Consider the following 72,089-nt stretch of genomic DNA (forward strand, 5'->3'; position numbering starts at 1 on the left):
TGTCACGAGGCAGTTTGTAACTGACTATCAACACCACCTGAATATTTCCCTTCCACATTGTAGCCAGAGTCAAATTAGTCCTGTAAGAGAAAATTTTCAAATCGTATTTCATTCAGGACATTTTTTACGTATTTGTGCTCTTCAGCCATGTCGATACAGAATCCAGCTAACATCCAAAATCTCATCTATTGAACATTTCTTTATAAAAGTTTTTGAAAAAATGTAATACCAAGGTTAATGCTGACTTGTCTTTGTCTTGGCCAGTCCTGGGCAATGCCATTAGGCAGTTTGTAACTGACTATCAACACCACCTGAATCTGTCCCTTCCACATTGTTGCCAGAATCGAATTAGTCCCGTAAAAGGAGATTTTCAATTTGTATTTCATTTAGGTCATTTCTCCATACTCGTGCTTTTCAGCCATGTCGATACACAATCCAGGTAAAAGTCAAACTCTCATCTATTGAACATTTCTTAAAAAACAAAAAACAAAAATGTAATACCAAGGTTAATACTGAATTGTCTTGGCTAGTCACAGCTTCCACACTGTAGCCAGAGTCAAATTAGTCCTGTAAGAGAACAATTTCAAATCGTATTTCATTCAGGACATTTGTTACGTATTTGTGCTCTTCAGCCATGTCGATACAGAATCCAGCTAACATCCAAAATCTCATCTATTGAACATTTCCTTTAAAAAGTTTTTTTTTTTAAATGTAATACCAAGGTTAATGCTGACTTGTCCTTGTCTTGGCCAGTCCTGGGCAATGTCACGAGGCAGTTTCTAACTGACTATCAACACCACCTGAATCTGTCCCTTCCACATTGTAGCCAGAGTCGAATTAGTCCTGTAAAAGGAGATTTTCAATTTGTATTTAATTCAGGACATTTTTTCATACTCGTGCTTTTCAGCCATGTCGAAACACAATCCATGTAAAAGTCAAAATCTCAACTATTGAACATTTCTTTAAAAAAGTTTTTTTTTAAAAATGTAATACCCTGGTTAATGCTGACTTGTCCTTGTGTTGGCCAGTCCTGGGCAATGTCACGAGGCAGTTTGTAACTGACTATCAACACCACCTGAATCTGTCCCTTCCACATTGTTGCCAGAGTCGAATTAGTCCTGTAAAAGGTGATTTTCAATTTGTATTTCATTCAGGACATTTCTCCATACTCGTGCTTTTCAGCCATGTCGATACACAATCCAGGTAAAAGGCAAAATCTCATCTATTGAACATTTCTTTAAAAAAGTTTTTTTTTCAAAAATGTAATACCCTGGTTAATGCTGACTTGTCCGAGTCTTGGCTACTCTCATGCAATCTCATGAGGGAGTGTGTAGCTAACTTTTGACACTGCCTGAATCTGTCCCTTTTACACTGTGGCCAGCGCAAAACTAGTCCTGCCAAAGGAGATTTTCAAATCGTATTTCATTCAGGACATTTCTCCACATTCGTGCTCTTCAGCCATGTCGATACACAATCCAGATAACAGCCAAAATCTCATCTAGTAAATGTATCTTTGAAAAATACTTTTTTTTTAAATGTAATACCAAGGTTAATGCTGACTTGTCTTTGTCTTGGCCAGTCCTGGGCAATGTCATTAGGCAGTTTGTAACTGACTACCAACACCACCTGAATCTGTTCCTTCCACATTGTAGCCAGAGTCGAATTAGTCCTGTAAAAGGTGATTTTCAATTTGTATTTCATTCAGGACATTTCTCCATACTCGTGCTTATCAGCCATGTCGATACACAATCCAGGTAAAAGTCAAAATCTCATCTATGGAACATTTCTTTAAAAAAGTTTTTTTTCAAAAATGTAATACCCTGGTTAATGCTGACTTGTCCTTGTGTTGGCCAGTCCTGGGCAATGTCACGAGGCAGTTTGTAACTGACTATCAACACCACCTGAATATTTCCCTTCCACATTGTAGCCAGAGTCAAATTAGTCCTGTAAGAGAAAATTTTCAAATCGTATTTCATTCAGGACATTTTTTACGTATTTGTGCTCTTCAGCCATGTCGATACAGAATCCAGCTAACATCCAAAATCTCATCTATTGAACATTTCTTTATAAAAGTTTTTGAAAAAATGTAATACCAAGGTTAATGCTGACTTGTCTTTGTCTTGGCCAGTCCTGGGCAATGCCATTAGGCAGTTTGTAACTGACTATCAACACCACCTGAATCTGTCCCTTCCACATTGTTGCCAGAATCGAATTAGTCCCGTAAAAGGAGATTTTCAATTTGTATTTCATTTAGGTCATTTCTCCATACTCGTGCTTTTCAGCCATGTCGATACACAATCCAGGTAAAAGTCAAACTCTCATCTATTGAACATTTCTTAAAAAACAAAAAACAAAAATGTAATACCAAGGTTAATACTGAATTGTCTTGGCTAGTCACAGCTTCCACACTGTAGCCAGAGTCAAATTAGTCCTGTAAGAGAACAATTTCAAATCGTATTTCATTCAGGACATTTGTTACGTATTTGTGCTCTTCAGCCATGTCGATACAGAATCCAGCTAACATCCAAAATCTCATCTATTGAACATTTCCTTTAAAAAGTTTTTTTTTTTTAAATGTAATACCAAGGTTAATGCTGACTTGTCCTTGTCTTGGCCAGTCCTGGGCAATGTCACGAGGCAGTTTCTAACTGACTATCAACACCACCTGAATCTGTCCCTGCCACATTGTAGCCAGAGTCGAATTAGTCCTGTAAAAGGAGATTTTCAATTTGTATTTAATTCAGGACATTTTTTCATACTCGTGCTTTTCAGCCATGTCGAAACACAATCCATGTAAAAGTCAAAATCTCAACTATTGAACATTTCTTTAAAAAAGTTTTTTTAAAAAAATGTAATACCCTGGTTAATGCTGACTTGTCCTTGTGTTGGCCAGTCCTGGGCAATGTCACGAGGCAGTTTGTAACTGACTATCAACACCACCTGAATCTGTCCCTTCCACATTGTTGCCAGAGTCGAATTAGTCCTGTAAAAGGTGATTTTCAATTTGTATTTCATTCAGGACATTTCTCCATACTCGTGCTTTTCAGCCATGTCGATACACAATCCAGGTAAAAGGCAAAATCTCATCTATTGAACATTTCTTTAAAAAAGTTTTTTTTTCAAAAATGTAATACCCTGGTTAATGCTGACTTGTCCGAGTCTTGGCTACTCTCATGCAATCTCATGAGGGAGTGTGTAGCTAACTTTTGACACTGCCTGAATCTGTCCCTTTTACACTGTGGCCAGCGCAAAACTAGTCCTGCCAAAGGAGATTTTCAAATCGTATTTCATTCAGGACATTTCTCCATATTCGTGCTCTTCAGCCATGTCGATACACAATCCAGATAACAGCCAAAATCTCATCTAGTAAATGTATCTTTGAAAAATACTTTTTTTTTAAATGTAATACCAAGGTTAATGCTGACTTGTCTTTGTCTTGGCCAGTCCTGGGCAATGTCATTAGGCAGTTTGTAACTGACTACCAACACCACCTGAATCTGTTCCTTCCACATTGTAGCCAGAGTCGAATTAGTCCTGTAAAAGGTGATTTTCAATTTGTATTTCATTCAGGACATTTCTCCATACTCGTGCTTTTCAGCCATGTCGATAAACAATCCAGGTAAAAGTCAAAATCTTATCTATTGAACATTTCTTTAAAAAAAATTCAAAAATGTAATACCAAGGTTAATGCTGACTTGTCCTTGTCTTGGCTAGTCCCGGGCAATGTCACAGGGCAGTGTGTAGCTGACTATTGACACCACCTGAATATTTCCCTTCCACACTGTAGCCAGAGTCAAATTAGTCCTGTGAAATGAGATTTTCAGTTTGTATTTAATTCTGGACATTTCTTCATACTCGTGCTTTTCAGCCATGTCGATACACAGTTCAGCTAACATCCAAAATCTCATCTAGTAAATGTTTCTTTAAAAAAGTTTTTTTTTTAAATGTAATACCAAGGTTAATGCTAACTTGTCCTTGTGTTGGCTAGTCCCGGGCAATGTCACAGGGCAGTGTGTAGCTGACTATTGACACCACCTGAATATTTCCCTTCCACACTGTAGCCAGAGTCAAATTAGTCCTGTAAGAGAAAATTTTCAAATCGTATTTCATTCAGGACATTTTTTACGTATTTGTGCTCTTCAGCCATGTCGATACAGAATCCAGCTAACATCCAAAATGTCATCAATTGAACATTTCTTTATAAAAGTTTTTGAAAAAATTTAATACCAAGGTTAATGCTGACCTGTCCTTGTTTTGTCTATTCCCGGGCAATGTCACAGGAACGTGTGTAGCTGACTATTGACACCACCTGAATCTGTCCCTTCCCACTGTAGCCAGAGTCAAATTAGTCCTGTAACAGGAAATGTTCAAATCATATTTCATTCAGGACATTTCTACATATTCGTGCTCTTCAGCCATGTCGATGCAGAACCCAGCTAACATCCAAAATCTCATCTATTGAACATTTCCTTTAAAAAAGTTTTTTTCAAAAATGTAATACCAAGGTTAATGCTGACTTGTCTTTGTCTTGGCCAATCCTGGGCAATGTCATTAGGCAGTTTGTAACTGACTATCAACACCACCTGAATCTGTCCCTTCCACATTGTAGCCAGAGTCGAATTAGTCCTGTAAAAGGAGATTTTCAGTTTGTATTTAATTCAGGACATTTTTTCATACTCGTGCTTTTCAGCCATGTCGAAACACAATCCATGTAAAAGTCAAAATCTCATCTATTGAACATTTCTTTAAAAAAGTTTTTTTTTTTAAATGTAATACCCTGGTTAATGCTGACTTGTCCTTGTGTTGGCCAGTCCTGGGCAATGTCACGAGGCAGTTTGTAACTGACTATCAACACCACCTGAATCTGTCCCTTCCACATTGTAGCCAGAGTCGAATTAGTCCTGTAAAAGGTGATTTTCAATTTGTATTTCATTCAGGACATTTCTCCATACTCGTGCTTTTCAGCCATGTCGATACACAATCCAGGTAAAAGGCAAAATCTCATCTATTGAACATTTCTTTAAAAAAGTTTTTTTTTCCAAAAATGTAATACCCTGGTTAATGCTGACTTGTCCGAGTCTTGGCTACTCTCATGCAATCTCATGAGGGAGTGTGTAGCTAACTTTTGACACTGCCTGAATCTGTCCCTTTTACACTGTGGCCAGCGCAAAACTAGTCCTGCCAAAGGAGATTTTCAAATCGTATTTCATTCAGGACATTTCTCCATATTCGTGCTCTTCAGCCATGTCGATACACAATCCAGATAACAGCCAAAATCTCATCTAGTAAATGTATCTTTGAAAAATACTTTTTTTTTTAAAATGTAATACCAAGGTTAATGCTGACTTGTCTTTGTCTTGGCCAGTCCTGGGCAATGTCATTAGGCAGTTTGTAACTGACTACCAACACCACCTGAATCTGTTCCTTCCACATTGTAGCCAGAGTCGAATTAGTCCTGTAAAAGGTGATTTTCAATTTGTATTTCATTCAGGACATTTCTCCATACTCGTGCTTTTCAGCCATGTCGATACACAATCCAGGTAAAAGTCAAAATCTTATCTATTGAACATTTCTTTAAAAAAGTTTTTTTCAAAAATGTAATACCCTGGTTAATGCTGACTTGTCCTTGTGTTGGCCAGTCCTGGGCAATGTCACGGGGCAGTTTGTAACTGACTATCAACACCACCTGAATATTTCCCTTCCACATTGTAGCCAGAGTCAAATTAGTCCTGTAAGAGAAAATTTTCAAATCGTATTTCATTCAGGACATTTTTTACGTATTTGTGCTCTTCAGCCATGTCGATACAGAATCCAGCTAACATCCAAAATCTCATCTATTGAACATTTCTTTATAAAAGTTTTTGAAAAAATGTAATACCAAGGTTAATGCTGACTTGTCTTTGTCTTGGCCAGTCCTGGGCAATGCCATTAGGCAGTTTGTAACTGACTATCAACACCACCTGAATCTGTCCCTTCCACATTGTTGCCAGAATCAAATTAGTCCCGTAAAAGGAGATTTTCAATTTGTATTTCATTTAGGTCATTTCTCCATACTCGTGCTTTTCAGCCATGTCGATACACAATCCAGGTAAAAGTCAAACTCTCATCTATTGAACATTTCTTAAAAAACAAAAAACAAAAATGTAATACCAAGGTTAATACTGAATTGTCTTGGCTAGTCACAGCTTCCACACTGTAGCCAGAGTCAAATTAGTCCTGTAAGAGAACAATTTCAAATCGTATTTCATTCAGGACATTTGTTACGTATTTGTGCTCTTCAGCCATGTCGATACAGAATCCAGCTAACATCCAAAATCTCATCTATTGAACATTTCCTTTAAAAAGTTTTTTTTTTTTAAATGTAATACCAAGGTTAATGCTGACTTGTCCTTGTCTTGGCCAGTCCTGGGCAATGTCACGAGGCAGTTTCTAACTGACTATCAACACCACCTGAATCTGTCCCTTCCACATTGTAGCCAGAGTCGAATTAGTCCTGTAAAAGGAGATTTTCAATTTGTATTTAATTCAGGACATTTTTTCATACTCGTGCTTTTCAGCCATGTCGAAACACAATCCATGTAAAAGTCAAAATCTCAACTATTGAACATTTCTTTAAAAAAGTTTTTTTTTAAAAATGTAATACCCTGGTTAATGCTGACTTGTCCTTGTGTTGGCCAGTCCTGGGCAATGTCACGAGGCAGTTTGTAACTGACTATCAACACCACCTGAATCTGTCCCTTCCACATTGTTGCCAGAGTCGAATTAGTCCTGTAAAAGGTGATTTTCAATTTGTATTTCATTCAGGACATTTCTCCATACTCGTGCTTTTCAGCCATGTCGATACACAATCCAGGTAAAAGGCAAAATCTCATCTATTGAACATTTCTTTAAAAAAGTTTTTTTTTCAAAAATGTAATACCCTGGTTAATGCTGACTTGTCCGAGTCTTGGCTACTCTCATGCAATCTCATGAGGGAGTGTGTAGCTAACTTTTGACACTGCCTGAATCTGTCCCTTTTACACTGTGGCCAGCGCAAAACTAGTCCTGCCAAAGGAGATTTTCAAATCGTATTTCATTCAGGACATTTCTCCATATTCGTGCTCTTCAGCCATGTCGATACACAATCCAGATAACAGCCAAAATCTCATCTAGTAAATGTATCTTTGAAAAATACTTTTTTTTTAAATGTAATACCAAGGTTAATGCTGACTTGTCTTTGTCTTGGCCAGTCCTGGGCAATGTCATTAGGCAGTTTGTAACTGACTACCAACACCACCTGAATCTGTTCCTTCCACATTGTAGCCAGAGTCGAATTAGTCCTGTAAAAGGTGATTTTCAATTTGTATTTCATTCAGGACATTTCTCCATACTCGTGCTTTTCAGCCATGTCGATAAACAATCCAGGTAAAAGTCAAAATCTTATCTATTGAACATTTCTTTAAAAAAAATTCAAAAATGTAATACCAAGGTTAATGCTGACTTGTCCTTGTCTTGGCTAGTCCCGGGCAATGTCACAGGGCAGTGTGTAGCTGACTATTGACACCACCTGAATATTTCCCTTCCACACTGTAGCCAGAGTCAAATTAGTCCTGTGAAATGAGATTTTCAGTTTGTATTTAATTCTGGACATTTCTTCATACTCGTGCTTTTCAGCCATGTCGATACACAGTTCAGCTAACATCCAAAATCTCATCTAGTAAATGTTTCTTTAAAAAAGTTTTTTTTTTAAATGTAATACCAAGGTTAATGCTAACTTGTCCTTGTGTTGGCTAGTCCCGGGCAATGTCACAGGGCAGTGTGTAGCTGACTATTGACACCACCTGAATATTTCCCTTCCACACTGTAGCCAGAGTCAAATTAGTCCTGTAAGAGAAAATTTTCAAATCGTATTTCATTCAGGACATTTTTTACGTATTTGTGCTCTTCAGCCATGTCGATACAGAATCCAGCTAACATCCAAAATGTCATCAATTGAACATTTCTTTATAAAAGTTTTTGAAAAAATTTAATACCAAGGTTAATGCTGACCTGTCCTTGTTTTGTCTATTCCCGGGCAATGTCACAGGAACGTGTGTAGCTGACTATTGACACCACCTGAATCTGTCCCTTCCCACTGTAGCCAGAGTCAAATTAGTCCTGTAACAGGAAATGTTCAAATCATATTTCATTCAGGACATTTCTACATATTCGTGCTCTTCAGCCATGTCGATGCAGAACCCAGCTAACATCCAAAATCTCATCTATTGAACATTTCCTTTAAAAAAGTTTTTTTCAAAAATGTAATACCAAGGTTAATGCTGACTTGTCTTTGTCTTGGCCAATCCTGGGCAATGTCATTAGGCAGTTTGTAACTGACTATCAACACCACCTGAATCTGTCCCTTCCACATTGTAGCCAGAGTCGAATTAGTCCTGTAAAAGGAGATTTTCAGTTTGTATTTAATTCAGGACATTTTTTCATACTCGTGCTTTTCAGCCATGTCGAAACACAATCCATGTAAAAGTCAAAATCTCATCTATTGAACATTTCTTTAAAAAAGTTTTTTTTTTTAAATGTAATACCCTGGTTAATGCTGACTTGTCCTTGTGTTGGCCAGTCCTGGGCAATGTCACGAGGCAGTTTGTAACTGACTATCAACACCACCTGAATCTGTCCCTTCCACATTGTAGCCAGAGTCGAATTAGTCCTGTAAAAGGTGATTTTCAATTTGTATTTCATTCAGGACATTTCTCCATACTCGTGCTTTTCAGCCATGTCGATACACAATCCAGGTAAAAGGCAAAATCTCATCTATTGAACATTTCTTTAAAAAAGTTTTTTTTTCCAAAAATGTAATACCCTGGTTAATGCTGACTTGTCCGAGTCTTGGCTACTCTCATGCAATCTCATGAGGGAGTGTGTAGCTAACTTTTGACACTGCCTGAATCTGTCCCTTTTACACTGTGGCCAGCGCAAAACTAGTCCTGCCAAAGGAGATTTTCAAATCGTATTTCATTCAGGACATTTCTCCATATTCGTGCTCTTCAGCCATGTCGATACACAATCCAGATAACAGCCAAAATCTCATCTAGTAAATGTATCTTTGAAAAATACTTTTTTTTTTAAAATGTAATACCAAGGTTAATGCTGACTTGTCTTTGTCTTGGCCAGTCCTGGGCAATGTCATTAGGCAGTTTGTAACTGACTACCAACACCACCTGAATCTGTTCCTTCCACATTGTAGCCAGAGTCGAATTAGTCCTGTAAAAGGTGATTTTCAATTTGTATTTCATTCAGGACATTTCTCCATACTCGTGCTTTTCAGCCATGTCGATACACAATCCAGGTAAAAGTCAAAATCTTATCTATTGAACATTTCTTTAAAAAAGTTTTTTTCAAAAATGTAATACCCTGGTTAATGCTGACTTGTCCTTGTGTTGGCCAGTCCTGGGCAATGTCACGGGGCAGTTTGTAACTGACTATCAACACCACCTGAATATTTCCCTTCCACATTGTAGCCAGAGTCAAATTAGTCCTGTAAGAGAAAATTTTCAAATCGTATTTCATTCAGGACATTTTTTACGTATTTGTGCTCTTCAGCCATGTCGATACAGAATCCAGCTAACATCCAAAATCTCATCTATTGAACATTTCTTTATAAAAGTTTTTGAAAAAATGTAATACCAAGGTTAATGCTGACTTGTCTTTGTCTTGGCCAGTCCTGGGCAATGCCATTAGGCAGTTTGTAACTGACTATCAACACCACCTGAATCTGTCCCTTCCACATTGTTGCCAGAATCAAATTAGTCCCGTAAAAGGAGATTTTCAATTTGTATTTCATTTAGGTCATTTCTCCATACTCGTGCTTTTCAGCCATGTCGATACACAATCCAGGTAAAAGTCAAACTCTCATCTATTGAACATTTCTTAAAAAACAAAAAACAAAAATGTAATACCAAGGTTAATACTGAATTGTCTTGGCTAGTCACAGCTTCCACACTGTAGCCAGAGTCAAATTAGTCCTGTAAGAGAACAATTTCAAATCGTATTTCATTCAGGACATTTGTTACGTATTTGTGCTCTTCAGCCATGTCGATACAGAATCCAGCTAACATCCAAAATCTCATCTATTGAACATTTCCTTTAAAAAGTTTTTTTTTTTTAAATGTAATACCAAGGTTAATGCTGACTTGTCCTTGTCTTGGCCAGTCCTGGGCAATGTCACGAGGCAGTTTCTAACTGACTATCAACACCACCTGAATCTGTCCCTTCCACATTGTAGCCAGAGTCGAATTAGTCCTGTAAAAGGAGATTTTCAATTTGTATTTAATTCAGGACATTTTTTCATACTCGTGCTTTTCAGCCATGTCGAAACACAATCCATGTAAAAGTCAAAATCTCAACTATTGAACATTTCTTTAAAAAAGTTTTTTTTTAAAAATGTAATACCCTGGTTAATGCTGACTTGTCCTTGTGTTGGCCAGTCCTGGGCAATGTCACGAGGCAGTTTGTAACTGACTATCAACACCACCTGAATCTGTCCCTTCCACATTGTTGCCAGAGTCGAATTAGTCCTGTAAAAGGTGATTTTCAATTTGTATTTCATTCAGGACATTTCTCCATACTCGTGCTTTTCAGCCATGTCGATACACAATCCAGGTAAAAGGCAAAATCTCATCTATTGAACATTTCTTTAAAAAAGTTTTTTTTTCAAAAATGTAATACCCTGGTTAATGCTGACTTGTCCGAGTCTTGGCTACTCTCATGCAATCTCATGAGGGAGTGTGTAGCTAACTTTTGACACTGCCTGAATCTGTCCCTTTTACACTGTGGCCAGCGCAAAACTAGTCCTGCCAAAGGAGATTTTCAAATCGTATTTCATTCAGGACATTTCTCCATATTCGTGCTCTTCAGCCATGTCGATACACAATCCAGATAACAGCCAAAATCTCATCTAGTAAATGTATCTTTGAAAAATACTTTTTTTTTAAATGTAATACCAAGGTTAATGCTGACTTGTCTTTGTCTTGGCCAGTCCTGGGCAATGTCATTAGGCAGTTTGTAACTGACTACCAACACCACCTGAATCTGTTCCTTCCACATTGTAGCCAGAGTCGAATTAGTCCTGTAAAAGGTGATTTTCAATTTGTATTTCATTCAGGACATTTCTCCATACTCGTGCTTTTCAGCCATGTCGATAAACAATCCAGGTAAAAGTCAAAATCTTATCTATTGAACATTTCTTTAAAAAAAATTCAAAAATGTAATACCAAGGTTAATGCTGACTTGTCCTTGTCTTGGCTAGTCCCGGGCAATGTCACAGGGCAGTGTGTAGCTGACTATTGACACCACCTGAATATTTCCCTTCCACACTGTAGCCAGAGTCAAATTAGTCCTGTGAAATGAGATTTTCAGTTTGTATTTAATTCTGGACATTTCTTCATACTCGTGCTTTTCAGCCATGTCGATACACAGTTCAGCTAACATCCAAAATCTCATCTAGTAAATGTTTCTTTAAAAAAGTTTTTTTTTTAAATGTAATACCAAGGTTAATGCTAACTTGTCCTTGTGTTGGCTAGTCCCGGGCAATGTCACAGGGCAGTGTGTAGCTGACTATTGACACCACCTGAATATTTCCCTTCCACACTGTAGCCAGAGTCAAATTAGTCCTGTAAGAGAAAATTTTCAAATCGTATTTCATTCAGGACATTTTTTACGTATTTGTGCTCTTCAGCCATGTCGATACAGAATCCAGCTAACATCCAAAATGTCATCAATTGAACATTTCTTTATAAAAGTTTTTGAAAAAATTTAATACCAAGGTTAATGCTGACCTGTCCTTGTTTTGTCTATTCCCGGGCAATGTCACAGGAACGTGTGTAGCTGACTATTGACACCACCTGAATCTGTCCCTTCCCACTGTAGCCAGAGTCAAATTAGTCCTGTAACAGGAAATGTTCAAATCATATTTCATTCAGGACATTTCTACATATTCGTGCTCTTCAGCCATGTCGATGCAGAACCCAGCTAACATCCAAAATCTCATCTATTGAACATTTCCTTTAAAAAAGTTTTTTTCAAAAATGTAATACCAAGGTTAATGCTGACTTGTCTTTGTCTTGGCCAATCCTGGGCAATGTCATTAGGCAGTTTGTAACTGACTATCAACACCACCTGAATCTGTCCCTTCCACATTGTAGCCAGAGTCGAATTAGTCCTGTAAAAGGAGATTTTCAGTTTGTATTTAATTCAGGACATTTTTTCATACTCGTGCTTTTCAGCCATGTCGAAACACAATCCATGTAAAAGTCAAAATCTCATCTATTGAACATTTCTTTAAAAAAGTTTTTTTTTTTAAATGTAATACCCTGGTTAATGCTGACTTGTCCTTGTGTTGGCCAGTCCTGGGCAATGTCACGAGGCAGTTTGTAACTGACTATCAACACCACCTGAATCTGTCCCTTCCACATTGTAGCCAGAGTCGAATTAGTCCTGTAAAAGGTGATTTTCAATTTGTATTTCATTCAGGACATTTCTCCATACTCGTGCTTTTCAGCCATGTCGATACACAATCCAGGTAAAAGGCAAAATCTCATCTATTGAACATTTCTTTAAAAAAGTTTTTTTTTCCAAAAATGTAATACCCTGGTTAATGCTGACTTGTCCGAGTCTTGGCTACTCTCATGCAATCTCATGAGGGAGTGTGTAGCTAACTTTTGACACTGCCTGAATCTGTCCCTTTTACACTGTGGCCAGCGCAAAACTAGTCCTGCCAAAGGAGATTTTCAAATCGTATTTCATTCAGGACATTTCTCCATATTCGTGCTCTTCAGCCATGTCGATACACAATCCAGATAACAGCCAAAATCTCATCTAGTAAATGTATCTTTGAAAAATATTTTTTTTTTTAAAATGTAATACCAAGGTTAATGCTGACTTGTCTTTGTCTTGGCCAGTCCTGGGCAATGTCATTAGGCAGTTTGTAACTGACTACCAACACCACCTGAATCTGTTCCTTCCACATTGTAGCCAGAGTCGAATTAGTCCTGTAAAAGGTGATTTTCAATTTGTATTTCATTCAGGACATTTCTCCATACTCGTGCTTTTCAGCCATGTCGATACACAATCCAGGTAAAAGTCAAAATCTTATCTATTGAACATTTCTTTAAAAAAGTTTTTTTCAAAAATGTAATACCCTGGTTAATGCTGACTTGTCCTTGTGTTGGCCAGTCCTGGGCAATGTCACGGGGCAGTTTGTAACTGACTATCAACACCACCTGAATATTTCCCTTCCACATTGTAGCCAGAGTCAAATTAGTCCTGTAAGAGAAAATTTTCAAATCGTATTTCATTCAGGACATTTTTTACATATTTGTGCTCTTCAGCCATGTCGATACAGAATCCAGCTAACATCCAAAATCTCATCTATTGAACATTTCTTTATAAAAGTTTTTGAAAAAATGTAATACCAAGGTTAATGCTGACTTGTCTTTGTCTTGGCCAGTCCTGGGCAATGCCATTAGGCAGTTTGTAACTGACTATCAACACCACCTGAATCTGTCCCTTCCACATTGTTGCCAGAATCGAATTAGTCCCGTAAAAGGAGATTTTCAATTTGTATTTCATTTAGGTCATTTCTCCATACTCGTGCTTTTCAGCCATGTCGATACACAATCCAGGTAAAAGTCAAACTCTCATCTATTGAACATTTCTTAAAAAACAAAAAACAAAAATGTAATACCAAGGTTAATACTGAATTGTCTTGGCTAGTCACAGCTTCCACACTGTAGCCAGAGTCAAATTAGTCCTGTAAGAGAACAATTTCAAATCGTATTTCATTCAGGACATTTGTTACGTATTTGTGCTCTTCAGCCATGTCGATACAGAATCCAGCTAACATCCAAAATCTCATCTATTGAACATTTCCTTTAAAAAGTTTTTTTTTTAAATGTAATACCAAGGTTAATGCTGACTTGTCCTTGTCTTGGCCAGTCCTGGGCAATGTCACGAGGCAGTTTCTAACTGACTATCAACACCACCTGAATCTGTCCCTTCCACATTGTAGCCAGAGTCGAATTAGTCCTGTAAAAGGAGATTTTCAATTTGTATTTAATTCAGGACATTTTTTCATACTCGTGCTTTTCAGCCATGTCGAAACACAATCCATGTAAAAGTCAAAATCTCAACTATTGAACATTTCTTTAAAAAAGTTTTTTTTTAAAAATGTAATACCCTGGTTAATGCTGACTTGTCCTTGTGTTGGCCAGTCCTGGGCAATGTCACGAGGCAGTTTGTAACTGACTATCAACACCACCTGAATCTGTCCCTTCCACATTGTTGCCAGAGTCGAATTAGTCCTGTAAAAGGTGATTTTCAATTTGTATTTCATTCAGGACATTTCTCCATACTCGTGCTTTTCAGCCATGTCGATACACAATCCAGGTAAAAGGCAAAATCTCATCTATTGAACATTTCTTTAAAAAAGTTTTTTTTTCAAAAATGTAATACCCTGGTTAATGCTGACTTGTCCGAGTCTTGGCTACTCTCATGCAATCTCATGAGGGAGTGTGTAGCTAACTTTTGACACTGCCTGAATCTGTCCCTTTTACACTGTGGCCAGCGCAAAACTAGTCCTGCCAAAGGAGATTTTCAAATCGTATTTCATTCAGGACATTTCTCCATATTCGTGCTCTTCAGCCATGTCGATACACAATCCAGATAACAGCCAAAATCTCATCTAGTAAATGTATCTTTGAAAAATACTTTTTTTTTTAAATGTAATACCAAGGTTAATGCTGACTTGTCTTTGTCTTGGCCAGTCCTGGGCAATGTCATTAGGCAGTTTGTAACTGACTACCAACACCACCTGAATCTGTTCCTTCCACATTGTAGCCAGAGTCGAATTAGTCCTGTAAAAGGTGATTTTCAATTTGTATTTCATTCAGGACATGTCTCCATACTCGTGCTTTTCAGCCATGTCGATACACAATCCAGGTAAAAGTCAAAATCTTATCTATTGAACATTTCTTTAAAAAAGTTTTTTTCAAAAATGTAATACCCTGGTTAATGCTGACTTGTCCTTGTGTTGGCCAGTCCTGGGCAATGTCACGGGGCAGTTTGTAACTGACTATCAACACCACCTGAATCTGTCCCTTCCACATTGTAGCCAGAGTCGAATTAGTCCTGTAAGAGAAAATTTTCAAATCGTATTTCATTCAGGACATTTTTTACGTATTTGTGCTCTTCAGCCATGTCGATACAGAATCCAGCTAACATCCAAAATCTCATCTATTGAACATTTCTTTATAAAAGTTTTTGAAAAAATTTAATACCAAGGTTTATGCTGACCTGTCCTTGTTTTGTCTATTCCCGGGCAATGTCACAGGAACGTGTGTAGCTGACTATTGACACAACCTGAATCTGTCCCTTCCCACTGTATCCAGAGTCAAATTAGTCCTGTAACAGGAAATGTTCAAATCATATTTCATTCAGGACATTTCTACATATTCGTGCTCTTCAGCCATGTCGATGCAGAACCCAGCTAACATCCAAAATCTCATCTATTGAACATTTCTTTTAAAAAGTTTTTTTCAAAAATGTAATACCAAGGTTAATGCTGACTTGTCTTTGTCTTGGCCAGTCCTGGGCAATGTCATTAGGCAGTTTGTAACTGACTATCAACACCACCTGAATCTGTCCCTTCCACATTGTTGCCAGAATCGAATTAGTCCCGTAAAAGGAGATTTTCAATTTGTATTTCATTTAGGACATTTCTCCATACTCGTGCTTTTCAGCCATGTCGATACACAATCCAGGTAAAAGTCAAACTCTCATCTATTGAACATTTCTTAAAAAAACAAAAAACAAAAATGTAATACCAAGGTTAATACTGAATTGTCCTTGTCTTGGCTAGTCACAGCTTCCACACTGTAGCCAGAGTCAAATTAGTCCTGTAAGAGAACAATTTCAAATCGTATTTCATTCAGGACATTTTTTACGTATTTGTGCTCTTCAGCCATGTCGATACAGAATCCAGCTAACATCCAAAATCTCATCTATTGAACATTTCCTTTAAAAAGTTTTTTTTTTAAATGTAATACCAAGGTTAATGCTGACTTTTCCTTGTCTTGGCCAGTCCTGGGCAATGTCACGAGGCAGTTTCTAACTGACTACCAACACCACCTGAATCTGTTCCTTCCACTTTGTAGCCAGAGTCGAATTAGTCCTGTAAAAGGTGATTTTCAATTTGTATTTCATTCAGGATATTTCTCCATACTCGTGCTTTTCAGCCATGTCGATACACAATCCAGCTAAAAGTCAAAATCTTATCTATTGAACATTTCTTTTAAAAAAAATTCAAAAATGTAATACCAAGGTTAATGCTGACTTGTCCTTGTCTTGGCTAGTCCCAGGCAATGTCACAGGGCAGTGTGTAGCTGACTATTGACACCACCTGAATATTTCCCTTCCACACTGTAGCCAGAGTCAAATTAGTCCTGTGAAATGAGCTTTTCAGTTTGTATTTAATTCAGGACATTTCTTCATACTCGTCCTTTTCAGCCATGTCGATACACAATCCAGCTAACATCCAAAATCTCATCTAGTAAATGTTTCTTTAAAAAAGTTTTTTTTTAAATGTAATACCAAGGTTAATGCTAACTTGTCCTTGTCTTGGCCAGTCCTGGGCAATGTCACGAGGCAGTTTGTAACTGACTATCAACACCACCTGAATCTGTCCCTTCCACATTGTAGCCAGAGTCGAATTAGTCCTGTAAAAGGAGATTTTCAATTTGTATTTCATTCAGGACATTTCTTCATACTCGTGCTTATCAGCCATGTCGATACACAATCCAGGTAAAAGTCAAAATCTCATCTATGGAACATTTCTTTAAAAAAGTTTTTTTCAAAAATGTAATACCCTGGTTAATGCTGACTTGTCCGAGTCTTGGCTGCTCTCATGCAATCTCATGCAATCTTTCAGCCATGTCGATACACAATCCAGCTAACATCCAAAATCTCATCTAGTAAATGTTTCTTTAAAAAAGTTTTTTATTAAATGTAATACCAAGGTTAATGCTAACTTGTCCTTGTCTTGGCTAGTCCCGGGCAATGTCACAGGGCAGTGTGTAGCTGACTATTGACACCACCTGAATATTTCCCTTCCACACTGTAGCCAGAGTCAAATTAGTCCTGTAAGAGAAAATTTTCAAATCGTATTTCATTCAGGACATTTTTTACGTATTTGTGCTCTTCAGCCATGTCGATACAGAATCCAGCTAACATCCAAAATCTCTTCAATTGAACATTTCTTTATAAAAGTTTTTGAAAAAATTTAATACCAAGGTTAATGCTGACCTGTCCTTGTTTTGTCTATTCCCGGGCAATGTCACAGGAACGTGTGTAGCTGACTATTGACACCACCTGAATCTGTCCCTTCCCACTGTAGCCAGAGTCAAATTAGTCCTGTAACAGGAAATGTTCAAATCATATTTCATTCAGGACATTTCTACATATTCGTGCTCTTCAGCCATGTCGATGCAGAACCCAGCTAACATCCAAAATCTCATCTATTGAACATTTCTTTTAAAAAGTTTTTTTTTAAAATGTAATACCAAGGTTAATGCTGACTTGTCCTTGTCTTGGCCAGTCCTGGGCAATGTCACGAGGCAGTTTGTAACTGACTATCAACACCACCTGAATCTGTCCCTTCCACATTGTAGCCAGAGTCGAATTATTCCTGTAAAAGGAGATTTTCAATTTGTATTTCATTCAGGACATTTCTTCATACTCGTGCTTATCAGCCATGTCGATACACAATCCAGGTAAAAGTCAAAATCTCATCTATGGAACATTTCTTTAAAAAAGTTTTTTTCAAAAATGTAATACCCTGGTTAATGCTGACTTGTCCTTGTGTTGGCCAGTCCTGGGCAATGTCACGAGGCAGTTTGTAACTGACTATCAACACCACCTGAATATTTCCCTTCCACATTGTAGCCAGAGTCAAATTAGTCCTGTAAGAGAAAATTTTCAAATCGTATTTCATTCAGGACATTTTTTACGTATTTGTGCTCTTCAGCCATGTCGATACAGAATCCAGCTAACATCCAAAATCTCATCTATTGAACATTTCTTTATAAAAGTTTTTGAAAAAATGTAATACCAAGGTTAATGCTGACTTGTCTTTGTCTTGGCCAGTCCTGGGCAATGCCATTAGGCAGTTTGTAACTGACTATCAACACCACCTGAATCTGTCCCTTCCACATTGTTGCCAGAATCGAATTAGTCCCGTAAAAGGAGATTTTCAATTTGTATTTCATTTAGGTCATTTCTCCATACTCGTGCTTTTCAGCCATGTCGATACACAATCCAGGTAAAAGTCAAACTCTCATCTATTGAACATTTCTTAAAAAACAAAAAACAAAAATGTAATACCAAGGTTAATACTGAATTGTCTTGGCTAGTCACAGCTTCCACACTGTAGCCAGAGTCAAATTAGTCCTGTAAGAGAACAATTTCAAATCGTATTTCATTCAGGACATTTGTTACGTATTTGTGCTCTTCAGCCATGTCGATACAGAATCCAGCTAACATCCAAAATCTCATCTATTGAACATTTCCTTTAAAAAGTTTTTTTTTTTAAATGTAATACCAAGGTTAATGCTGACTTGTCCTTGTCTTGGCCAGTCCTGGGCAATGTCACGAGGCAGTTTCTAACTGACTATCAACACCACCTGAATCTGTCCCTTCCACATTGTAGCCAGAGTCGAATTAGTCCTGTAAAAGGAGATTTTCAATTTGTATTTAATTCAGGACATTTTTTCATACTCGTGCTTTTCAGCCATGTCGAAACACAATCCATGTAAAAGTCAAAATCTCAACTATTGAACATTTCTTTAAAAAAGTTTTTTTTTAAAAATGTAATACCCTGGTTAATGCTGACTTGTCCTTGTGTTGGCCAGTCCTGGGCAATGTCACGAGGCAGTTTGTAACTGACTATCAACACCACCTGAATCTGTCCCTTCCACATTGTTGCCAGAGTCGAATTAGTCCTGTAAAAGGTGATTTTCAATTTGTATTTCATTCAGGACATTTCTCCATACTCGTGCTTTTCAGCCATGTCGATACACAATCCAGGTAAAAGGCAAAATCTCATCTATTGAACATTTCTTTAAAAAAGTTTTTTTTTCAAAAATGTAATACCCTGGTTAATGCTGACTTGTCCGAGTCTTGGCTACTCTCATGCAATCTCATGAGGGAGTGTGTAGCTAACTTTTGACACTGCCTGAATCTGTCCCTTTTACACTGTGGCCAGCGCAAAACTAGTCCTGCCAAAGGAGATTTTCAAATCGTATTTCATTCAGGACATTTCTCCATATTCGTGCTCTTCAGCCATGTCGATACACAATCCAGATAACAGCCAAAATCTCATCTAGTAAATGTATCTTTGAAAAATACTTTTTTTTTTAAATGTAATACCAAGGTTAATGCTGACTTGTCTTTGTCTTGGCCAGTCCTGGGCAATGTCATTAGGCAGTTTGTAACTGACTACCAACACCACCTGAATCTGTTCCTTCCACATTGTAGCCAGAGTCGAATTAGTCCTGTAAAAGGTGATTTTCAATTTGTATTTCATTCAGGACATTTCTCCATACTCGTGCTTTTCAGCCATGTCGATAAACAATCCAGGTAAAAGTCAAAATCTTATCTATTGAACATTTCTTTAAAAAAAATTCAAAAATGTAATACCAAGGTTAATGCTGACTTGTCCTTGTCTTGGCTAGTCCCGGGCAATGTCACAGGGCAGTGTGTAGCTGACTATTGACACCACCTGAATATTTCCCTTCCACACTGTAGCCAGAGTCAAATTAGTCCTGTGAAATGAGATTTTCAGTTTGTATTTAATTCTGGACATTTCTTCATACTCGTGCTTTTCAGCCATGTCGATACACAGTTCAGCTAACATCCAAAATCTCATCTAGTAAATGTTTCTTTAAAAAAGTTTTTTTTTAAATGTAATACCAAGGTTAATGCTAACTTGTCCTTGTGTTGGCTAGTCCCGGGCAATGTCACAGGGCAGTGTGTAGCTGACTATTGACACCACCTGAATATTTCCCTTCCACACTGTAGCCAGAGTCAAATTAGTCCTGTAAGAGAAAATTTTCAAATCGTATTTCATTCAGGACATTTTTTACGTATTTGTGCTCTTCAGCCATGTCGATACAGAATCCAGCTAACATCCAAAATGTTATCAATTGAACATTTCTTTATAAAAGTTTTTGAAAAAATTTAATACCAAGGTTAATGCTGACCTGTCCTTGTTTTGTCTATTCCCGGGCAATGTCACAGGAACGTGTGTAGCTGACTATTGACACCACCTGAATCTGTCCCTTCCCACTGTAGCCAGAGTCAAATTAGTCCTGTAACAGGAAATGTTCAAATCATATTTCATTCAGGACATTTCTACATATTCGTGCTCTTCAGCCATGTCGATGCAGAACCCAGCTAACATCCAAAATCTCATCTATTGAACATTTCTTTAAAAAAGTTTTTTCAAAAATGTAATACCAAGGTTAATGCTGACTTGTCTTTGTCTTGGCCAATCCTGGGCAATGTCATTAGGCAGTTTGTAACTGACTATCAACACCACCTGAATCTGTCCCTTCCACATTGTAGCCAGAGTCGAATTAGTCCTGTAAAAGGAGATTTTCAGTTTGTATTTAATTCAGGACATTTTTTCATACTCGTGCTTTTCAGCCATGTCGAAACACAATCCATGTAAAAGTCAAAATCTCATCTATTGAACATTTCTTTAAAAAAGTTTTTTTTTTTAAATGTAATACCCTGGTTAATGCTGACTTGTCCTTGTGTTGGCCAGTCCTGGGCAATGTCACGAGGCAGTTTGTAACTGACTATCAACACCACCTGAATCTGTCCCTTCCACATTGTTGCCAGAATCGAATTAGTCCCGTAAAAGGAGATTTTCAATTTGTATTTCATTTAGGACATTTCTCCATACTCGTGCTTTTCAGCCATGTCGATACACAATCCAGGTAAAAGTCAAACTCTCATCTATTGAACATTTCTTAAAAAAACAAAAAACAAAAATGTAATACCAAGGTTAATACTGAATTGTCCTTGTCTTGGCTAGTCACAGCTTCCACACTGTAGCCAGAGTCAAATTAGTCCTGTAAGAGAACAATTTCAAATCGTATTTCATTCAGGACATTTTTTACGTATTTGTGCTCTTCAGCCATGTCGATACAGAATCCAGCTAACATCCAAAATCTCATCTATTGAACATTTCCTTTAAAAAGTTTTTTTTTTAAATGTAATACCAAGGTTAATGCTGACTTTTCCTTGTCTTGGCCAGTCCTGGGCAATGTCACGAGGCAGTTTCTAACTGACTATCAACACCACCTGAATCTGTCCCTTCCACATTGTAGCCAGAGTCGAATTAGTCCTGTAAAAGATTTTCAATTTGTATTTAATTCAGGACATTTTTTCATACTCGTGCTTTTCAGCCATGTCGAAACACAATCCAGGTAAAAGTCAAAATCTCATCTATTGAACATTTCTTTAAAAAAGTTTTTTTTTAAATGTAATACCCTGGTTAATGCTGACTTGTCCTTGTGTTGGCCAGTCCTGGGCAATGTCACGAGGCAGTTTGTAACTGACTATCAACACCACCTGAATCTGTCCCTTCCACATTGTAGCCAGAGTCGAATTAGTCCTGTAAAAGGTGATTTTCAATTTGTATTTCATTCAGGACATTTCTCCATACTCGTGCTTTTCAGCCATGTCGATACACAATCCAGGTAAAAGGCAAAATCTCATCTATTGAACATTTCTTTAAAAAAGTTTTTTTTTCAAAAATGTAATACCCTGGTTAATGCTGACTTGTCCGAGTCTTGGCTACTCTCATGCAATCTCATGAGGGAGTGTGTAGCTAACTTTTGACACTGCCTGAATCTGTCCCTTTTACACTGTGGCCAGCGCAAAACTAGTCCTGCCAAAGGAGATTTTCAAATCGTATTTCATTCAGGACATTTCTACATATTCGTGCTCTTCAGCCATGTTGATACACAATCCAGATAACAGCCAAAATCTCATCTAGTAAATGTTTCTTTAAAAAAGTTTTTTTTTTTTTTTTAAATGTAATACCAAGGTTAATGCTGACTTGTCTTTGTCTTGGCCAGTCCTGGGCAATGTCATTAGGCAGTTTGTAACTGACTACCAACACCACCTGAATCTGTTCCTTCCACATTGTAGCCAGAGTCGAATTAGTCCTGTAAAAGGTGATTTTCAATTTGTATATCATTCAGGACATTTCTCCATACTCGTGCTTTTCAGCCATGTCGATACACAATCCAGGTAAAAGTCAAAATCTTAACTATTGAACATTTCTTTAAAAAAAAAATTCAAAAATGTAATACCAAGGTTAATGCTGACTTGTCCTTGTCTTGGCTAGTCCCGGGCAATGTCACAGGGCAGTGTGTAGCTGACTATTGACACCACCTGAATATTTCCCTTCCACACTGTAGCCAGAGTCAAATTAGTCCTGTAAGAGAAAATTTTCAAATCGTATTTCATTCAGGACATTTTTTACGTATTTGTGCTCTTCAGCCATGTCGATACAGAATCCAGCTAACATCCAAAATCTCTTCAATTGAACATTTCTTTATAAAAGTTTTTGAAAAAATTTAATACCAAGGTTAATGCTGACCTGTCCTTGTTTTGTCTATTCCCGGGCAATGTCACAGGAACGTGTGTAGCTGACTATTGACACCACCTGAATCTGTCCCTTCCCACTATAGCCAGAGTCAAATTAGTCCTGTAACAGGAAATGTTCAAATCATATTTCATTCAGGACATTTCTACATATTTGTGCTCTTCAGCCATGTCGATGCAGAACCCAGCTAACATCCAAAATCTCATCTATTGAACATTTCTTTCAAAAAGTTTTTTTCAAAAATGTAATACCAAGGTTAATGCTGACTTGTCTTTGTCTTGGCCAGTCCTGGGCAATGTCATTAAGCAGTTTATAACTGACTATCAACACCACCTGAATCTGTCCCTTCCACATTGTTGCCAGAGTCGAATTAGTACTGTAAAAGGAGATTTTCAATTTGTAATTTCATTTAGGACATTTCTCCATACTCATGCTTTTCAGCCATGTCGATACACAATCCAGGTAAAAGTCAAAATCTCATCTATTGAACATTTGTTTAAAAAAGTTTTTTTCAAAAATGTAATACCCTGGTTAATGCTGACTTGTCCGAGTCTTGGCTGCTCTCATGCAATCTCATGAGGGAGTGTGTAGCTAACTTTTGACACTGCCTGAATCTGTCCCTTTCACACTGTGGCCAGCGCAAAACTAGTCCTGCCAAAGGAGATTTTCAAATCGTATTTCATTCAGGACATTTCTCCATATTCGTGCACTTCAGCCATGTCGATACACAATCCAGCTAACAGCCAAAATCTCATCTAGTAAATGTTTCTTTAAAAAAGCTTTTTTTTAAATGTAATACCAAGGTTAATGCTGACTTGTCCTTGTCTTGGCTAGTTCTGGGCAATGTCACAGGGCAGTGTGTAGCTGACTATTGACACCACCTGAATATTTCCCTTCCACACTGTAGCCAGAGTCAAATTAGTCCTGTAAGAGAAAATTTTCAAATCGTATTTCATTCAGGACATTTTTTACGTATTTGTGCTCTTCAGCCATGTCGATACAGAATCCAGCTAACATCCAAAATCTCTTCAATTGAACATTTCTTTATAAAAGTTTTTGAAAAAATTTAATACCAAGGTTAATGCTGACCTGTCCTTGTTTTGTCTATTCCCGGGCAATGTCACAGGAACGTGTATAGTTGACTATTGACACCACATGAATCTGTCCCTTCCCACTGTAGCCAGAGTCAAATTAGTCCTGTAACAGGAAATGTTCAAATCATATTTCATTCAGGACATTTCTACATATTCGTGCTCTTCAGCCATGTCGATGCAGAACCCAGCTAACATCCAAAATCTCATCTATTGAACATTTCTTTTAAAAAGTTTTTTTCAAAAATGTAATACCAAGGTTAATGCTGACTTGTCTTTGTCTTGGCCAGTCCTGGGCAATGTCATTAAGCAGTTTATAACTGACTATCAACACCACCTGAATCTGTCCCTTCCACATTGTTGCCAGAGTCGAATTAGTACTGTAAAAGGAGATTTTCAATTTGTAATTTCATTTAGGACATTTCTCCATACTCATGCTTTTCAGCCATGTCGATACACAATCCAGGTAAAAGTCAAAATCTCATCTATTGAACATTTCTTTAAAAAAAAAATTCAAAAATGTAATACCAAGGTTAATGCTGAATTGTCCTTGTCTTGGCTAGTCACAGCTTCCACACTGTAGCCAGAGTCAAATTAGTCCTGTAAGAGAAAATTTTCAAATCGTATTTCATTCAGGACATTTTTTACGTATTTGTGCTCTTCAGCCATGTCGATACAGAATCCAGCTAACATCCAAAATCTCTTCAATTGAACATTTCTTTATAAAAGTTTTTGAAAAAATTTAATACCAAGGTTAATGCTGACCTGTCCTTGTTTTGTCTATTCCCGGGCAATGTCACAGGAACGTGTATAGTTGACTATTGACACCACATGAATCTGTCCCTTCCCACTGTAGCCAGAGTCAAATTAGTCCTGTAACAGGAAATGTTCAAATCATATTTCATTCAGGACATTTCTACATATTCGTGCTCTTCAGCCATGTCGATGCAGAACCCAGCTAACATCCAAAATCTCATCTATTGAACATTTCTTTTAAAAAGTTTTTTTCAAAAATGTAATACCAAGGTTAATGCTGACTTGTCTTTGTCTTGGCCAGTCCTGGGCAATGTCATTAAGCAGTTTATAACTGACTATCAAAACCACCTGAATCTGTCCCTTCCACATTGTAGCCAGAGTCGAATTAGTCCTGTAAAAGGAGATTTTCAATTTGTATTTCATTCAGGACATTTTTCATACTCGTGCTTTTCAGCCATGTCGATACACAATCAAGGTAAAAGTCAAAATCTCATCTATTGAACATTTCTTTAAAAAAGTTTTTTTCAAAAATGTAATACCCTGGTTAATGCTGACTTGTCCGAGTCTTGGCTGCTCTCATGCAATCTCATGAGGGAGTGTGTAGCTAACTTTTGACACTGCCTGAATCTGTCCCTTTCACACTGTGGCCAGCACAAATCTAGTCCTGCCAAAGGAGATTTTCATATCGTATTTCATTCAGGACATTTCTACATATTCGTGCTCTTCAGCCATGTCGATACACAATCCAGCTAACAGCCAAAATCTCATCTAGTAAATGTTTCTTTAAAAAAAATTTTTTAAATGTAATACCAAGGTTAATGCTGACTTGTCCTTGTCTTGGCTAGTTCTGTGCAATGTCACAGGGCAGTGTGTAGCTGACTATTGACACCACCTGAATATTTCCCTTCCACACTGTAGTCAGAGTCAAATTAGTCCTGTAAGAGAAAATTTTCAAATCGTATTTCATTCAGGACATTTTTTACGTATTTGTGCTCTTCAGCCATGTCGATACAGAATCCAGCTAACATCCAAAATCTCATCAATTGAACATTTCTTTATAAAAGTTTTTACAAAAATGTAATACCAAGGTTAATGCTGACCTGTCCTTGTTTTGTCTATTCCCGGGCAATGTCACAGGAACGTGTGTAGCTGACTATTGACACCACCTGAATCTGTCCCTTCCCACTGTAGCCAGAGTCAAATTAGTCCTGTAACAGGAAATGTTCAAATCATATTTCATTCAGGACATTTCTACATATTCGTGCTCTTCAGCCATGTCGATGCAGAACCCAGCTAACATCCAAAATCTCATCTATTGAACATTTCTTTTAAAAAGTTTTTTTCAAAAATGTAATACCAAGGTTAATGCTGACTTGTCTTTGTGTTGGCCAGTCCTGGGCAATTTCACGAGGCAGTTTGTAACTGACTATCAAAACCACCTGAATCTGTCCCTTCCACATTGCAGCCAGAGTCGAATTAGTCCTGTAAAAGGAGATTTCAGTTTGTATTTCATTCAGGACATTTCTTCATACTCGTGCTTTTCAGCCATGTTGATACACAATCCAGGTAAAAGTCAAAATCTCATCTATTGAACATTTCTTTAAAAAAGTTTTTTTTTTCAAAAATGTAATACCCTGGTTAATGCTGACTTGTCCTTGTGTTGGCCAGTCCTGGGCAATGTCACGAGGCAGTTTGTAACTGACTATCAACACCATCTGAATCTGTCCCTTCCACATTGTAGCCAGAGTCGAATTAGTCCTGTAAAAGGGGATTTTCAATTTGTATTTCATTCAGGACAGTTTTTTCATACTCGTGCTTTTCAGCCATGTCGATACACAATCCAGGTAAAAGTCAAAATCTCATCTATTGAACATTTCTTTAAAAAAGTTTTTTTCAAAAATGTAATACCCTGGTTAATGCTGACTTGTCCGAGTCTTGGCTGCTCTCATGCAATCTCATGAGGGAGTGTGTAGCTAACTTTTGACACTGCCTGAATCTGTCCCTTTCACACTGTGGCCAGCGCAAAACTAGTCCTGCCAAAGGAGATTTTCAAATCGTATTTCATTCAGGACATTTCTACATATTCGTGCTCTTCAGCCATGACGATGCAGAACCCAGCTAACATCCAAAATCTCATCTATTGAACATTTCTTTTAAAAAGTTTTTTTTCAAAAATGTAATACCAAGGTTAATGCTGACTTGTCTTTGTGTTGGCCAGTCCTGGGCAATTTCACGAGGCAGTTTGTAACTGACTATCAAAACCACCTGAATCTGTCCCTTCCACATTGTAGCCAGAGTCGAATTAGTCCTGTAAAAGGAGATTTTCAGTTTGTATTTCATTCAGGACATTTCTTCATACTAGTGCTTTTCAGCCATGTCGATACACAATCCAGGTAAAAGTCAAAATCTCATCTATTGAACATTTATTTAAAAAAGTTTTTTTCAAAAATGTAATACCCTGGTTAATGCTGACTTGTCCGAGTCTTGGCTGCTCTCATGCAATCTCATGAGGGAGTGTGTAGCTAACTTTTGACACTGTCTGAATCTGTCCCTTTCACACTGTGGCCAGCGCAAAACTAGTCCTGCCAAAGGAGATTTTCAAATCGTATTTCATTCAGGACATTTCTCCATATTCGTGCTCTTCAGCCATGTCGATACACAATCCAGCTAACAGCCAAAATCTCATCTAGTAAATGATTCTTTAAAAAAGTTTTTTTTAAAATGTAATACCAAGGTAAATGCTAACTTGTCCTTGTCTTGGCTAGTTCTGGGCAATGTCACAGGGCAGTGTGTAGCTGACTATTGACACCACCTGAATATTTCCCTTCCACACTGTAGCCAGAGTCAAATTAGTCCTGTAAGAGAAAATTTTCAAATCGTATTTCATTCAGGACATTTTTTACGTATTTGTGCTCTTCAGCCATGTCGATACAGAATCCAGCTAACATCCAAAATCTCATCAATTGAACATTTCTTTATAAAAGTTTTTGAAAAAATTTAATACCAAGGTTAATGCTGACCTGTCCTTGTTTTGTCTATTCCCGGGCAATGTCATAGGAACGTGTGTAGCTGACTATTGACACCACCTGAATCTGTCCCTTCCCACTGTAGCCAGAGTCAAATTAGTCCTGTAACAGGAAATGTTCAAATCATATTTCATTCAGGACATTTCTACATATTCGTGCTCTTCAGCCATGTCGATGCAGAACCCAGCTAACATCCAAAATCTCATCTATTGAACATTTCTTTTAAAAAGTTTTTTTCAAAAATGTAATACAAAGGTTAATGTTGACTTGTCTTTGTCTTGGCCAGTCCTGGGCAATGTCATTAGGCAGTTTATAACTGACTATCAACACCACCTGAATTTGTCCCTTCCACATTGTTGCCAGAGTCGAATTAGTACTGTAAAAGGAGATTTTCAATTTGTAATTTCATTTAGGACATTTCTCCATACTCGTGCTTTTCAGCCATGTCGATACACAATCCAGGTAAAAGTCAAAATCTCATCTATTGAACATTTCTTTAAAAAAAAAATTCAAAAATGTAATACCAAGGTTAATGCTGAATTGTCCTTGTCTTGGCTAGTCACAGCTTCCACACTGTAGCCAGAGTCAAATTATTCCTGTGAGAGAAAATTTTCAAATAGTATTTCATTCAGGACATTTGTTACGTATTTGTGCTCTTCAGCCATGTCGATACAGAATCCAGCTAACATCCAAAATCTCATCTATTGAACATTTCCTTTAAAAGGTTTTTTTTTTAAATGTAATACCAAGGTTAATGCTGACTTGTCCTTGTCTTGGCAAGTCCTGGGCAATGTCACGAGGCAGTTTCTAACTGACTATCAACACCACCTGAATCTGTCCCTTCCACATTGTAGCCAGAGTCGAATTAGTCCTGTAAAAGGGGATTTTCAATTTGTATTTCATTCAGGACAGTTTTTTCATATTCGTGCTTTTCAGCCATGTCGATACACAATCCAGGTAAAAGTCAAAATCTCATCTATTGAACATTTCTTTAAAAAAGTTTTTTTCAAAAATGTAATACCCTGGTTAATGCTGACTTGTCCGAGTCTTGGCTGCTCTCATGCAATCTCATGAGGGAGTGTGTAGCTAACTTTTGACACTGCCTGAATCTGTCCCTTTCACACTGTGGCCAGCGCAAAACTAGTCCTGCCAAAGGAGATTTTCAAATCGTATTTCATTCAGGACATTTCTACATATTCGTGCTCTTCAGCCATGACGATGCAGAACCCAGCTAACATCCAAAATCTCATCTATTGAACATTTCTTTTAAAAAGTTTTTTTCAAAAATGTAATACCAAGGTTAATGCTGACTTGTCTTTGTGTTGGCCAGTCCTGGGCAATTTCACGAGGCAGTTTGTAACTGACTATCAAAACCACCTGAATCTGTCCCTTCCACATTGTAGCCAGAGTCGAATTAGTCCTGTAAAAGGAGATTTTCAGTTTGTATTTCATTCAGGACATTTCTTCATACTCGTGCTTTTCAGCCATGTCGATACACAATCCAGGTAAAAGTCAAAATCTCATCTATTGAACATTTCTTTAAAAAAGTTTTTTTCAAAAATGTAATACCCTGGTTAATGCTGACTTGTCCGAGTCTTGGCTGCTCTCATGCAATCTCATGAGGGAGTGTGTAGCTAACTTTTGACACTGTCTGAATCTGTCCCTTTCACACTGTGGCCAGCGCAAAACTAGTCCTGCCAAAGGAGATTTTCAAATCGTATTTCATTCAGGACATTTCTCCATATTCGTGCTCTTCAGCCATGTCGACACACAATCCAGCTAACAGCCAAAATCTCATCTAGTAAATGATTCTTTAAAAAAGTTTTTTTTTAAATGTAATACCAAGGTAAATGCTGACTTGTCCTTGTCTTGGCTAGTTCTGGGCAATGTCACAGGGCAGTGTGTAGCTGACTATTGACACCACCTGAATATTTCCCTTCCACACTGTAGCCAGAGTCAAATTAGTCCTGTAAGAGAAAATTTTCAAATCTTATTTCATTCAGGACATTTTTTACGTATTTGTGCTCTTCAGCCATGTCGATACAGAATCCAGCTAACATCCAAAATCTCATCAATTGAACATTTCTTTATAAAAGTTTTTGAAAAAATTTAATACCAAGGTTAATGCTGACCTGTCCTTGTTTTGTCTATTCCCGGGCAATGTCACAGGAACGTGTGTAGCTGACTATTGACACCACCTGAATCTGTCCCTTCCCACTGTAGCCAGAGTCAAATTAGTCCTGTAACAGGAAATGTTCAAATCATATTTCTTTCAGGACATTTCTACATATTTGTGCTCTTCAGCCATGTCGATGCAGAACCCAGCTAACATCCAAAATCTCATCTATTGAACATTTCTTTTAAAAAGTTTTTTTCAAAAATGTAATACCAAGGTTAATGCTGACTTGTCTTTGTCTTGGCCAGTCCTGGGCAATGTCATTAGGCAGTTTATAACTGACTATCAACACCACCTGAATCTGTCCCTTCCACATTGTTGCCAGAGTCGAATTAGTACTGTAAAAGGAGATTTTCAATTTGTAATTTCATTCAGGACATTTCTCCATACTCATGCTTTTCAGCCATGTCGATACACAATCCAGGTAAAAGTCAAAATCTCATCTATTGAACATTTCTTTAAAAAAAAAATCAAAAATGTAATACCAAGGTTAATGCTGAATTGTCCTTGTCTTGGCTAGTCACAGCTTCCACACTGTAGCCAGAGTCAAATTATTCCTGTGAGAGAAAATTTTCAAATAGTATTTCATTCATGACATTTGTTACGTATTTGTGCTCTTCAGCCATGTTGATACAGAATCCAGCTAACATCCAAAATCTCATCTATTGAACATTTCCTTTAAAAGGTTTTTTTTTTAAATGTAATACCAAGGTTAATGCTGACTTGTCCTTGTCTTGGCAAGTCCTGGGCAATGTCACGAGGCAGTTTCTAACTGACTATCAACACCACCTGAATCTGTCCCTTCCCACTGTAGCCAGAGTCAAATTAGTCCTGTAACAGGAAATGTTCAAATCATATTTCATTCAGGACATTTCTACATATTCGTGCTCTTCAGCCATGTCGATGCAGAACCCAGCTAACATCCAAAATCTCATCTATTGAACATTTCTTTTAAAAAGTTTTTTTCAAAAATGTAATACCAAGGTTAATGCTGACTTGTCTTTGTGTTGGCCAGTCCAGGGCAATTTCACGAGGCAGTTTGTAACTGACTATCAAAACCACCTGAATCTGTCCCTTCCACATTGTAGCCAGAGTCGAATTAGTCCTGTAAAAGGAGATTTTCAGTTTGTATTTCATTCAGGACATTTCTTCATACTCGTGCTTTTCAGCCATGTCGATACACAATCAAGGTAAAAGTCAAAATCTCATCTATTGAACATTTCTTTAAAAAAGTTTTTTTCAAAAATGTAATACCCTGGTTAATGCTGACTTGTCCGAGTCTTGGCTGCTCTCATGCAATCTCATGAGGGAGTGTGTAGCTAACTTTTGACACTGCCTGAATCTGTCCCTTTCACACTGTGGCCAGCGCAAAACTAGTCCTGCCAAAGGAGATTTTCAAATCGTATTTCATTCAGGACATTTCTACATATTCGTGCTCTTCAGCCATGACGATGCAGAACCCAGCTAACATCCAAAATCTCATCTATTGAACATTTCTTTTAAAAAGTTTTTTTCAAAAATGTAATACCAAGGTTAATGCTGACTTTTCTTTGTGTTGGCCAGTCCTGGGCAATTTCACGAGGCAGTTTGTAACTGACTATCAAAACCACCTGAATCTGTCCCTTCCACATTGTAGCCAGAGTCGAATTAGTCCTGTAAAAGGAGATTTTCAGTTTGTATTTCATTCAGGACATTTCTTCATACTCGTGCTTTTCAGCCATGTCGATACACAATCCAGGTAAAAGTCAAAATCTCATCTATTGAACATTTGTTTAAAAAAGTTTTTTTCAAAAATGTAATACCCTGGTTAATGCTGACTTGTCCGAGTCTTGGCTGCTCTCATGCAATCTCATGAGGGAGTGTGTAGCTAACTTTTGACACTGTCTGAATCTGTCCCTTTCACACTGTGGCCAGCGCAAAACTAGTCCTGCCAAAGGAGATTTTCAAATCGTATTTCATTCAGGACATTTCTCCATATTCGTGCTCTTCAGCCATGTCGATACACAATCCAGCTAACAGCCAAAATCTCATCTAGTAAATGATTCTTTAAAAAAGTTTTTTTTAAATGTAATACCAAGGTAAATGCTGACTTGTCCTTGTCTTGGCTAGTTCTGGGCAATGTCACAGGGCAGTGTGTAGCTGACTATTGACACCACCTGAATATTTCCCTTCCACACTGTAGCCAGAGTCAAATTAGTCCTGTAAGAGAAAATTTTCAAATCGTATTTCATTCAGGACATTTTTTACGTATTTGTGCTCTTCAGCCATGTCGATACAGAATCCAGCTAACATCCAAAATCTCATCAATTGAACATTTCTTTATAAAAGTTTTTGAAAAAATTTAATACCAAGGTTAATGCTGACCTGTCCTTGTTTTGTCTATTCCCGGGCAATGTCACAGGAACGTGTGTAGCTGACTATTGACACCACCTGAATCTGTCCCTTCCCACTGTAGCCAGAGTCAAATTAGTCCTGTAACAGGAAATGTTCAAATCATATTTCATTCCGGACATTTCTACATATTTGTGCTCTTCAGCCATGTCGATGCAGAACCCAGCTAACATCCAAAATCTCATCTATTGAACATTTCTTTTAAAAAGTTTTTTTCAAAAATGTAATACCAAGGTTAATGCTGACTTGTCTTTGTCTTGGCCAGTCCTGGGCAATGTCATTAGGCAGTTTATAACTGACTATCAACACCACCTGAATCTGTCCCTTCCACATTGTTGCCAGAGTCGAATTAGTACTGTAAAAGGAGATTTTCAATTTGTAATTTCATTCAGGACATTTCTCCATACTCATGCTTTTCAGCCATGTCGATACACAATCCAGGTAAAAGTCAAAATCTCATCTATTGAACATTTCTTTTAAAAAAAAATCAAAAATGTAATACCAAGGTTAATGCTGAATTGTCCTTGTCTTGGCTAGTCACAGCTTCCACACTGTAGCCAGAGTCAAATTATTCCTGTGAGAGAAAATTTTCAAATAGTATTTCATTCATGACATTTGTTACGTATTTGTGCTCTTCAGCCATGTCGATACAGAATCCAGCTAACATCCAAAATCTCATCTATTGAACATTTCCTTTAAAAGGTTTTTTTTTTAAATGTAATACCAAGGTTAATGCTGACTTGTCCTTGTCTTGGCAAGTCCTGGGCAATGTCACGAGGCAGTTTCTAACTGACTATCAACACCTCCTGAATCTGTCCCTTCCCACTGTAGCCAGAGTCAAATTAGTCCTGTAACAGGAAATGTTCAAATCATATTTCATTCAGGACATTTCTACATATTCGTGCTCTTCAGCCATGTCGATGCAGAACCCAGCTAACATCCAAAATCTCATCTATTGAACATTTCTTTTAAAAAGTTTTTTTCAAAAATGTAATACCAAGGTTAATGCTGACTTGTCTTTGTGTTGGCCAGTCCAGGGCAATTTCACGAGGCAGTTTGTAACTGACTATCAAAACCACCTGAATCTGTCCCTTCCACATTGTAGCCAGAGTCGAATTAGTCCTGTAAAAGGAGATTTTCAGTTTGTATTTCATTCAGGACATTTCTTCATACTCGTGCTTTTCAGCCATGTCGATACACAATCAAGGTAAAAGTCAAAATCTCATCTATTGAACATTTCTTTAAAAAAGTTTTTTTCAAAAATGTAATACCCTGGTTAATGCTGACTTGTCCGAGTCTTGGCTGCTCTCATGCAATCTCATGAGGGAGTGTGTAGCTAACTTTTGACACTGCCTGAATCTGTCCCTTTCACACTGTGGCCAGCACAAATCTAGTCCTGCCAAAGGAGATTTTCATATCGTATTTCATTCAGGACATTTCTACATATTCGTGCTCTTCAGCCATGTCGATACACAATCCAGCTAACAGCCAAAATCTCATCTAGTAAATGTTTCTTTAAAAAAAGCTTTTTTTTAAATGTAATACCAAGGTTAATGCTGACTTGTCCTTGTCTTCGCTAGTTCTGTGCAATGTCACAGGGCAGTGTGTAGCTGACTATTGACACCACCTGAATATTTCCCTTCCACACTGTAGTCAGAGTCAAATTAGTCCTGTAAGAGAAAATTTTCAAATCGTATTTCATTCAGGACATTTTTTACGTATTTGTGCTCTTCAGCCATGTCGATACAGAATCCAGCTAACATCCAAAATGTCATCAATTGAACATTTCTTTATAAAAGTTTTTGAAAAAATGTAATACCAAGGTTAATGCTGACCTGTCCTTGTTTTGTCTATTCCCGGGCAATGTCACAGGAACGTGTGTAGCTGACTACTGACACCACCTGAATCTGTCCCTTCCCACTGTAGCCAGAGTCAAATTAGTCCTGTAACAGGAAATGTTCAAATCATATTTCATTCAGGACATTTCTACATATTCGTGCTCTTCAGCCATGTCGATGCAGAACCCAGCTAACATCCAAAATCTCATCTATTGAACATTTCTTTTAAAAAGTTTTTTTCAAAAATGTAATACCAAGGTTAATGCTGACTTGTCTTTGTGTTGGCCAGTCCTGGGCAATTTCACGAGGCAGTTTGTAACTGACTATCAAAACCACCTGAATCTGTCCCTTCCACATTGCAGCCAGAGTCGAATTAGTCCTGTAAAAGGAGATTTTCAGTTTGTATTTCATTCAGGACATTTCTTCATACTCGTGCTTTTCAGCCATGTTGATACACAATCCAGGTAAAAGTCAAAATCTCATCTATTGAACATTTCTTTAAAAAAGTTTTTTTTCAAAAATGTAATACCCTGGTTAATGCTGACTTGTCCTTGTGTTGGCCAGTCCTGGGCAATGTCACGAGGCAGTTTGTAACTGACTATCAACACCATCTGAATCTGTCCCTTCCACATTGTAGCCAGAGTCGAATTAGTCCTGTAAAAGGGGATTTTCAATTTGTATTTCATTCAGGACAGTTTTTTCATACTCGTGCTTTTCAGCCATGTCGATACACAATCCAGGTAAAAGTCAAAATCTCATCTATTGAACATTTCTTTAAAAAAGTTTTTTTCAAAAATGTAATACCCTGGTTAATGCTGACTTGTCCGAGTCTTGGCTGCTCTCATGCAATCTCATGAGGGAGTGTGTAGCTAACTTTTGACACTGCCTGAATCTGTCCCTTTCACACTGTGGCCAGCGCAAAACTAGTCCTGCCAAAGGAGATTTTCAAATCGTATTTCATTCAGGACATTTCTACATATTCGTGCTCTTCAGCCATGACGATGCAGAACCTAGCTAACATCCAAAATCTCATCTATTGAACATTTCTTTTAAAAAGTTTTTTTCAAAAATGTAATACCAAGGTTAATGCTGACTTGTCTTTGTGTTGGCCAGTCCTGGGCAATTTCACGAGGCAGTTTGTAACTGACTATCAAAACCACCTGAATCTGTCCCTTCCACATTGTAGCCAGAGTCGAATTAGTCCTGTAAAAGGAGATTTTCAGTTTGTATTTCATTCAGGACATTTCTTCATACTAGTGCTTTTCAGCCATGTCGATACACAATCCAGGTAAAAGTCAAAATCTCATCTATTGAACATTTGTTTAAAAAAGTTTTTTTCAAAAATGTAATACCCTGGTTAATGCTGACTTGTCCGAGTCTTGGCTGCTCTCATGCAATCTCATGAGGGAGTGTGTAGCTAACTTTTGACACTGTCTGAATCTGTCCCTTTCACACTGTGGCCAGCGCAAAACTAGTCCTGCCAAAGGAGATTTTCAAATCGTATTTCATTCAGGACATTTCTCCATATTCGTGCTCTTCAGCCATGTCGATACACAATCCAGCTAACAGCCAAAATCTCATCTAGTAAATAATTCTTTAAAAAAGTTTTTTTTTAAATGTAATACCAAGGTAAATGCTAACTTGTCCTTGTCTTGGCTAGTTCTGGGCAATGTCACAGGGCAGTGTGTAGCTGACTATTGACACCACCTGAATATTTCCCTTCCACACTGTAGCCAGAGTCAAATTAGTCCTGTAAGAGAAAATTTTCAAATCGTATTTCATTCAGGACATTTTTTACGTATTTGTGCTCTTCAGCCATGTCGATACAGAATCCAGCTAACATCCAAAATCTCATCAATTGAACATTTCTTTATAAAAGTTTTTGAAAAAATTTAATACCAAGGTTAATGCTGACCTGTCCTTGTTTTGTCTATTCCCGGGCAATGTCACAGGAACGTGTGTAGCTGACTATTGACACCACCTGAATCTGTCCCTTCCCACTGTAGCCAGAGTCAAATTAGTCCTGTAACAGGAAATGTTCAAATCATATTTCATTCAGGACATTTCTACATATTCGTGCTCTTCAGCCATGTCGATGCAGAACCCAGCTAACATCCAAAATCTCATCTATTGAACATTTCTTTTAAAAAGTTTTTTTCAAAAATGTAATACAAAGGTTAATGCTGACTTGTCTTTGTCTTGGCCAGTCCTGGGCAATGTCATTAGGCAGTTTATAACTGACTATCAACACCACCTGAATCTGTCCCTTCCACATTGTTGCCAGAGTCGAATTAGTACTGTAAAAGGAGATTTTCAATTTGTAATTTCATTTAGGACATTTCTCCATACTCGTGCTTTTCAGCCATGTCGATACACAATCCAGGTAAAAGTCAAAATCTCATCTATTGAACATTTCTTTTAAAAAAAAATCAAAAATGTAATACCAAGGTTAATGCTGAATTGTCCTTGTCTTGGCTAGTCACAGCTTCCACACTGTAGCCAGAGTCAAATTATTCCTGTGAGAGAAAATTTTCAAATAGTATTTCATTCAGGACATTTGTTACGTATTTGTGCTCTTCAGCCATGTCGATACAGAATCCAGCTAACATCCAAAATCTCATCTATTGAACATTTCCTTTAAAAGGTTTTTTTTTTAAATGTAATACCAAGGTTAATGCTGACTTGTCCTTGTCTTGGCAAGTCCTGGGCAATGTCACGAGGCAGTTTCTAACTGACTATCAACACCACCTGAATCTGTCCCTTCCACATTGTAGCCAGAGTCGAATTAGTCCTGTAAAAGGGGATTTTCAATTTGTATTTCATTCAGGACAGTTTTTTCATATTCGTGCTTTTCAGCCATGTCGATACACAATCCAGGTAAAATTCAAAATCTCATCTATTGAACATTTCTTTAAAAAAGTTTTTTTCAAAAATGTAATACCCTGGTTAATGCTGACTTGTCCGAGTCTTGGCTGCTCTCTTGCAATCTCATGAGGGAGTGTGTTGCTAACTTTTGACACCACCTGAATCTGTCCCTTTCACACTGTGGCCAGCGCAAAACTAGTCCTGCCAAAGCAGATTTTCAAATCGTATTTCATTCAGGACATTTCTACATATTCGTGCTCTTCAGCCATGACGATGCAGAACCCAGCTAACATCCAAAATCTCATCTATTGAACATTTCTTTATAAAAGTTTTTGAAAAAATTTAATACCAAGGTTAATGCTGACCTGTCCTTGTTTTGTCTATTCCCGGGCAATGTCACAGGAACGTGTGTACCTGACTATTGACACCACCTGAATCTGTCCCTTCCCACTATAGCCAGAGTCAAATTAGTCCTGTAACAGGAAATGTTCAAATCATATTTCATTCAGGACATTTCTACATATTCGTGCTCTTCAGCCATGTCAATGCAGAACCCAGCTAACATCCAAAATCTCATCTATTGAACATTTCTTTTAAAAAGTTTTTTTCAAAAATGTAATACCAAGGTTAATGCTGACTTGTCCTTGTCTTGGCCAGTCCTGGGCAATGTCACGAGGCAGTTTGTAACTGACTATCAACACCACCTGAATCTGTCCCTTCCACATTGTAGCCAGAGTCGAATTAGTCCTGTAAAAGGAGATTTTCAATGTGTATTTCATTCAGGACATTTCTTCATACTCGTGCTTATCAGCCATGTTGATACACAATCCAGGTAAAAGTCAAAATCTCATCTATTGAACATTTGTTTAAAAAAGTTTTTTTCAAAAATGTAATGCCCTGGTTAATGCTGACTTGTCCGAGTCTTGGCTGCTCTCATGCAATCTCATGAGGGAGTGTGTAGCTAACTTTTGACACTGCCTGAATCTGTCCCTTTCACACTGTGGCCAGCGCAAAACTAGTCCTGCCAAAGGAGATTTTCAAATCGTATTTCATTCAGGACATTTCTCCATATTCGTGCTCTTCAGCCATGTCGATACACAATCCAGATAACAGCCAAAATCTCATCTAGTAAATGTTTCTTTAAAAAAGCTTTTTTTTTTTTGTAATACCAAGGTTGATGCTGACTTGTCCTTGTCTTGGCTAGTTCTGGGCAATGTCACAGGGCAGTGTGTAGCTGACTATTGACACCACCTGAATATTTCCCTTCCACACTGTAGCCAAAGTCAAATTAGTCCTGTAAGAGAAAATTTTCAAATCGTATTTCATTCAGGACATTTTTTACGTATTTGTGCTCTTCAGCCATGTCGATACAGAATCCAGCTAACATCCAAAATCTCTTCAATTGAACATTTCTTTATAAAAGTTTTTGAAAAAATTTAATACCAAGGTTAATGCTGACCTGTCCTTGTTTTGTCTATTCCCGGGCAATGTCACAGGAACGTGTGTAGCTGACTATTGACACCACCTGAATCTGTCCCTTCCCACTGTAGCCAGAGTCAAATTAGTCCTGTAACAGGAAATGTTCAAATCATATTTCATTCAGGACATTTCAACATATTCGTGCCCTTCAGCCATGTCGATGCAGAACACAGCTAACATCCAAAATCTCATCTATTGAACATTTCTTTAAAAAAAAAAATCAAAAATGTAATACCAAGGTTAATGCTGACTTGTCTTTGTCTTGGCCAGTCCTGGGCAATGTCATTAGGCAGTTTGTAACTGACTATCAACACCACCTGAATCTGTCCCTTCCACATTGTAGCCAGAGTCTAATTAGTCCTGTAAAAGGAGATTTTCAATTTGTATTTCATTTAGGACATTTCTCCATACTCGTGCTTTTCAGCCATGTCGATACACAATCCAGGTAAAAGTCAAACTCTCATCTATTGAACATTTCTTTAAAAAAAATCAAAAATGTAATACTAAGGTTAATGCTGAATTGTCCTTGTCTTGGCTAGTCACAGCTTCCACACTGTAGCCAGAGTCAAATTAGTCCTGTAAGAGAGCATTTTCAAATTGTATTTCATTCAGGACATTTTTTACGTATTTGTGCTCTTCAGTTATGTCGATACAGAATCCAGCTAACATCCAAAATCTCATCTATTGAACATTTCCTTTAAAAAGTTTTTTTTTTAAATGTAATACCAAGGTTAATGCTGACTTGTCCTTGTCCTGGCCAGTCCTGGGCAATGTCACGAGGCAGTTTGTAACTGACTATCAACACCACCTGAATCTGTCCCTTCCACATTGTAGCCAGAGTCGAATTAGTCCTCTAAAAGGTGATTTTCAATTTGTATTTCATTAAGAACATTTCTCCATACTCGTGCTTTTCAGCCATGTCGATACACAATCCAGGTAAAAGTCAAAATCTTATCTATTGAACATTTCTTTAAAAAAAAATTCAATAATGTAATACCAAGGTTAATGCTGACTTATCCTTGTCTTGGCTAGTCCCGGGCAATGTCACAGGGCAGTGTGTAGCTGACTATTGACACCACCTGAATATTTCCCTTCCACACTGTAGCCAGAGACAAATTAGTCCTGTAAGAGAAAATTTTCAAATCGTATTTCATTCAGGACATTTTTTACGTATTTGTGCTCTTCAGCCATGTCGATACAGAATCCAGCTAACATCCAAAATGTCATCAATTGAACATTTCTTTATAAAAGTTTTTGAAAAAATTTAATACCAAGGTTAATTCTGACCTGTCCTTGTTTTGTCTATTCCCGGGCAATGTCACAGGAACGTGTGTAGCTGACTATTGACACCACCTGAATCTGTCCCTTCCCACTGTAGCCAGAGTCAAATTAGTCCTGTAACAGGAAATGTTCAAATCATATTTCATTCAGGACATTTCTACATATTCGTGCTCTTCAGCCATGTCGATGCAGAACCCAGCTAACATCCAAAATCTCATCTATTGAACATTTCTTTTAAAAAGTTTTTTTCAAAAATGTAATACCAAGGTTAATGCTGACTTGTCTTTGTGTTGGCCAGTCCTGGGCAATTTCACGAGGCAGTTTGTAACTGACTATCAAAACCACCTGAATCTGTCCCTTCCACATTGTAGCCAAAGTCGAATTAGTCCTGTAAAAGGAGATTTTCAATTTGTATTTAATTCAGGACATTTTTCATACTCGTGCTTTTCAGCCATGTCGATACACAATCCAGGTAAAAGTCAAAATCTCATCTATTGAACATTTCTTTAAAAAAGTTTTCTTCAAAAATGTAATACCCTGGTTAATGCTGACTTGTCCGAGTCTTGGCTGCTCTCATGCAATCTCATGAGGGAGTGTGTAGCTAACTTTTGACACTGCCTGAATCTCTCCCTTTCACACTGTGGCCAGCGCAAAACTAGTCCTGCCAAAGGAGATTTTCAAATCGTATTTCATTCAGGACATTTCTACATATTCGTGCTCTTCAGCCATGACGATGCAGAACCCAGCTAACATCCAAAATCTCATCTATTGAACATTTCTTTTAAAAAGTTTTTTTCAAAAATGTAATACCAAGGTTAATGCTGACTTGTCTTTGTGTTGGCCAGTCCTGGGCAATTTCACGAGGCAGTTTGAAACTGACTATCAAAACCACCTGAATCTGTCCCTTCCACATTGTTGCCAGAGTCGAATTAGTACTGTAAAAGGAGATTTTCAATTTGTATTTCATTTAGGACATTTCTCCATACTCGTGCTTTTCAGCCATGTCGATACACAATCCAGGTAAAAGGCAAAATCTCATCTATTGAACATTTCTTTAAAAAAAAAATCAAAAATGTAATACCAAGGTTAATGCTGAATTGTCCTTGTCTTGGCTAGTCACAGCTTCCACACTGTAGCCAGAGTCAAATTAGTCCTGTAAGAGAAAATTTTCAAATAGTATTTCATTCAGGACATTTTTTACGTATTTGTGCTCTTCAGCCATGTCGATACAGAATCCAGCTAACATCCAAAATCTCATCAATTGAACATTTCTTTTAAAAAGTTTTTTCAAAAATGTAATACCAAGGTTAATGCTGACTTGTCTTTGTCTTGGCCAGTCCTGGGCAATTTCACGAGGCAGTTTGTAACTGACTATCAACACCACCTGAATCTGTCCCTTCCACATTGTAGCCAGAGTCAAATTAGTCCTGTAAAAGGAGATTTTCAGTTTGTATTTCATTCAGGACATTTCTTCATACTCGTGCTTTTCAGCCATGTCGATACACAATCCAGGTAAAAGTCAAAATCTCATCTATTGAACATTTCTTTAAAAAAAGTTTTTTTTTTTAAATGTAATGCCCTGGTTAATGCTGACTTGTCCGAGTCTTGGCTACTCTCATGCAATCTCATGAGGGAATGTGTAGCTAACTTTTGACACAGCCTGAATCTGTCCCTTTTACACTGTGGCCAGCGCAAAACTAGTCCTGCCAAAGGAGATTTTCAAATCGTATTTCATTCAGGACATTTCTCCATATTCGTGCTCTTCAGCCATGTCGATACACAATCCAGATAACAGCCAAAATCTCATCTAGTAAATGTTTCTTTAAAAAAGTTTTTTTTTATAAATGTAATACCAAGGTTAATGCTGACTTGTCCTTGTCTTGGCTAGTTCTGGGCAATGTCACAGGGCAGTGTGTAGCTGACTATTGACACCACCTGAATATTTCCCTTCCACACTGTAGCCAGAGTCAAATTAGTCCTGTAAGAGAAAATTTTCAAATCGTATTTCATTCAGGACATTTTTTACGTATTTGTGCTCTTCAGCCATGTCGATACAGAATCCAGCTAACATCCAAAATCTCATCAATTGAACATTTCTTTATAAAAGTTTTTGAAAAAATGTAATACCAAGGTTAATGCTGACCAGTCCTTGTTTTGTCTATTCCCGGGCAATGTCACAGGAACGTGTGTAGCTGACTATTGACACCACCTGAATCTGTCCCTTCCCACTGTAGCCAGAGTCAAATTAGTCCTGTAACAGGAAATGTTCAAATCATATTTCATTCAGGACATTTCTACATATTCGTGCTCTTCAGCCATGTCGATGCAGAACCCAGCTAACATCCAAAATCTCATCTATTGAACATTTCTTTTAAAAAGTTTTTTTCAAAAATGTAATACCAAGGTTAATGCTGACTTGTCTTTGTGTTGGCCAGTCCTGGGCAATTTCACGATGCAGTTTGTAACTGACTATCAACACCACCTGAATCTGTCCCTTCCACATTGTAGCCAGAGTCGAATTAGTCCTGTAAAAGGAGATTTTCAGTTTGTATTTCATTCAGGACATTTCTTCATACTCGTACTTTTCAGCCATGTTGATACACAATCCAGGTAAAAGTCAAAATCTCATCTATGAACATTTCTTTAAAAAAGTTTTTTTCAAAAATGTAATACCCTGGTTAATGCTGACTTGTCCTTGTGTTGGCCAGTCCTGGGCAATGTCACGAGGCAGTTTGTAACTGACTACCAACACCACCTGAATCTGTCCCTTCCACATTGTAGCCAGAGTCGAATTAGTCCTGTAAAAGGAGATTTTCAGTTTGTATTTCATTCAGGACATTTCTTCATACTCGTGCTTTTCAGCCATGTCGATACACAATCCAGGTAAAAGTCAAAATCTCATCTATTGAACATTTCTTTAAAAAAGTTATTTTCAAAAATGTAATACCCTGGTTAATGCTGACTTGTCCTTGTGTTGGCCAGTCCTGGGCAATGTCACGAGGCAGTTTGTAACTGACTACCAACACCACCTGAATCTGTCCCTTCCACATTGTAGCTAGAGTCGAATTAGTCCTGTAAAAGGAGATTTTTAATTTGTATTTAATTCAGGACATTTTTTCATACTCGTGCTTTTCAGCCATGTCGAAACACAATCCAGGTAAAAGTCAAAATCTCATCTATTGAACATTTCTTTAAAAACGTTTTTTTCAAAAATGTAATACCCTGGTTAATGCTGACTTGTCCTTGTGTTGGCCAGTCCTGGGCAATGTCACGAGGCAGTTTGTAACTGACTATCAACACCACCTGAATCTGTCCCTTCCACACTGTAGCCAGAGTCGAATTAGTCCTGTAAAAGGAGATTTTCAGTTTGTATTTCATTCAGGACATTTCTTCATACTCGTGCTTTTCAGCCATGTCGATACACAATCCAGGTAAAAGTCAAAATCTCATCTATTGAACATTTCTTTAAAAACGTTTTTTTCAAAAATGTAATACCCTGGTTAATGCTGACTTGTCCTTGTGTTGGCCAGTCCTGGGCAATGTCACGAGGCAGTTTGTAACTGACTACCAACACCACCTGAATCTGTCCCTTCCACATTGTAGCTAGAGTCGAATTAGTCCTGTGAAAGGAGATTTTCAATTTGTATTTAATTCAGGACATTTTTCATACTCGTGCTTTTCAGCCATGTCGATACACAATCCAGGTAAAAGTCAAAATCTCATCTATTGAACATTTCTTTAAAAAAGTTTTTTTCAAAAATGTAATACCCTGGTTAATGCTGACTTGTCCTTGTGTTGGCCAGTCCTGGGCAATGTCACAAGGCAGTTTATAACTGACTATCAACAGCACCTGAATCTGTCCCTTCCACATTGTAGCCAGAGTCGAATTAGTCCTGTAAAAGGAGATTTTCTGTTTGTATTTCATTCAGGACATTTCTTCATACTCGTGCTTTTCAGCCATGTCGATACACAATCCAGGTAAAAGTCAAAATCTCATCTATTGAACATTTCTTTAAAAAAGTTTTTTTCAAAAATGTAATACCCTGGTTAATGCTGACTTGTCCTTGTGTTGGCCAGTCCTGGGCAATGTCACGAGGCAGTTTGTAACTGACTATCAACACCACCTGAATTTGTCCCTTCCACATTGTAGCCAGAGTCGAATTAGTCCTGTAAAAGGAGATTTTCAGTTGGTATTTCATTCAGGACATTTCTTCATACTCGTGCTTTTCAGCCATGTCGATACACAATCCAGGTAAAAGTCAAAATCTCATCTATTGAACATTTCTTTAAAAAAGTTATTTTCAAAAATGTAATACCCTGGTTAATGCTGACTTGTCCTTGTGTTGGCCAGTCCTGGGCAATGTCACAAGGCAGTTTATAACTGACTATCAACACCACCTGAATCTGTACCTTCCACATTGTAGCCAGAGTCGAATTAGTCCTGTAAAAGGAGATTTTCAGTTGGTATTTCATTCAGGACATTTCTTCATACTCGTGCTTTTCAGCCATGTCGATACACAATCCAGGTAAAAGTCAAAATCTCATCTATTGAACATTTCTTTAAAAAAGTTTTTTTCAAAAATGTAATACCCTGGTTAATGCTGACTTGTCCTTGTGTTGGCCAGTCCTGGGCAATGTCACAAGGCAGTTTATAACTGACTATCAACACCACCTGAATCTGTCCCTTCCACATTGTAGCCAGAGTCGAATTAGTCCTGTAAAAGGAGATTTTCAGTTGGTATTTCATTCAGGACATTTCTTCATACTCGTGCTTTTCAGCCATGTCGATACACAATCCAGGTAAAAGTCAAAATCTCATCTATTGAACATTTCTTTAAAAAAGTTTTTTTCAAAAATGTAATACCCTGGTTAATGCTGACTTGTCCTTGTGTTGGCCAGTCCTGGGCAATGTCACAAGGCAGTTTATAACTGACTATCAACACCACCTGAATCTGTCCCTTCCACATTGTAGCCAGAGTCGAATTAGTCCTGTAAAAGGAGATTTTCAGTTTGTATTTCATTCAGGACATTTCTTCATACTCGTGCTTTTCAGCCATGTCGATACACAATCCAGGTAAAAGTCAAAATCTCATCTATTGAACATTTCTTTAAAAAAGTTTTTTTCAAAAATGTAATACCCTGGTTAATGCTGACTTGTCCTTGTGTTGGCCAGTCCTGGGCAATGTCACAAGGCAGTTTATAACTGACTATCAACACCACCTGAATCTGTCCCTTCCACATTGTAGCCAGAGTCGAATTAGTCCTGTAAAAGGAGATTTTCAGTTTGTATTTCATTTAGGACATTTCTCCATACTCGTGCTTTTCAGCCATGTCGATACACAATCCAGGTAAAAGGCAAAATCTCATCTATTGAACATTTCTTTAAAAAAAAAATCAAAAATGTAATACCAAGGTTAATGCTGAATTGTCCTTGTCTTGGCTAGTCACAGCTTCCACACTGTAGCCAGAGTCAAATTAGTCCTGTAAGAGAAAATTTTCAAATAGTATTTCATTCAGGACATTTTTTACGTATTTGTGCTCTTCAGCCATGTCGATACAGAATCCAGCTAACATCCAAAATCTCATCAATTGAACATTTCTTTTAAAAAGTTTTTTCAAAAATGTAATACCAAGGTTAATGCTGACTTGTCTTTGTCTTGGCCAGTCCTGGGCAATTTCACGAGGCAGTTTGTAACTGACTATCAACACCACCTGAATCTGTCCCTTCCACATTGTAGCCAGAGTCAAATTAGTCCTGTAAAAGGAGATTTTCAGTTTGTATTTCATTCAGGACATTTCTTCATACTCGTGCTTTTCAGCCATGTCGATACACAATCCAGGTAAAAGTCAAAATCTCATCTATTGAACATTTCTTTAAAAAAAGTTTTTTTTTTTAAATGTAATGCCCTGGTTAATGCTGACTTGTCCGAGTCTTGGCTACTCTCATGCAATCTCATGAGGGAATGTGTAGCTAACTTTTGACACAGCCTGAATCTGTCCCTTTTACACTGTGGCCAGCGCAAAACTAGTCCTGCCAAAGGAGATTTTCAAATCGTATTTCATTCAGGACATTTCTCCATATTCGTGCTCTTCAGCCATGTCGATACACAATCCAGATAACAGCCAAAATCTCATCTAGTAAATGTTTCTTTAAAAAAGTTTTTTTTTATAAATGTAATACCAAGGTTAATGCTGACTTGTCCTTGTCTTGGCTAGTTCTGGGCAATGTCACAGGGCAGTGTGTAGCTGACTATTGACACCACCTGAATATTTCCCTTCCACACTGTAGCCAGAGTCAAATTAGTCCTGTAAGAGAAAATTTTCAAATCGTATTTCATTCAGGACATTTTTTACGTATTTGTGCTCTTCAGCCATGTCGATACAGAATCCAGCTAACATCCAAAATCTCATCAATTGAACATTTCTTTATAAAAGTTTTTGAAAAAATGTAATACCAAGGTTAATGCTGACCAGTCCTTGTTTTGTCTATTCCCGGGCAATGTCACAGGAACGTGTGTAGCTGACTATTGACACCACCTGAATCTGTCCCTTCCCACTGTAGCCAGAGTCAAATTAGTCCTGTAACAGGAAATGTTCAAATCATATTTCATTCAGGACATTTCTACATATTCGTGCTCTTCAGCCATGTCGATGCAGAACCCAGCTAACATCCAAAATCTCATCTATTGAACATTTCTTTTAAAAAGTTTTTTTCAAAAATGTAATACCAAGGTTAATGCTGACTTGTCTTTGTGTTGGCCAGTCCTGGGCAATTTCACGATGCAGTTTGTAACTGACTATCAACACCACCTGAATCTGTCCCTTCCACATTGTAGCCAGAGTCGAATTAGTCCTGTAAAAGGAGATTTTCAGTTTGTATTTCATTCAGGACATTTCTTCATACTCGTACTTTTCAGCCATGTTGATACACAATCCAGGTAAAAGTCAAAATCTCATCTATGAACATTTCTTTAAAAAAGTTTTTTTCAAAAATGTAATACCCTGGTTAATGCTGACTTGTCCTTGTGTTGGCCAGTCCTGGGCAATGTCACGAGGCAGTTTGTAACTGACTACCAACACCACCTGAATCTGTCCCTTCCACATTGTAGCCAGAGTCGAATTAGTCCTGTAAAAGGAGATTTTCAGTTTGTATTTCATTCAGGACATTTCTTCATACTCGTGCTTTTCAGCCATGTCGATACACAATCCAGGTAAAAGTCAAAATCTCATCTATTGAACATTTCTTTAAAAAAGTTATTTTCAAAAATGTAATACCCTGGTTAATGCTGACTTGTCCTTGTGTTGGCCAGTCCTGGGCAATGTCACGAGGCAGTTTGTAACTGACTACCAACACCACCTGAATCTGTCCCTTCCACATTGTAGCTAGAGTCGAATTAGTCCTGTAAAAGGAGATTTTTAATTTGTATTTAATTCAGGACATTTTTTCATACTCGTGCTTTTCAGCCATGTCGAAACACAATCCAGGTAAAAGTCAAAATCTCATCTATTGAACATTTCTTTAAAAACGTTTTTTTCAAAAATGTAATACCCTGGTTAATGCTGACTTGTCCTTGTGTTGGCCAGTCCTGGGCAATGTCACGAGGCAGTTTGTAACTGACTATCAACACCACCTGAATCTGTCCCTTCCACACTGTAGCCAGAGTCGAATTAGTCCTGTAAAAGGAGATTTTCAGTTTGTATTTCATTCAGGACATTTCTTCATACTCGTGCTTTTCAGCCATGTCGATACACAATCCAGGTAAAAGTCAAAATCTCATCTATTGAACATTTCTTTAAAAACGTTTTTTTCAAAAATGTAATACCCTGGTTAATGCTGACTTGTCCTTGTGTTGGCCAGTCCTGGGCAATGTCACGAGGCAGTTTGTAACTGACTACCAACACCACCTGAATCTGTCCCTTCCACATTGTAGCTAGAGTCGAATTAGTCCTGTGAAAGGAGATTTTCAATTTGTATTTAATTCAGGACATTTTTCATACTCGTGCTTTTCAGCCATGTCGATACACAATCCAGGTAAAAGTCAAAATCTCATCTATTGAACATTTCTTTAAAAAAGTTTTTTTCAAAAATGTAATACCCTGGTTAATGCTGACTTGTCCTTGTGTTGGCCAGTCCTGGGCAATGTCACAAGGCAGTTTATAACTGACTATCAACAGCACCTGAATCTGTCCCTTCCACATTGTAGCCAGAGTCGAATTAGTCCTGTAAAAGGAGATTTTCTGTTTGTATTTCATTCAGGACATTTCTTCATACTCGTGCTTTTCAGCCATGTCGATACACAATCCAGGTAAAAGTCAAAATCTCATCTATTGAACATTTCTTTAAAAAAGTTTTTTTCAAAAATGTAATACCCTGGTTAATGCTGACTTGTCCTTGTGTTGGCCAGTCCTGGGCAATGTCACGAGGCAGTTTGTAACTGACTATCAACACCACCTGAATTTGTCCCTTCCACATTGTAGCCAGAGTCGAATTAGTCCTGTAAAAGGAGATTTTCAGTTGGTATTTCATTCAGGACATTTCTTCATACTCGTGCTTTTCAGCCATGTCGATACACAATCCAGGTAAAAGTCAAAATCTCATCTATTGAACATTTCTTTAAAAAAGTTATTTTCAAAAATGTAATACCCTGGTTAATGCTGACTTGTCCTTGTGTTGGCCAGTCCTGGGCAATGTCACAAGGCAGTTTATAACTGACTATCAACACCACCTGAATCTGTACCTTCCACATTGTAGCCAGAGTCGAATTAGTCCTGTAAAAGGAGATTTTCAGTTGGTATTTCATTCAGGACATTTCTTCATACTCGTGCTTTTCAGCCATGTCGATACACAATCCAGGTAAAAGTCAAAATCTCATCTATTGAACATTTCTTTAAAAAAGTTTTTTTTCAAAAATGTAATACCCTGGTTAATGCTGACTTGTCCTTGTGTTGGCCAGTCCTGGGCAATGTCACAAGGCAGTTTATAACTGACTATCAACACCACCTGAATCTGTCCCTTCCACATTGTAGCCAGAGTCGAATTAGTCCTGTAAAAGGAGATTTTCAGTTGGTATTTCATTCAGGACATTTCTTCATACTCGTGCTTTTCAGCCATGTCGATACACAATCCAGGTAAAAGTCAAAATCTCATCTATTGAACATTTCTTTAAAAAAGTTTTTTTCAAAAATGTAATACCCTGGTTAATGCTGACTTGTCCTTGTGTTGGCCAGTCCTGGGCAATGTCACAAGGCAGTTTATAACTGACTATCAACACCACCTGAATCTGTCCCTTCCACATTGTAGCCAGAGTCGAATTAGTCCTGTAAAAGGAGATTTTCAGTTTGTATTTCATTCAGGACATTTCTTCATACTCGTGCTTTTCAGCCATGTCGATACACAATCCAGGTAAAAGTCAAAATCTCATCTATTGAACATTTCTTTAAAAAAGTTTTTTTCAAAAATGTAATACCCTGGTTAATGCTGACTTGTCCTTGTGTTGGCCAGTCCTGGGCAATGTCACAAGGCAGTTTATAACTGACTATCAACACCACCTGAATCTGTCCCTTCCACATTGTAGCCAGAGTCGAATTAGTCCTGTAAAAGGAGATTTTCAGTTTGTATTTCATTTAGGACATTTCTCCATACTCGTGCTTTTCAGCCATGTCGATACACAATCCAGGTAAAAGGCAAAATCTCATCTATTGAACATTTCTTTAAAAAAAAAATCAAAAATGTAATACCAAGGTTAATGCTGAATTGTCCTTGTCTTGGCTAGTCACAGCTTCCACACTGTAGCCAGAGTCAAATTAGTCCTGTAAGAGAAAATTTTCAAATAGTATTTCATTCAGGACATTTTTTACGTATTTGTGCTCTTCAGCCATGTCGATACAGAATCCAGCTAACATCCAAAATCTCATCAATTGAACATTTCTTTTAAAAAGTTTTTTCAAAAATGTAATACCAAGGTTAATGCTGACTTGTCTTTGTCTTGGCCAGTCCTGGGCAATTTCACGAGGCAGTTTGTAACTGACTATCAACACCACCTGAATCTGTCCCTTCCACATTGTAGCCAGAGTCAAATTAGTCCTGTAAAAGGAGATTTTCAGTTTGTATTTCATTCAGGACATTTCTTCATACTCGTGCTTTTCAGCCATGTCGATACACAATCCAGGTAAAAGTCAAAATCTCATCTATTGAACATTTCTTTAAAAAAAGTTTTTTTTTTTAAATGTAATGCCCTGGTTAATGCTGACTTGTCCGAGTCTTGGCTACTCTCATGCAATCTCATGAGGGAATGTGTAGCTAACTTTTGACACAGCCTGAATCTGTCCCTTTTACACTGTGGCCAGCGCAAAACTAGTCCTGCCAAAGGAGATTTTCAAATCGTATTTCATTCAGGACATTTCTCCATATTCGTGCTCTTCAGCCATGTCGATACACAATCCAGATAACAGCCAAAATCTCATCTAGTAAATGTTTCTTTAAAAAAGTTTTTTTTTATAAATGTAATACCAAGGTTAATGCTGACTTGTCCTTGTCTTGGCTAGTTCTGGGCAATGTCACAGGGCAGTGTGTAGCTGACTATTGACACCACCTGAATATTTCCCTTCCACACTGTAGCCAGAGTCAAATTAGTCCTGTAAGAGAAAATTTTCAAATCGTATTTCATTCAGGACATTTTTTACGTATTTGTGCTCTTCAGCCATGTCGATACAGAATCCAGCTAACATCCAAAATCTCATCAATTGAACATTTCTTTATAAAAGTTTTTGAAAAAATGTAATACCAAGGTTAATGCTGACCAGTCCTTGTTTTGTCTATTCCCGGGCAATGTCACAGGAACGTGTGTAGCTGACTATTGACACCACCTGAATCTGTCCCTTCCCACTGTAGCCAGAGTCAAATTAGTCCTGTAACAGGAAATGTTCAAATCATATTTCATTCAGGACATTTCTACATATTCGTGCTCTTCAGCCATGTCGATGCAGAACCCAGCTAACATCCAAAATCTCATCTATTGAACATTTCTTTTAAAAAGTTTTTTTCAAAAATGTAATACCAAGGTTAATGCTGACTTGTCTTTGTGTTGGCCAGTCCTGGGCAATTTCACGATGCAGTTTGTAACTGACTATCAACACCACCTGAATCTGTCCCTTCCACATTGTAGCCAGAGTCGAATTAGTCCTGTAAAAGGAGATTTTCAGTTTGTATTTCATTCAGGACATTTCTTCATACTCGTACTTTTCAGCCATGTTGATACACAATCCAGGTAAAAGTCAAAATCTCATCTATTGAACATTTCTTTAAAAAAGTTTTTTTCAAAAATGTAATACCCTGGTTAATGCTGACTTGTCCTTGTGTTGGCCAGTCCTGGGCAATGTCACAAGGCAGTTTATAACTGACTATCAACACCACCTGAATCTGTCCCTTCCACATTGTAGCCAGAGTCGAATTAGTCCTGTAAAAGGAGATTTTCAGTTTGTATTTCATTCAGGACATTTCTTCATACTCGTGCTTTTCAGCCATGTCGATACACAATCCAGGTAAAAGTCAAAATCTCATCTATTGAACATTTCTTTAAAAACGTTTTTTTCAAAAATTTAATACCCTGGTTAATGCTGACTTGTCCTTGTGTTGGCCAGTCCTGGGCAATGTCACGAGGCAGTTTGTAACTGACTATCAACACCACCTGAATCTGTCCCTTCCACATTGTAGCCAGAGTCGAATTAGTCCTGTAAAAGGAGATTTTCAGTTTGTATTTCATTCAGGACATTTCTTCATACTTGTGCTTTTCAGCCATGTCGATACACAATCCAGGTAAAAGTCAAAATCTCATCTATTGAACATTTCTTTAAAAAAGTTATTTTCAAAAATGTAATACCCTGGTTAATGCTGACTTGTCCTTGTGTTGGCCAGTCCTGGGCAATGTCACGAGGCAGTTTGTAACTGACTACCAACACCACCTGAATCTGTCCCTTCCACATTGTAGCTAGAGTCGAATTAGTCCTGTAAAAGGAGATTTTCAATTTGTATTTAATTCAGGACATTTTTCATACTCGTGCTTTTCAGCCATGTCGATACACAATCCAGGTAAAAGTCAAAATCTCATCTATTGAACATTTCTTTAAAAAAAAATTTTCAAAAATGTAATACCCTGGTTAATGCTGACTTGTCCTTGTGTTGGCCAGTCCTGGGCAATGTCACAAGGCAGTTTATAACTGACTATCAACACCACCTGAATCTGTCCCTTCCACATTGTAGCCAGAGTCGAATTAGTCCTGTAAAAGGAGATTTTCAATTTGTATTTAATTCAGGACATTTTTTCATACTCGTGCTTTTCAGCCATGTCGAAACACAATCCAGGTAAAAGTCAAAATCTCATCTATTGAACATTTCTTTAAAAACGTTTTTTTCAAAAATGTAATACCCTGGTTAATGCTGACTTGTCCTTGTGTTGGCCAGTCCTGGGCAATGTCACGAGGCAGTTTGTAACTGACTATCAACACCACCTGAATCTGTCCCTTCCACACTGTAGCCAGAGTCGAATTAGTCCTGTAAAAGGAGATTTTCAGTTTGTATTTTATTCAGGACATTTCTTCATACTCGTGCTTTTCAGCCATGTCGATACACAATCCAGGTAAAAGTCAAAATCTCATCTATTGAACATTTCTTTAAAAAAGTTTATTTCAAAAATGTAATACCCTGGTTAATGCTGACTTGTCCTTGTGTTGGCCAGTCCTGGGCAATGTCACGAGGCAGTTTGTAACTGACTACCAACACCACCTGAATCTGTCCCTTCCACATTGTAGCTAGAGTCGAATTAGTCCTGTAAAAGGAGATTTTCGATTTGTATTTAATTCAGGACATTTTTCATACTCGTGCTTTTCAGCCATGTCGATACACAATCCAGGTAAAAGTCAAAATCTCATCTATTGAACATTTCTTTAAAAAAAGTTTTTTTCAAAAATGTAATACCCTGGTTAATGCTGACTTGTCCTTGTGTTGGCCAGTCCTGGGCAATGTCACAAGGCAGTTTATAACTGACTATCAACACCACCTGAATCTGTCCCTTCCACATTGTAGCCAGAGTCGAATTAGTCCTGTAAAAGGAGATTTTCAGTTTGTATTTCATTCAGGACATTTCTTCATACTCGTGCTTTTCAGCCATGTCGATACACAATCCAGGTAAAAGTCAAAATCTCATCTATTGAACATTTCTTTAAAAAAGTTTTTTTCAAAAATGTAATACCCTGGTTAATGCTGACTCGTCCTTGTGTTGGCCAGTCCTGGGCAATGTCACAAGGCAGTTTATAACTGACTATCAACACCACCTGAATCTGTCCCTTCCACATTGTAGCCAGAGTCGAATTAGTCCTGTAAAAGGAGATTTTCAGTTTGTATTTCATTCAGGACATTTCTTCATACTCGTGCTTTTCAGCCATGTCGATACACAATCCAGGTAAAAGTCAAAATCTCATCTATTGAACATTTCTTTAAAAAAGTTTTTTTCAAAAATGTAATACCCTGGTTAATGCTGACTTGTCCTTGTGTTGGCCAGTCCTGGGCAATGTCACAAGGCAGTTTATAACTGACTATCAACACCACCTGAATCTGTCCCTTCCACATTGTAGCCAGAGTCGAATTAGTCCTGTAAAAGGAGATTTTCAATTTGTATTTAATTCAGGACATTTTTTCATACTCGTGCTTTTCAGCCATGTCGAAACACAATCCAGGTAAAAGTCAAAATCTCATCTATTGAACATTTCTTTAAAAACGTTTTTTTCAAAAATGTAATACCAAGGTTAATGCTGACTTGTCCTTGTGTTGGCCAGTCCTGGGCAATGTCACGAGGCAGTTTGTAACTGACTATCAACACCACCTGAATCTGTCCCTTCCACACTGTAGCCAGAGTCGAATTAGTCCTGTAAAAGGAGATTTTCAGTTTGTATTTCATTCAGGACATTTCTTCATACTCGTGCTTTTCAGCCATGTCGATAACACAATCCAGGTAAAAGTCAAAATCTCATCTATTGAACATTTCTTTAAAAAAGTTTATTTCAAAAATGTAATACCCTGGTTAATGCTGACTTGTCCTTGTGTTGGCCAGTCCTGGGCAATGTCACGAGGCAGTTTGTAACTGACTATCAACACCACCTGAATTTGTCCCTTCCACATTGTAGCCAGAGTCGAATTAGTCCTGTAAAAGGAGATTTTCAGTTGGTATTTCATTCAGGACATTTCTTCATACTCGTGCTTTTCAGCCATGTCGATACACAATCCAGGTAAAAGTCAAAATCTCATCTATTGAACATTTCTTTAAAAAAGTTTTTTTCAAAAATGTAATACCCTGGTTAATGCTGACTTGTCCTTGTGTTGGCCAGTCCTGGGCAATGTCACAAGGCAGTTTATAACTGACTATCAACACCACCTGAATCTGTCCCTTCCACATTGTAGCCAGAGTCGAATTAGTCCTGTAAAAGGAGATTTTCAGTTTGTATTTCATTCAGGACATTTCTTCATACTCGTGCTTTTCAGCCATGTCGATACACAATCCAGGTAAAAGTCAAAATCTCATCTATTGAACATTTCTTTAAAAAAGTTATTTTCAAAAATGTAATACACTGGTTAATGCTGACTTGTCCTTGTGTTGGCCAGTCCTGGGCAATGTCACGAGGCAGTTTGTAACTGACTACCAACACCACCTGAATCTGTCCCTTCCACATTGTAGCTAGAGTCGAATTAGTCCTGTAAAAGGAGATTTTCAATTTGTATTTAATTCAGGACATTTTTCATACTCGTGCTTTTCAGCCATGTCGATACACAATCCAGGTAAAAGTCAAAATCTCATCTATTGAACATTTCTTTAAAAAAAATGTTTTCAAAAATGTAATACCCTGGTTAATGCTGACTTGTCCTTGTGTTGGCCAGTCCTGGGCAATGTCACAAGGCAGTTTATAACTGACTATCAACACCACCTGAATCTGTCCCTTCCACATTGTAGCCAGAGTCGAATTAGTCCTGTAAAAGGAGATTTTCAATTTGTATTTAATTCAGGACATTTTTTCATACTCGTGCTTTTCAGCCATGTCGAAAACACAATCCAGGTAAAAGTCAAAATCTCATCTATTGAACATTTCTTTAAAAAAAGTTATTTTCAAAAATGTAATACCCTGGTTAATGCTGACTTGTCCTTGTGTTGGCCAGTCCTGGGCAATGTCACGAGGCAGTTTGTAACTGACTACCAACACCACCTGAATCTGTCCCTTCCACATTGTAGCTAGAGTCGAATTAGTCCTGTAAAAGGAGATTTTCAATTTGTATTTAATTCAGGACATTTTTCATACTCGTGCTTTTCATCCATGTCGATACACAATCCAGGTAAAAGTAAAAATCTCATCTATTGAACATTTCTTTAAAAAAGTTTTTTTCAAAAATGTAATACCCTGGTTAATGCTGACTTGTCCTTGTGTTGGCCAGTCCTGGGCAATGTCACAAGGCAGTTTATAACTGACTATCAACACCACCTGAATCTGTCCCTTCCACATTGTAGCCAGAGCCGAATTAGTCCTGTAAAAGGAGATTTTCAGTTTGTATTTCATTCAGGACATTTCTTCATACTCGTGCTTTTCAGCCATGTCGATACACAATCCAGGTAAAAGTCAAAATCTCATCTATTGAACATTTCTTTAAAAAAGTTTTTTTCAAAAATGTAATACCCTGGTTAATGCTGACTTGTCCTTGTGTTGGCCAGTCCTGGGCAATGTCACGAGGCAGTTTGTAACTGACTACCAACACCACCTGAATCTGTCCCTTCCACATTGTAGCCAGAGTCGAATTAGTCCTGTAAAAGGAGATTTTCAGTTTGTATTTCATTCAGGACATTTCTTCATACTCGTGCTTTTCAGCCATGTCGATACACAATCCAGGTAAAAGTCAAAATCTCATCTATTGAACATTTCTTTAAAAAAAGTTATTTTCAAAAATGTAATACCCTGGTTAATGCTGACTTGTCCTTGTGTTGGCCAGTCCTGGGCAATGTCACGAGGCAGTTTGTAACTGACTACCAACACCACCTGAATCTGTCCCATCCACATTGTAGCTAGAGTCGAATTAGTCCTGTAAAAGGAGATTTTCAATTTGTATTTAATTCAGGACATTTTTCATACTCGTGCTTTTCAGCCATGTCGATACACAATCCAGGTAAAAGTCAAAATCTCATCTATTGAACATTTCTTTAAAAACGTTTTTTTTCAAAAATGTAATACCCTGGTTAATGCTGACTTGTCCTTGTGTTGGCCAGTCCTGGGCAATGTCACGAGGCAGTTTGTAACTGACTATCAACACCACCTGAATCTGTCCCTTCCACACTGTAGCCAGAGTCGAATTAGTCCTGTAAAAGGAGATTTTCAGTTTGTATTTCATTCAGGACATTTCTTCATACTCGTGCTTTTCAGCCATGTCGATACACAATCCAGGTAAAAGTCAAAATCTCATCTATTGAACATTTCTTTAAAAACGTTTTTTTCAAAAATGTAATACCCTGGTTAATGCTGACTTGTCCTTGTGTTGGCCAGTCCTGGGCAATGTCACGAGGCAGTTTGTAACTGACTACCAACACCACCTGAATCTGTCCCTTCCACATTGTAGCTAGAGTCGAATTAGTCCTGTGAAAGGAGATTTTCAATTTGTATTTAATTCAGGACATTTTTCATACTCGTGCTTTTCAGCCATGTCGATACACAATCCAGGTAAAAGTCAAAATCTCATCTATTGAACATTTCTTTAAAAAAGTTTTTTTCAAAAATGTAATACCCTGGTTAATGCTGACTTGTCCTTGTGTTGGCCAGTCCTGGGCAATGTCACAAGGCAGTTTATAACTGACTATCAACACCACCTGAATCTGTCCCTTCCACATTGTAGCCAGAGTCGAATTAGTCCTGTAAAAGGAGATTTTCAGTTTGTATTTCATTCAGGACATTTCTTCATACTCGTGCTTTTCAGCCATGTCGATACACAATCCAGGTAAAAGTCAAAATCTCATCTATTGAACATTTCTTTAAAAAAGTTTTTTTCAAAAATGTAATACCCTGGTTAATGCTGACTTGTCCTTGTGTTGGCCAGTCCTGGGCAATGTCACGAGGCAGTTTGTAACTGACTACCAACACCACCTGAATCTGTCCCTTCCACATTGTAGCTAGAGTCGAATTAGTCCTATAAAAGGAGATTTTCAATTTGTATTTAATTCAGGACATTTTTTCATACTCGTGCTTTTCAGCCATGTCGATACACAATCCAGGTAAAAGTCAAAATCTCATCTATTGAACATTTCTTTAAAAACGTTTTTTTCAAAAATGTAATACCCTGGTTAATGCTGACTTGTCCTTGTGTTGGCCAGTCCTGGGCAATGTCACGAGGCAGTTTGTAACTGACTATCAACACCACCTGAATCTGTCCCTTCCACATTGTAGCCAGAGTCGAATTAGTCCTGTAAAAGGAGATTTTCAGTTTGTATTTCATTCAGGACATTTCTTCATACTCGTGCTTTTCAGCCATGTCGATACACAATCCAGGTAAAAGTCAAAATCTCATCTATTGAACATTTCTTTAAAAAAGTTATTTTCAAAAATGTAATACCCTGGTTAATGCTGACTTGTCCTTGTGTTGGCCAGTCCTGGGCAATGTCACGAGGCAGTTTGTAACTGACTACCAACACCACCTGAATCTGTCCCTTCCACATTGTAGCTAGAGTCGAATTAGTCCTGTAAAAGGAGATTTTCAATTTGTATTTAATTCAGGACATTTTTCATACTCGTGCTTTTCAGCCATGTCGATACACAATCCAGGTAAAAGTCAAAATCTCATCTATTGAACATTTCTTTAAAAAAGTTTTTTTCAAAAATGTAATACCCTGGTTAATGCTGACTTGTCCTTGTGTTGGCCAGTCCTGGGCAATGTCACGAGGCAGTTTGTAACTGACTACCAACACCACCTGAATCTGTCCCTTCCACATTGTAGCCAGAGTCGAATTAGTCCTGTAAAAGGAGATTTTCAGTTTGTATTTCATTCAGGACATTTCTTCATACTCGTGCTTTTCAGCCATGTCGATACACAATCCAGGTAAAAGTCAAAATCTCATCTATTGAACATTTCTTTAAAAAAGTTATTTTCAAAAATGTAATACCCTGGTTAATGCTGACTTGTCCTTGTGTTGGCCAGTCCTGGGCAATGTCACGAGGCAGTTTGTAACTGACTACCAACACCACCTGAATCTGTCCCTTCCACATTGTAGCTAGAGTCGAATTAGTCCTGTAAAAGGAGATTTTCAATTTGTATTTAATTCAGGACATTTTTCATACTCGTGCTTTTCAGCCATGTCGATACACAATCCAGGTAAAAGTCAAAATCTCATCTATTGAACATTTCTTTAAAAAAAAAATTTCAAAAATGTAATACCCTGGTTAATGCTGACTTGTCCTTGTGTTGGCCAGTCCTGGGCAATGTCACGAGGCAGTTTGTAACTGACTACCAACACCACCTGAATCTGTCCCTTCCACATTGTAGCTAGAGTCGAATTAGTCCTGTAAAAGGAGATTTTCAATTTGTATTTAATTCAGGACATTTTTTCATACTCGTGCTTTTCAGCCATGTCGAAACACAATCCAGGTAAAAGTCAAAATCTCATCTATTGAACATTTCTTTAAAAACGTTTTTTTCAAAAATGTAATACCCTGGTTAATGCTGACTTGTCCTTGTGTTGGCCAGTCCTGGGCAATGTCACGAGGCAGTTTGTAACTGACTATCAACACCACCTGAATCTGTCCCTTCCACACTGTAGCCAGAGTCGAATTAGTCCTGTAAAAGGAGATTTTCAGTTTGTATTTCATTCAGGACATTTCTTCATACTCGTGCTTTTCAGCCATGTCGATACACAATCCAGGTAAAAGTCAAAATCTCATCTATTGAACATTTCTTTAAAAACGTTTTTTTAAAAAATGTAATACCCTGGTTAATGCTGACTTGTCCTTGTGTTGGCCAGTCCTGGGCAATGTCACGAGGCAGTTTGTAACTGACTACCAACACCACCTGAATCTGTCCCTTCCACATTGTAGCTAGAGTCGAATTAGTCCTGTGAAAGGAGATTTTCAATTTGTATTTAATTCAGGACATTTTTCATACTCGTGCTTTTCAGCCATGTCGATACACAATCCAGGTAAAAGTCAAAATCTCATCTATTGAACATTTCTTTAAAAAAGTTTTTTTCAAAAATGTAATACCCTGGTTAATGCTGACTTGTCCTTGTGTTGGCCAGTCCTGGGCAATGTCACAAGGCAGTTTATAACTGACTATCAACACCACCTGAATCTGTCCCTTCCACATTGTAGCCAGAGTCGAATTAGTCCTGTAAAAGGAGATTTTCAGTTTGTATTTCATTCAGGACATTTCTTCATACTCGTGCTTTTCAGCCATGTCGATACACAATCCAGGTAAAAGTCAAAATCTCATCTATTGAACATTTCTTTAAAAAAGTTTTTTTCAAAAATGTAATACCCTGGTTAATGCTGACTTGTCCTTGTGTTGGCCAGTCCTGGGCAATGTCACGAGGCAGTTTGTAACTGACTATCAACACCACCTGAATTTGTCCCTTCCACATTGTAGCCAGAGTCGAATTAGTCCTGTAAAAGGAGATTTTCAGTTGGTATTTCATTCAGGACATTTCTTCATACTCGTGCTTTTCAGCCATGTCGATACACAATCCAGGTAAAAGTCAAAATCTCATCTATTGAACATTTCTTTAAAAAAGTTATTTTCAAAAATGTAATACCCTGGTTAATGCTGACTTGTCCTTGTGTTGGCCAGTCCTGGGCAATGTCACAAGGCAGTTTATAACTGACTATCAACACCACCTGAATCTGTACCTTCCACATTGTAGCCAGAGTCGAATTAGTCCTGTAAAAGGAGATTTTCAGTTGGTATTTCATTCAGGACATTTCTTCATACTCGTGCTTTTCAGCCATGTCGATACACAATCCAGGTAAAAGTAAAAATCTCATCTATTGAACATTTCTTTAAAAAAGTTTTTTTTCAAAAATGTAATACCCTGGTTAATGCTGACTTGTCCTTGTGTTGGCCAGTCCTGGGCAATGTCACAAGGCAGTTTATAACTGACTATCAACACCACCTGAATCTGTCCCTTCCACATTGTAGCCAGAGTCGAATTAGTCCTGTAAAAGGAGATTTTCAGTTGGTATTTCATTCAGGACATTTCTTCATACTCGTGCTTTTCAGCCATGTCGATACACAATCCAGGTAAAAGTCAAAATCTCATCTATTGAACATTTCTTTAAAAAAGTTTTTTTCAAAAATGTAATACCCTGGTTAATGCTGACTTGTCCTTGTGTTGGCCAGTCCTGGGCAATGTCACAAGGCAGTTTATAACTGACTATCAACACCACCTGAATCTGTCCCTTCCACATTGTAGCCAGAGTCGAATTAGTCCTGTAAAAGGAGATTTTCAGTTTGTATTTCATTCAGGACATTTCTTCATACTCGTGCTTTTCAGCCATGTCGATACACAATCCAGGTAAAAGTCAAAATCTCATCTATTGAACATTTCTTTAAAAACGTTTTTTTCAAAAATTTAATACCCTGGTTAATGCTGACTTGTCCTTGTGTTGGCCAGTCCTGGGCAATGTCACGAGGCAGTTTGTAACTGACTATCAACACCACCTGAATCTGTCCCTTCCACATTGTAGCCAGAGTCGAATTAGTCCTGTAAAAGGAGATTTTCAGTTTGTATTTCATTCAGGACATTTCTTCATACTTGTGCTTTTCAGCCATGTCGATACACAATCCAGGTAAAAGTCAAAATCTCATCTATTGAACATTTCTTTAAAAAAGTTATTTTCAAAAATGTAATACCCTGGTTAATGATGACTTGTCCTTGTGTTGGCCAGTCCTGGGCAATGTCACGAGGCAGTTTGTAACTGACTACCAACACCACCTGAATCTGTCCCTTCCACATTGTAGCTAGAGTCGAATTAGTCCTGTAAAAGGAGATTTTCAATTTGTATTTAATTCAGGACATTTTTCATACTCGTGCTTTTCAGCCATGTCGATACACAATCCAGGTAAAAGTCAAAATCTCATCTATTGAACATTTCTTTAAAAAAAAATTTTCAAAAATGTAATACCCTGGTTAATGCTGACTTGTCCTTGTGTTGGCCAGTCCTGGGCAATGTCACAAGGCAGTTTATAACTGACTATCAACACCACCTGAATCTGTCCCTTCCACATTGTAGCCAGAGTCGAATTAGTCCTGTAAAAGGAGATTTTCAATTTGTATTTAATTCAGGACATTTTTTCATACTCGTGCTTTTCAGCCATGTCGAAACACAATCCAGGTAAAAGTCAAAATCTCATCTATTGAACATTTCTTTAAAAACGTTTTTTTCAAAAATGTAATACCCTGGTTAATGCTGACTTGTCCTTGTGTTGGCCAGTCCTGGGCAATGTCACGAGGCAGTTTGTAACTGACTATCAACACCACCTGAATCTGTCCCTTCCACACTGTAGCCAGAGTCGAATTAGTCCTGTAAAAGGAGATTTTCAGTTTGTATTTTATTCAGGACATTTCTTCATACTCGTGCTTTTCAGCCATGTCGATACACAATCCAGGTAAAAGTCAAAATCTCATCTATTGAACATTTCTTTAAAAAAGTTTATTTCAAAAATGTAATACCCTGGTTAATGCTGACTTGTCCTTGTGTTGGCCAGTCCTGGGCAATGTCACGAGGCAGTTTGTAACTGACTACCAACACCACCTGAATCTGTCCCTTCCACATTGTAGCTAGAGTCGAATTAGTCCTGTAAAAGGAGATTTTCGATTTGTATTTAATTCAGGACATTTTTCATACTCGTGCTTTTCAGCCATGTCGATACACAATCCAGGTAAAAGTCAAAATCTCATCTATTGAACATTTCTTTAAAAAAAGTTTTTTTCAAAAATGTAATACCCTGGTTAATGCTGACTTGTCCTTGTGTTGGCCAGTCCTGGGCAATGTCACAAGGCAGTTTATAACTGACTATCAACACCACCTGAATCTGTCCCTTCCACATTGTAGCCAGAGTCGAATTAGTCCTGTAAAAGGAGATTTTCAGTTTGTATTTCATTCAGGACATTTCTTCATACTCGTGCTTTTCAGCCATGTCGATACACAATCCAGGTAAAAGTCAAAATCTCATCTATTGAACATTTCTTTAAAAAAGTTTTTTTCAAAAATGTAATACCCTGGTTAATGCTGACTCGTCCTTGTGTTGGCCAGTCCTGGGCAATGTCACAAGGCAGTTTATAACTGACTATCAACACCACCTGAATCTGTCCCTTCCACATTGTAGCCAGAGTCGAATTAGTCCTGTAAAAGGAGATTTTCAGTTTGTATTTCATTCAGGACATTTCTTCATACTCGTGCTTTTCAGCCATGTCGATACACAATCCAGGTAAAAGTCAAAATCTCATCTATTGAACATTTCTTTAAAAAAGTTTTTTTCAAAAATGTAATACCCTGGTTAATGCTGACTTGTCCTTGTGTTGGCCAGTCCTGGGCAATGTCACAAGGCAGTTTATAACTGACTATCAACACCACCTGAATCTGTCCCTTCCACATTGTAGCCAGAGTCGAATTAGTCCTGTAAAAGGAGATTTTCAGTTTGTATTTCATTCAGGACATTTCTTCATACTCGTGCTTTTCAGCCATGTCGATACACAATCCAGGTAAAAGTCAAAATCTCATCTATTGAACATTTCTTTAAAAACGTTTTTTTCAAAAATTTAATACCCTGGTTAATGCTGACTTGTCCTTGTGTTGGCCAGTCCTGGGCAATGTCACGAGGCAGTTTGTAACTGACTATCAACACCACCTGAATCTGTCCCTTCCACATTGTAGCCAGAGTCGAATTAGTCCTGTAAAAGGAGATTTTCAGTTTGTATTTCATTCAGGACATTTCTTCATACTTGTGCTTTTCAGCCATGTCGATACACAATCCAGGTAAAAGTCAAAATCTCATCTATTGAACATTTCTTTAAAAAAGTTATTTTCAAAAATGTAATACCCTGGTTAATGATGACTTGTCCTTGTGTTGGCCAGTCCTGGGCAATGTCACGAGGCAGTTTGTAACTGACTACCAACACCACCTGAATCTGTCCCTTCCACATTGTAGCTAGAGTCGAATTAGTCCTGTAAAAGGAGATTTTCAATTTGTATTTAATTCAGGACATTTTTCATACTCGTGCTTTTCAGCCATGTCGATACACAATCCAGGTAAAAGTCAAAATCTCATCTATTGAACATTTCTTTAAAAAAAAATTTTCAAAAATGTAATACCCTGGTTAATGCTGACTTGTCCTTGTGTTGGCCAGTCCTGGGCAATGTCACAAGGCAGTTTATAACTGACTATCAACACCACCTGAATCTGTCCCTTCCACATTGTAGCCAGAGTCGAATTAGTCCTGTAAAAGGAGATTTTCAATTTGTATTTAATTCAGGACATTTTTTCATACTCGTGCTTTTCAGCCATGTCGAAACACAATCCAGGTAAAAGTCAAAATCTCATCTATTGAACATTTCTTTAAAAACGTTTTTTTCAAAAATGTAATACCCTGGTTAATGCTGACTTGTCCTTGTGTTGGCCAGTCCTGGGCAATGTCACGAGGCAGTTTGTAACTGACTATCAACACCACCTGAATCTGTCCCTTCCACACTGTAGCCAGAGTCGAATTAGTCCTGTAAAAGGAGATTTTCAGTTTGTATTTTATTCAGGACATTTCTTCATACTCGTGCTTTTCAGCCATGTCGATACACAATCCAGGTAAAAGTCAAAATCTCATCTATTGAACATTTCTTTAAAAAAGTTTATTTCAAAAATGTAATACCCTGGTTAATGCTGACTTGTCCTTGTGTTGGCCAGTCCTGGGCAATGTCACGAGGCAGTTTGTAACTGACTACCAACACCACCTGAATCTGTCCCTTCCACATTGTAGCTAGAGTCGAATTAGTCCTGTAAAAGGAGATTTTCGATTTGTATTTAATTCAGGACATTTTTCATACTCGTGCTTTTCAGCCATGTCGATACACAATCCAGGTAAAAGTCAAAATCTCATCTATTGAACATTTCTTTAAAAAAAGTTTTTTTCAAAAATGTAATACCCTGGTTAATGCTGACTTGTCCTTGTGTTGGCCAGTCCTGGGCAATGTCACAAGGCAGTTTATAACTGACTATCAACACCACCTGAATCTGTCCCTTCCACATTGTAGCCAGAGTCGAATTAGTCCTGTAAAAGGAGATTTTCAGTTTGTATTTCATTCAGGACATTTCTTCATACTCGTGCTTTTCAGCCATGTCGATACACAATCCAGGTAAAAGTCAAAATCTCATCTATTGAACATTTCTTTAAAAAAGTTTTTTTCAAAAATGTAATACCCTGGTTAATGCTGACTCGTCCTTGTGTTGGCCAGTCCTGGGCAATGTCACAAGGCAGTTTATAACTGACTATCAACACCACCTGAATCTGTCCCTTCCACATTGTAGCCAGAGTCGAATTAGTCCTGTAAAAGGAGATTTTCAGTTTGTATTTCATTCAGGACATTTCTTCATACTCGTGCTTTTCAGCCATGTCGATACACAATCCAGGTAAAAGTCAAAATCTCATCTATTGAACATTTCTTTAAAAAAGTTTTTTTCAAAAATGTAATACCCTGGTTAATGCTGACTTGTCCTTGTGTTGGCCAGTCCTGGGCAATGTCACAAGGCAGTTTATAACTGACTATCAACACCACCTGAATCTGTCCCTTCCACATTGTAGCCAGAGTCGAATTAGTCCTGTAAAAGGAGATTTTCAATTTGTATTTAATTCAGGACATTTTTTCATACTCGTGCTTTTCAGCCATGTCGAAACACAATCCAGGTAAAAGTCAAAATCTCATCTATTGAACATTTCTTTAAAAACGTTTTTTTCAAAAATGTAATACCAAGGTTAATGCTGACTTGTCCTTGTGTTGGCCAGTCCTGGGCAATGTCACGAGGCAGTTTGTAACTGACTATCAACACCACCTGAATCTGTCCCTTCCACACTGTAGCCAGAGTCGAATTAGTCCTGTAAAAGGAGATTTTCAGTTTGTATTTCATTCAGGACATTTCTTCATACTCGTGCTTTTCAGCCATGTCGATAACACAATCCAGGTAAAAGTCAAAATCTCATCTATTGAACATTTCTTTAAAAAAGTTTATTTCAAAAATGTAATACCCTGGTTAATGCTGACTTGTCCTTGTGTTGGCCAGTCCTGGGCAATGTCACGAGGCAGTTTGTAACTGACTATCAACACCACCTGAATTTGTCCCTTCCACATTGTAGCCAGAGTCGAATTAGTCCTGTAAAAGGAGATTTTCAGTTGGTATTTCATTCAGGACATTTCTTCATACTCGTGCTTTTCAGCCATGTCGATACACAATCCAGGTAAAAGTCAAAATCTCATCTATTGAACATTTCTTTAAAAAAGTTTTTTTCAAAAATGTAATACCCTGGTTAATGCTGACTTGTCCTTGTGTTGGCCAGTCCTGGGCAATGTCACAAGGCAGTTTATAACTGACTATCAACACCACCTGAATCTGTCCCTTCCACATTGTAGCCAGAGTCGAATTAGTCCTGTAAAAGGAGATTTTCAGTTTGTATTTCATTCAGGACATTTCTTCATACTCGTGCTTTTCAGCCATGTCGATACACAATCCAGGTAAAAGTCAAAATCTCATCTATTGAACATTTCTTTAAAAAAGTTATTTTCAAAAATGTAATACACTGGTTAATGCTGACTTGTCCTTGTGTTGGCCAGTCCTGGGCAATGTCACGAGGCAGTTTGTAACTGACTACCAACACCACCTGAATCTGTCCCTTCCACATTGTAGCTAGAGTCGAATTAGTCCTGTAAAAGGAGATTTTCAATTTGTATTTAATTCAGGACATTTTTCATACTCGTGCTTTTCAGCCATGTCGATACACAATCCAGGTAAAAGTCAAAATCTCATCTATTGAACATTTCTTTAAAAAAAATGTTTTCAAAAATGTAATACCCTGGTTAATGCTGACTTGTCCTTGTGTTGGCCAGTCCTGGGCAATGTCACAAGGCAGTTTATAACTGACTATCAACACCACCTGAATCTGTCCCTTCCACATTGTAGCCAGAGTCGAATTAGTCCTGTAAAAGGAGATTTTCAATTTGTATTTAATTCAGGACATTTTTTCATACTCGTGCTTTTCAGCCATGTCGAAAACACAATCCAGGTAAAAGTCAAAATCTCATCTATTGAACATTTCTTTAAAAAAAGTTATTTTCAAAAATGTAATACCCTGGTTAATGCTGACTTGTCCTTGTGTTGGCCAGTCCTGGGCAATGTCACGAGGCAGTTTGTAACTGACTACCAACACCACCTGAATCTGTCCCTTCCACATTGTAGCTAGAGTCGAATTAGTCCTGTAAAAGGAGATTTTCAATTTGTATTTAATTCAGGACATTTTTCATACTCGTGCTTTTCATCCATGTCGATACACAATCCAGGTAAAAGTAAAAATCTCATCTATTGAACATTTCTTTAAAAAAGTTTTTTTCAAAAATGTAATACCCTGGTTAATGCTGACTTGTCCTTGTGTTGGCCAGTCCTGGGCAATGTCACAAGGCAGTTTATAACTGACTATCAACACCACCTGAATCTGTCCCTTCCACATTGTAGCCAGAGCCGAATTAGTCCTGTAAAAGGAGATTTTCAGTTTGTATTTCATTCAGGACATTTCTTCATACTCGTGCTTTTCAGCCATGTCGATACACAATCCAGGTAAAAGTCAAAATCTCATCTATTGAACATTTCTTTAAAAAAGTTTTTTTCAAAAATGTAATACCCTGGTTAATGCTGACTTGTCCTTGTGTTGGCCAGTCCTGGGCAATGTCACGAGGCAGTTTGTAACTGACTACCAACACCACCTGAATCTGTCCCTTCCACATTGTAGCCAGAGTCGAATTAGTCCTGTAAAAGGAGATTTTCAGTTTGTATTTCATTCAGGACATTTCTTCATACTCGTGCTTTTCAGCCATGTCGATACACAATCCAGGTAAAAGTCAAAATCTCATCTATTGAACATTTCTTTAAAAAAAGTTATTTTCAAAAATGTAATACCCTGGTTAATGCTGACTTGTCCTTGTGTTGGCCAGTCCTGGGCAATGTCACGAGGCAGTTTGTAACTGACTACCAACACCACCTGAATCTGTCCCATCCACATTGTAGCTAGAGTCGAATTAGTCCTGTAAAAGGAGATTTTCAGTTTGTATTTCATTCAGGACATTTCTTCATACTCGTGCTTTTCAGCCATGTCGATACACAATCCAGGTAAAAGTCAAAATCTCATCTATTGAACATTTCTTTAAAAACGTTTTTTTCAAAAATGTAATACCCTGGTTAATGCTGACTTGTCCTTGTGTTGGCCAGTCCTGGGCAATGTCACGAGGCAGTTTGTAACTGACTACCAACACCACCTGAATCTGTCCCTTCCACATTGTAGCTAGAGTCGAATTAGTCCTGTGAAAGGAGATTTTCAATTTGTATTTAATTCAGGACATTTTTCATACTCGTGCTTTTCAGCCATGTCGATACACAATCCAGGTAAAAGTCAAAATCTCATCTATTGAACATTTCTTTAAAAAAGTTTTTTTCAAAAATGTAATACCCTGGTTAATGCTGACTTGTCCTTGTGTTGGCCAGTCCTGGGCAATGTCACAAGGCAGTTTATAACTGACTATCAACACCACCTGAATCTGTCCCTTCCACATTGTAGCCAGAGTCGAATTAGTCCTGTAAAAGGAGATTTTCAGTTTGTATTTCATTCAGGACATTTCTTCATACTCGTGCTTTTCAGCCATGTCGATACACAATCCAGGTAAAAGTCAAAATCTCATCTATTGAACATTTCTTTAAAAAAGTTTTTTTCAAAAATGTAATACCCTGGTTAATGCTGACTTGTCCTTGTGTTGGCCAGTCCTGGGCAATGTCACGAGGCAGTTTGTAACTGACTACCAACACCACCTGAATCTGTCCCTTCCACATTGTAGCTAGAGTCGAATTAGTCCTATAAAAGGAGATTTTCAATTTGTATTTAATTCAGGACATTTTTTCATACTCGTGCTTTTCAGCCATGTCGATACACAATCCAGGTAAAAGTCAAAATCTCATCTATTGAACATTTCTTTAAAAACGTTTTTTTCAAAAATGTAATACCCTGGTTAATGCTGACTTGTCCTTGTGTTGGCCAGTCCTGGGCAATGTCACGAGGCAGTTTGTAACTGACTATCAACACCACCTGAATCTGTCCCTTCCACATTGTAGCCAGAGTCGAATTAGTCCTGTAAAAGGAGATTTTCAGTTTGTATTTCATTCAGGACATTTCTTCATACTCGTGCTTTTCAGCCATGTCGATACACAATCCAGGTAAAAGTCAAAATCTCATCTATTGAACATTTCTTTAAAAAAGTTATTTTCAAAAATGTAATACCCTGGTTAATGCTGACTTGTCCTTGTGTTGGCCAGTCCTGGGCAATGTCACGAGGCAGTTTGTAACTGACTACCAACACCACCTGAATCTGTCCCTTCCACATTGTAGCTAGAGTCGAATTAGTCCTGTAAAAGGAGATTTTCAATTTGTATTTAATTCAGGACATTTTTCATACTCGTGCTTTTCAGCCATGTCGATACACAATCCAGGTAAAAGTCAAAATCTCATCTATTGAACATTTCTTTAAAAAAAATTTTTTCAAAAATGTAATACCCTGGTTAATGCTGACTTGTCCTTGTGTTGGCCAGTCCTGGGCAATGTCACAAGGCAGTTTATAACTGACTATCAACACCACCTGAATCTGTCCCTTCCACATTGTAGCCAGAGCCGAATTAGTCCTGTAAAAGGAGATTTTCAGTTTGTATTTCATTCAGGACATTTCTTCATACTCGTGCTTTTCTGCCATGTCGATACACAATCCAGGTAAAAGTCAAAATCTCATCTATTGAACATTTCTTTAAAAAAGTTTTTTTCAAAAATGTAATACCCTGGTTAATGCTGACTTGTCCTTGTGTTGGCCAGTCCTGGGCAATGTCACAAGGCAGTTTATAACTGACTATCAACACCACCTGAATCTGTCCCTTCCACATTGTAGCCAGAGTCGAATTAGTCCTGTAAAAGGAGATTTTCAGTTTGTATTTCATTCAGGACATTTCTTCATACTCGTGCTTTTCAGCCATGTCGATACACAATCCAGGTAAAAGTCAAAATCTCATCTATTGAACATTTCTTTAAAAAAGTTTTTTTCAAAAATGTAATACCCTGGTTAATGCTGACTTGTCCTTGTGTTGGCCAGTCCTGGGCAATGTCACGAGGCAGTTTGTAACTGACTATCAACACCACCTGAATTTGTCCCTTCCACATTGTAGCCAGAGTCGAATTAGTCCTGTAAAAGGAGATTTTCAGTTGGTATTTCATTCAGGACATTTCTTCATACTCGTGCTTTTCAGCCATGTCGATACACAATCCAGGTAAAAGTCAAAATCTCATCTATTGAACATTTCTTTAAAAAAGTTATTTTCAAAAATGTAATACCCTGGTTAATGCTGACTTGTCCTTGTGTTGGCCAGTCCTGGGCAATGTCACAAGGCAGTTTATAACTGACTATCAACACCACCTGAATCTGTACCTTCCACATTGTAGCCAGAGTCGAATTAGTCCTGTAAAAGGAGATTTTCAGTTGGTATTTCATTCAGGACATTTCTTCATACTCGTGCTTTTCAGCCATGTCGATACACAATCCAGGTAAAAGTCAAAATCTCATCTATTGAACATTTCTTTAAAAAAGTTTTTTTCAAAAATGTAATACCCTGGTTAATGCTGACTTGTCCTTGTGTTGGCCAGTCCTGGGCAATGTCACAAGGCAGTTTATAACTGACTATCAACACCACCTGAATCTGTCCCTTCCACATTGTAGCCAGAGTCGAATTAGTCCTGTAAAAGGAGATTTTCAGTTGGTATTTCATTCAGGACATTTCTTCATACTCGTGCTTTTCAGCCATGTCGATACACAATCCAGGTAAAAGTCAAAATCTCATCTATTGAACATTTCTTTAAAAAAGTTTTTTTCAAAAATGTAATACCCTGGTTAATGCTGACTTGTCCTTGTGTTGGCCAGTCCTGGGCAATGTCACGAGGCAGTTTGTAACTGACTATCAACACCACCTGAATCTGTCCCTTCCACATTGTAGCCAGAGTCGAATTAGTCCTGTAAAAGGAGATTTTCAGTTTGTATTTCATTCAGGACATTTCTTCATACTTGTGCTTTTCAGCCATGTCGATACACAATCCAGGTAAAAGTCAAAATCTCATCTATTGAACATTTCTTTAAAAAAGTTATTTTCAAAAATGTAATACCCTGGTTAATGCTGACTTGTCCTTGTGTTGGCCAGTCCTGGGCAATGTCACGAGGCAGTTTGTAACTGACTACCAACACCACCTGAATCTGTCCCTTCCACATTGTAGCTAGAGTCGAATTAGTCCTGTAAAAGGAGATTTTCAATTTGTATTTAATTCAGGACATTTTTCATACTCGTGCTTTTCAGCCATGTCGATACACAATCCAGGTAAAAGTCAAAATCTCATCTATTGAACATTTCTTTAAAAAAAAAATTTCAAAAATGTAATACCCTGGTTAATGCTGACTTGTCCTTGTGTTGGCCAGTCCTGGGCAATGTCACAAGGCAGTTTATAACTGACTATCAACACCACCTGAATCTGTCCCTTCCACATTGTAGCCAGAGTCGAATTAGTCCTGTAAAAGGAGATTTTCAATTTGTATTTAATTCAGGACATTTTTTCATACTCGTGCTTTTCAGCCATGTCGAAACTTAATCCAGGTAAAGTCAAAATCTCATCTATTGAACATTTCTTTAAAAACGTTTTTTTTCAAAAATGTAATACCCTGGTTAATGCTGACTTGTCCTTGTGTTGGCCAGTCCTGGGCAATGTCAGGAGGCAGTTTGTAACTGACTATCAACACCACCTGAATCTGTCCCTTCCACACTGTAGCCAGAGTCGAATTAGTCCTGTAAAAGGAGATTTTCAGTTTGTATTTTATTCAGGACATTTCTTCATACTCGTGCTTTTCAGCCATGTCGATACACAATCCAGGTAAAAGTCAAAATCTCATCTATTGAACATTTCTTTAAAAAAGTTTATTTCAAAAATGTAATACCCTGGTTAATGCTGACTTGTCCTTGTGTTGGCCTGTCCTGGGCAATGTCACGAGGCAGTTTGTAACTGACTACCAACACCACCTGAATCTGTCCCTTCCACATTGTAGCTAGAGTCGAATTAGTCCTGTAAAAGGAGATTTTCGATTTGTATTTAATTCAGGACATTTTTCATACTCGTGCTTTTCAGCCATGTCGATACACAATCCAGGTAAAAGTCAAAATCTCATCTATTGAACATTTCTTTAAAAAAAGTTTTTTTCAAAAATGTAATACCCTGGTTAATGCTGACTTGTCCTTGTGTTGGCCAGTCCTGGGCAATGTCACAAGGCAGTTTATAACTGACTATCAACACCACCTGAATCTGTCCCTTCCACATTGTAGCCAGAGTCGAATTAGTCCTGTAAAAGGAGATTTTCAGTTTGTATTTCATTCAGGACATTTCTTCATACTCGTGCTTTTCAGCCATGTCGATACACAATCCAGGTAAAAGTCAAAATCTCATCTATTGAACATTTCTTTAAAAAAGTTTTTTTCAAAAATGTAATACCCTGGTTAATGCTGACTTGTCCTTGTGTTGGCCAGTCCTGGGCAATGTCACGAGGCAGTTTGTAACTGACTATCAACACCACCTGAATCTGTCCCTTCCACATTGTAGCTAGAGTCGAATTAGTCCTGTAAAAGGAGATTTTCAATTTGTATTTAATTCAGGACATTTTTCATACTCGTGCTTTTCAGCCATGTCGATACACAATCCAGGTAAAAATCAAAATCTCATCTATTGAACATTTCTTTAAAAAAAAAATTTTCAAAAATGTAATACCCTGGTTAATGCTGACTTGTCCTTGTGTTGGCCAGTCCTGGGCAATGTCACAAGGCAGTTTATAACTGACTATCAACACCACCTGAATCTGTCCCTTCCACATTGTAGCCAGAGTCGAATTAGTCCTGTAAAAGGAGATTTTCAGTTGGTATTTCATTCAGGACATTTCTTCATACTCGTGCTTTTCAGCCATGTCGATACACAATCCAGGTAAAAGTCAAAATCTCATCTATTGAACATTTCTTTAAAAAAGTTTTTTTCAAAAATGTAATACCCTGGTTAATGCTGACTTGTCCTTGTGTTGGCCAGTCCTGGGCAATGTCACGAGGCAGTT

The sequence above is a fragment of the Pseudophryne corroboree genome, chromosome 1 (genome assembly GCF_028390025.1).
Source record: "Pseudophryne corroboree isolate aPseCor3 chromosome 1, aPseCor3.hap2, whole genome shotgun sequence".
NCBI classification, from domain to species: Eukaryota; Metazoa; Chordata; class Amphibia; order Anura; family Myobatrachidae; genus Pseudophryne; species Pseudophryne corroboree.